Source organism: Tiliqua scincoides, chromosome 7, assembly GCF_035046505.1.
Source record: "Tiliqua scincoides isolate rTilSci1 chromosome 7, rTilSci1.hap2, whole genome shotgun sequence".
NCBI classification, from domain to species: Eukaryota; Metazoa; Chordata; class Lepidosauria; order Squamata; family Scincidae; genus Tiliqua; species Tiliqua scincoides.
In genome coordinates, this window is record NC_089827.1 from 74,862,432 (window position 1) to 74,934,520 (window position 72,089).

At 42.9% G+C, this 72,089-nt stretch overlaps 3 protein-coding genes across 3 annotated transcripts in view; all 3 read right to left on the reverse strand.

Annotated features, from left to right (window-relative positions):
- Nucleotides 1–2,848, reverse strand: part of TPH2 (tryptophan hydroxylase 2) — a 67,501-nt gene extending 64,653 nt beyond the window's left edge. Inside the window, exon 1 of the mRNA XM_066633678.1 lies at nt 2,744–2,848. Coding sequence (XP_066489775.1) covers nt 2,744–2,848 — 105 coding nt within the window. The remainder of the gene's footprint in view (nt 1–2,743) is intronic.
- Nucleotides 2,849–8,703: 5,855 nt separating this feature from the next.
- Nucleotides 8,704–37,765, reverse strand: TBC1D15 (TBC1 domain family member 15). The gene is made up of 17 exons (XM_066633233.1): nt 37,690–37,765; nt 31,285–31,383; nt 30,994–31,068; nt 29,100–29,241; nt 27,772–27,982; nt 25,831–25,924; nt 24,984–25,181; nt 24,745–24,873; nt 22,943–23,046; nt 21,886–21,980; nt 18,560–18,676; nt 17,131–17,231; nt 15,868–15,967; nt 14,702–14,799; nt 12,288–12,404; nt 11,100–11,186; nt 8,704–10,131 (listed from the first exon to the last, which is right to left on the reverse strand). Exons 1-17 carry the CDS (start codon nt 37,711–37,713, stop codon nt 9,928–9,930), a joined length of 1,995 nt encoding a protein of 664 aa, XP_066489330.1. The 5' UTR covers nt 37,714–37,765; the 3' UTR covers nt 8,704–9,927.
- Nucleotides 37,766–43,968: 6,203 nt separating this feature from the next.
- Nucleotides 43,969–58,800, reverse strand: RAB21 (RAB21, member RAS oncogene family). Its single transcript, XM_066634312.1, has 7 exons — nt 58,477–58,800; nt 49,184–49,243; nt 48,942–49,049; nt 48,563–48,626; nt 47,662–47,716; nt 46,838–46,926; nt 43,969–45,761 (listed from the first exon to the last, which is right to left on the reverse strand). The coding sequence occupies exons 1-7, from the start codon at nt 58,618–58,620 to the stop codon at nt 45,622–45,624; spliced, it is 660 nt and encodes a 219-aa protein (XP_066490409.1). The 5' UTR covers nt 58,621–58,800; the 3' UTR covers nt 43,969–45,621.
- Nucleotides 58,801–72,089: the final 13,289 nt, after the last annotated feature.

The following is a 72,089-nucleotide window of genomic DNA, read 5'->3' on the forward strand; positions in this document are numbered from 1 at the left end:
TCTGGGCCAGGTTATCTTAGAGATCGACTACTCCCGTACAATCCGGCTCGTCCTCTCAGGTCATCAGAGAAGGCCTTTTTACAAGTGCCGCCGCCTAAGGAGGTATGTGGGGCGGCGGCAAGAAATAGGGCCTTCTCAGTAGTGGCACCAACGTTGTGGAACTCCCTTCCCCTTGACTTGAGAATGGCTCCCTCTCTTGAGACCTTTCCTGAAGACCTTGTTGTTTAACCAAGCCTTCTGACGTTATGGCCTTTTTAACATCTTTTATATATCTTTTAGTTGCTTTTTTACAGGCCCGATTCCTCTAAGAACTGCTGTTTTATGCTCTTTTATTCTGACTCTTCTGACTACTGTTTTTATGGGCTCTGCTAATGTGTTTTTTAATATGTTTTTATCTGTTTGTGAAATGATGTTTTAATCTGTTTTATGTTAGCCACCCTGGGTCCCTTTTTGGGAGAAGGGCGGGATAAAAATAAAGTTTTATTATTATTATTATTATTACTCTGTTTTGTTGCACATATGCTGCAGGCTGTAGTACAGACTTTTAATCATGACTAAACGTGTCTTGTAGATTACAAGGGTGTTGAGTCGTGACCAACTTTCTTTGGATATGTCATGTAATGCTAAGAAGTTGTGGCCAATTGTGCCAGTCATGTGTCCCCCCCCTTTGTTCTGACAATGTACATATGGTTGGTTTATGGTCTTCTAAGAGAGCATGTTGGCCACACAGGAAATTCATAATGTTTTCAAGGATTTCTTCACTGTCAGGCCAAATTCAACATATTCATTCTACAAATATCTACTTGAGATCCAATAATACCATCAACCAAACAAAAATGGGCAAAGAATCAAGTGATTCTGTTTCGGCACTAAGCACATCTTAACATTCACCAAGAGAATTTCCAGGCATTTATTCCTGCCACAGTGCTGGCCACTAAGTTAGAAGCAAAACAAGAAGTCATTCACGCATGAGGTCCCACATGTTACTGGGAGAGAGGAAGATTCTGGAGCCACTGTTACTGGTTTTGTACAATTGCTCTCCCATGCTGATCTAGCCAGTATTTTTGGAGAAGCAGAAATCATCAGCACAGAGTCTCGCATAGCTCACATGTGGCTTCCACGCATATAACGCATTCATTCAGCATATTGGTCATTCTCAAAAGCACTGTGAGCAATGAAAAAACTTTATGATATGTGATTATGAACGGTTGCCCTGAAAAATAAAATGCAAATTTAAAAACTGTGAATTGCAAATGAAAGTACCTGGCCACAAACAAACCCCTTTCAACAAGATGTCCAGATTTATTTTATGATGTCACCCTGCAGGGCATGAGAGCAAAATGTACCTCTAGTCTAGTTCCACTACACACACCAAGAGCTTTTCACTTAAGGGCAAACACAGGGCATCTTTTTTTCCCACCACTGAATATCCTCAACATAGCAGGGACCTCATTTAGGGAGGACAAGGGAATTCCCTCATTTCAGACAGCATTTTCATTCATTTGCACCAGTATTCTGGTCAAATGACTGGCTCTACCCACTATTTTAAATTGCTAAATGAGCTGATATATTGAGTGTGTATTTATGCAAAATCTTACTGCTAAAAGAAGACAGATGGCTTCAAACAGCCTCTGTTGATTCTATTGTTGTCATTACTATGAAGCATAAAATTTAACAAATGTCCTTCCTGCATGGCACCTTTCCGAAATGCAATATGTCCAAAGGTAGATCTGTAAAAGTTACTAAGGCTGCAATCCTAAACATGCTTAAGTGGGAGGAGGTCTATTGAACTCAATGGGACTTACCTCTGAGTAGGCATGCACAGGATTGAGCTGTTAGAATAGTGGCCACCCCTCCCCAGACAGAAATATGACATGATCATATGGTTATCAAGAAAGTTAAAGGAGGAGAAGCTAAAAAGGTCAGAGTCTCAAACCAAATGTAGTGAAAGGGCTAGAAGGATCCAGCTGAATACATAGTCACTAGTGGTGTAGCTAGAAAGGGTGCAAAGCACTAAGTTTTGCAGGGAGCCTCACCAAAGTGTGCAAGGGGCCCCTCCCCTTTGGAGCCATTCCAGGTAGGGGGATCAAAACAGAAGCATACACCTCCATTTTGCTCCCACTGCCTAGAAGGGGAAGAGGGGCCCCTTGCACACTGCGATGAGGCTCCCTGCAAAACTTGGTACTTTGAACCCCTATAGCTACACCACCGAGAGGCACTGTTGGCCCCACATACACAACTCTGTTTGCATAAAGAAATATTTCCAGCCAGAACCATGGTGAGTGTCACAGCTGGAGGTATGCATGACAAACTACAGGAGTAAGAGGCTAGGGGAGGTAAGGTGTCACACTTAAAAAACTACTAAAAAATCAACGAGCGGATATTGTAAATCCCAAGGCTGGCAAAGTGAGCTCTCTCTCCAAAAGCAGATTAAATTCTACCCCTAGTCACATCTTCAACAGAACAAAAGGGAAAGGATACAGGCTAAGGAGGTGTGTGCAGTCATTCCCCCCTTCCCGAGGGCTTCTGTTTTCAAGAAAATCCTTCCTTGAGTAAGTTGGGCACCAACAGTTTTGGGGGGAACGAGGGGGAAAGAGAACCTGACAAATGAGACTAATCCATCATAAACTTTTTTTCTGAGCAAGCAAACCTGTGTTCTGTTGCAAGAAGTGATGGGAAAGAAATCCCAAAACAATCTTAGAACATGGGACTTGTTCAGATTGACCAGGCCTTGGCTACTTACAGTTAGGTTGCCATGTAGTGGGTGTTCCTGGGGCACTGCTGAATCCAGGGAAAGCCCCCGTCTTGCCCAGTATTTACTGGAGAACATCATCATTGCTGGCTGCATACTGGCCTGTGTGCAATTTTCTCTCTCCACAGCAGGGGGAAACAGGCTGCCTGCCGAGAACTGTCCTCGGTGCTGGTGCTGAAAGAGTAGCAAACCAAGTGCTTCTCCTGTGATGGTTTTTATATGCCCAGGCAAGGACTGATGAAAGGCTGATTAGGAGAGCCCGGCTCCAGCCGGCCACGCAGCAAGCAGGCACGCTTCCCCCACATACTTGCTGTCTTTCAAATGCTGTAACTTAAAGGCTGCTTGTCTCTTCTGCTCGATAGACCTTTTCTCAAGAGTTGTTGGGCACTCAAAACTGGCTCGCCTTGAGCACTAGTTACAGGCGAGGAGGCTCTTTATAAGCAGTCCTTGAAAGCACCACAGGTAGAAAAGGCAACACGCTAATGCACTGAATGGGAGAGTCCCAAAGTATTAGCTTGATCCTCGAGCCATGAGGGTTGTCCAACCACTTCATATCACTCACCACATATGTATAAAAATGCTAACTTCTCAGAAAGGGTCTCCGACTATTGATTCGTATTAAGTTTCCATGCTACTTTTCATGTTGTGGTATTCATGTCCTCTATTACCTAGATTCTACTCCCACTCTCCACCACATATCTGCCGGTCAAAACCAATTGATCTGGCTACTCAGATTAAAACAGTGGTTCTCAAACTTTTAGCACTGGGACCCACTTTTTAATGAGAATCTGTCAGGACCCACCAGAAGTGATGTCATGACCAGATGTGACATCATCAAGCAGGAAAGTTTTTAACTATCCTTGGTTGCAATCCTACCCATACTTACCTAGGTGTAAGTCCCATTGACTGTCATTGTTAAAAGCATGTACATAGTAGCCTGTTAAAAGTACAGATCTGTAACATTTCCCCAAATGCAGTCACAAGGCATGGTAGCCTCAAGTTTGATATATTAAAAATAAAATATTGCAATGAATGGGGATCCACCTGAAATTGGCTCGCAACCCACCTAGTGGGTTTGAGAAACACTGGATTAAAGCATTACTGAACAGCCACTAAAACAACTTCCAATGGTCTCACTTCAAATGATACTCAGATTAAGTTAATGGTGGTATATTATAAAAGAACATGGAAAATTATATCGGTGCAACATTAACAGTCCAATCTTAGGCATGTCTACACAGAAGTAAATCTCATGGAGGAAGTGTGTTCAGAATCACATGCTAACTGAAATAGACATGCTGGATCTATGGCATGAATTTGGTAACTACCATGCTCCAAGATGGCAGAAATGTGAATGCTGAGATGCAATCTCTAATTCATAAATGAAAACCAAAAGCCCATTTTGGCCACAAAATCTGTCACAAAACCTCTTTGCTATCTACAACTGCCGTTAGTGTGGCACAGCACATAGAATGCTGAAGCAGAAAGATCTGGGTTCAAATCCCTGTATTCACTGGGTGGCCTTGGACACATTATGCCTTAAACCACGGATGTCAAACTGATTTCATACAGGAGGCCAAAGTTGGCATTCATGGTGCCTGCTGAGGGCACGGACATGAAATCATTAAGCAGAAAATGACATTAAGCAGATGATGGCTAGAAATAAGTACTTTATTCTGACATAGAAACTCATTCTGTTCAAATGACAATGCATTTCTCTGTCATTTGTGCAAATGTGCAAATCTTGTTTATATTTTTAAGATCAGAGAGCCCAATTATCAAACAGGGAGAGCCCAATTATAACAGGGGCCAGATAAATTGTTTCTGGGGGTCACATATGGCCTGCTGGCCTTATGTTTGACACCCCTATCTCAAAGCAGTTTTGAGGAACAAAGTTCTCAGCATGTGGTTGGTCTGTGGAACTCCTTGCCACAGGATGTGGTGACAGCATCTGGCCTGGATGCCTTTAAAAGGGGATTGGACAAGTTTCTGGAGGAAAAATCCATTACGGGTTACAAGCCATGATGTGTATGCGCAACCTCCTGATTTTAGAAATGGGCTATGTCAGAAGGCCAGATGCAAGGGAGGGCACCAGGATGAGGTCTCTTGTTATCTGGTGTGCTCCCTGGGGCATTTGGTGGGCCGCTGTGAGATACAGGAAGCTGGACTCGATGGGCCTATGGCCTGATCCAGTGGGGCTGTTCTTAGGTTCTTAACTACAATTCCCAGGAGACCTTGCAGGTCTCTTGTTATCTGGTGTGCTCCCTGGGGCATTTGGTGGGCCGCTGTGAGATCCAGGAAACTGGACTAGATGGGCCTATGGCCTGATCCAGTGGGGCTGTTCTTATGTTCTTACATGTAAACTATTCTGAGTAGAATTTGAGGTCATTCAAGAAAATTGTATTTATTTACCTTTGTACTTGTCTGTCCTAGTGTAAATGCACTTCAGTAAACACTGATTGATTTCACAAACCAAAGGGCTTGAGCATACAGAATTTCTGCAGAGCTCTGCTGCACACACCCGAAGCATTTCATCCAAATAACATAGCAGATCAAGAGAACTACAGGAGCCTTATAAATGGCAGTTGACAGAACTGAATGTTCACAAAAATAATGCTTAGGGGTTTTTTTGGGGGTATTATTTATTAGGTTTCCATCTTGTGCCAAGAGCTCAACCAACAACACAGGGTGCCCCTGCCATGCGACTTTCAAATCTTTCAGACTAGAAACTTAGAAATTGCATTCATTGTTAGTGCGATCCCCAGAGAAGGCATTTCAAAAATAGCAAAGATCATGCCATTTATTAAACACCTCTCGGGGAAAAGAGAATAGACTTTGTAAGGCTTGAAACCTTGCACTGTCTTCCTTACTCAGAAAAAGTTGGACAGGTCAGTCAATTCACACAATTCCAAGTGCTGATTATCAGTGGCGTAGCCTGAGGGGGTGCAAAGCAGTAGGTTTTGCAGGGAGGCTCACCACAGCATGTGAGCAGCCCTTCCCCTGTGGAGTCATTCCAGGCAGTGGGAGCAAAATGGAGGCATATGCCTGGCTCTGAAGGGGAGGGGCCACTTGCATGCCAGGGTGAAGCTCCCTGCAAAACTTAGTGCTTTGCACCCCCCCTCTAGCTATACCACTGCAGCTGATGATTCATAAAGCCCTTAATGGTTTGAGACTTAATTACTTGGATTGTCTCTCTTCATATGAAGCTGCCCACTTCACCAGCTCATCAAGGGGGCCACTGACATGGGTGTCGTCTCCTTCACAAATACAACTACTTTCTCCATTATGCCACACAGTTTTCGGAATTCACTCTCTGGGGTAATTAGGACTGCCCCTTCTGTACTGACATTGCAAACCAGGGGAGGGAGCAGATTAACACATTTTTTGTTGCAGCAGATCTTCCATTTATTTTTCTATTCTAGTAGTTTGCTGCCTCAGGTTTGTTTTCATTTTAGGCTTTTTTACATTTTTGACTTCATTTTACTGAATGTGCTTTTAATGTTGAGATCTGCCTTGAACTTTCCAATAGGTTTGGGAAACAAAAACAAACCCTGATTATACCTAAGTTAATTGAGGAAGATTTTATTGGAGCTCTTCCTCATACTGAACAAGGCAAAAAATCAGCTGCCCATTTACAGAAATTATGACTACAATCCTATTATGAAACTCAGTAGAACTAGTTTCCACATAAACAATCATAGGATGGGGCTACAAATTAATCAGCAAATGGATGAACAGAACCTTCTTACCAAGTGCCATCCACACCCATGAAAAACAAAGAACTAGTAGTAAAGTTTCACACATACTGTAGTAACAAAATGCAAGTATCTCTATGCAATCTATTCACTCTCTTTGAACTTTCTAATAGCATATATTTAAGCTTTCACATTCCATTTTATAGTCTCAAAATCTTGATTACCCAGAGATATGTTCAAGGATTTTTTGGTTTGTGCCTCTAGATTTCTGACCAGCTTAATTTCAACTGGTAGACTGCTCTGTAAGTACATAATACATTAGAATTGCCCCTATTCATTGCTCCTCCTTCTTACATAGTGTCTTTTCCAGCACCTTTTAAGACCATGACCTCTTTTGAGATAAGAACCATTTTTTCTTCTATGTAACCCACTTTGCAAATGTTTTGTTGGAAAGCAGTATGTAAATATTCTCAATAATAAAGATGCACATTGTATGCAAGGTCTAATCCTTATTGGCTTCTCCTAAAGAATATTGGTGTAAACATAAAAATTGCAATTGTGCTCCATGGGCTTCATTAGTAGAGGCACATAAAAATCTATAACCTTCTCAAATGTTATGTGCAACATCTACTGCAAATAACATTTTTTAATCTAAAAAATGAAAAGCCCCATTGTCTGCATCAAAGCTCTGGCATGTACCTTAATGAGCTCTTGAAATATCATTCTTGGTCAGAGATCCTCAAATATATCTGTTTCAAAAGTGCTAACTTCCAATAATACACTATTAAGATTTAATCCCAGCAAGATTCCCAATAGTAACACATTCATGGAGTTTTGCATCATACACACAAATCTGAACATTCAAAGGAGTGATATTCAGAGCATATTTGTCAAGCCTAAAAAACAATGGTCATTTTAGAATCTTACCCACATTTAGCCAAGACTGTTAAAATAATTCTTAAAACCTCATACCATGTGCAACATAAAAGCCAAGTCAAACCTCCATGAATGCACACACAAAAAAAGATAGTTCCAAAAATTATTTCCTGTAAGCAGGAAATGAAAGAGATGCTAGACCTTGAATCCTTGCCATTTGTAGAATGGGTTTCTTTGTTATTAACTGATAAGAGATAAGCACACTGATATTAAAGCCAAGGGCTACAGAGATTTAACCTTCTGATGTATGTGTTCATAACCTTTCCCATAACAATGCAACCATTTGGTTTTATCTCCCAGTGGGACCAGATCTATATGCAGGCAGTTTTTACTTGTAACAAGTTCTTTTTCAGAATGTATATTGAAGAAAATTGAGACATTGGGCACACAATCCAATGAGTTGCGGGCCATTTCACATATTATTTCTCCACCACCCCCCTTCTGATCAATCTTCATTTAAAAAAACAACAACCATGCAACCTTTTTCACTGCCCTACGCACATTAAAGTACATGCGTGCGACTGACTCAAAGCCACATCTAAACCATTGCTGAGTTCACACTGAGGAGGCTCAAATCCCATTAATAGGAATTAAAGTGTTTTATTGTGTATTTAGTCACTTCCTGATTTCAATAAGCACATGAGCAGCCCAATCCTGTGCTTCCCTGCACCCAGAGCTGTAGTGGTGTCAAAATGGCTACCGCTGCATCCCATGGGGCTGAGAAGCAGCATGGAGTCTACCCAGGGTAAGAGAGCTTATGCTCCCTTACCCTATGTAATCCCCAGGTGGCCTCGATGGGTCTCCTTGGATCTGCACCCTATTGAGTGGACGCAGGTTCAAGGAAACCCATGTTGGGTCCCCGGGGATGGGGGGTTAGGAAATGGTGGCAGGGTTTGCTGCCATCTCCACCCTTCTCCTGGCTCCTTTGCCCTGCCTTCCCCTCACCCTGGAATGCCTCCCCCCATACCGTCTTACCATTCTGCCACCTGGCTCAGAGCTCCGGACAGTGTTCATCCGTCCTCCGCTCAGCACAGGTTCAGCATGGGCTTGTGCTGAGCCAGCACCTGCGCTGGCACAGCGGTGTCACAGGTGTGCCTTATAGTGTTTGTGACACTGTGCACTGGTGCTGAGCCGGTGAGGGCCCTTTTAGCTCAGGCCCTAAATTTCCCCTATGTTAGGCAAATACAGTGTACAATCTTGGGCAGATACAAGCCTTCTGCCATAACAGAATCATCATCATCCACTTGAAAACTGCACCAGTCACTGAAATTCAAGAGTCCTTCTCTGTTTAAAAAATAAGTTGAACAACCACACAAGTCCTTTTTTTTCTAAGTATGGTTTAATTAAGAACATTAAACTTTGCATTTTAGGTTGTAATATGTACACTGGTTCTCAAATAGAAATAACTGATTCATTGTATATCAAATTCCACATAAAGTCACAGAATGGCATATTCTAAGCTTAGCAATTTCTTATGAAGAACGAATTGATTGTTGAGGACTGTGGGCACCGATCCACCAAGTTTCTTCTTCAATGCAAGTTTTGCCCTTCACAGAACCTTGTATAGAACTAAATGGGGGACTGAACCCAAGGTGATTAGTATTTTGCATTTATAAGTTCATCAAGTAGTCTAAATAACAATTTAAGTTAATTTGTATTAATTTGTTACTATACTATTAGGCAGATAAACATTATTAAGTAAGCAAGAAAGCTGTTGAAAAAATTACACCAGGTGGAGAACTTAATAAATCCACACATGTATTTACCCTTATTTAGAAAAGTAATTTTCAAAAAAATAGCCAAATTTGGAGCTACGTATGAAAATTTGGACGAAACTGTTTGAATGAGCAGCCAAGTTTAGTTAAAATATTGAAAATAGATTTATCCTTTTAATACTCACACGTCTGAATCTAATTTATACATACATACAGCTGTTTAGGTAGAGAAATGTTTTAACATGAGAATCTACTGCTCGGTCACCCCTGGAATGCACAAAATTCAGTATCAGGGAAGTGCACAAATGAAAATCTTCATCGCAGAGCTACATTCAAATCACCACAAATACTTAGAAAGTGTTTCTGTAAACTTTTGAGAAGGAACACAGTCCTTTCATTTACAAAGCACTGCTTAGGAAGTTAGCATCATTTCACTCAGTAACGAGTATAGAAGAGACTGTATTAAAACCAAGAACCTTCAAATGTTCAAGAGTTTTAAAGTGAAACGAATACAGATGCATTTCTTTCCAAGCTGTTCCCATTCATCCGATTCCCATTTTACTGAAGAGGAAAAAAATGCACTTGGCTACAAAAGTATTAAGGAATGTTTTAGAAAACAAAAAGGCTATTTTGGTAGAAGAAACTACAAAAATAAGTTGGTTATGTTGTAAAGCTTTGATGCGAGAGCATTACAGTACACAATCTTTCCCAAACCTTTAAAGCTTAATCAACACAAAGTTTTAAATATCCACCTCAAGTGCTTGAAAGAAACAAAAACAGACGTGATAAAGTGTCTCTTCAAAAATATAAACCAGCAATCGTGCAAATGTCACTCTGTTGGCAAGGCAGGGGTCACTTGTTCGTCACGCTTGTTTGTTCCATTGGCAACAGCAATAGGCATGGAGATATTTGGATACGCTGAGGCAGGGCCATCTCCCCCATCACTGGGCTCGTCTTCTCCAGCATCGGAATCTGGTGTAGTCGCTGCACTGTCTTCTAATCCCAAGGCCTCACAGACTGCTTGAGGCAACTCCTACAAAGAAGCATTTAACACTGGTCGTGTTGTTCTTTAAGACTAAGATGCAACTGCCTGCAAGAAACAGACTCTTGAATGCTCAGCTGGTGTTAATGTACACCTCGTGTTAAGTTCAGAGAGAATAACAGCCCAATCCTGAGCTGCCCGGGCAGGTGGCACCGGAAACAGCCGCCGCTGCGTCCTGTGCGCCCAAGGCAGCCATGGACAGCACCTTGGGAGAAGTGGACTTTCGTCCCCTTCCCCCAGGTAAAGCGAGTAGCCCCCCAAAAGGTCGGCGGTGAGGTAAAAGCCTCCATGTCAGGCGGTGAGCCTGATGTGGAATCTCTGGACCAGGTGGAGTGAAGCTCCACAGGCCCTGCCTCCCTCCCTCCAGCACACCTCCCCCCCACCCTCTGCCCGCCTCCCCCCCAGAACGCCTCTTCCCCGCCTCCCTCTCCGCTGCTCAGTGGTCCGTAGGACCACCGAGTGGTGGAGGCCCCCAGCGCTCCACAGGCGCTCGCCCGGCATTGGGGCTCACAAACGTGCCTTAAGGTACATTTGTGATAGTGCACGCCAGTGATAAGCCAGCGCGTGGAGCTCAGGATTGGGCTCTAAGACTGCAACCCTACTTACATTGGAGTAACTCCTAAAGAACATAGTGGATCTTACATCTGTGTACACATGCAAAGGACTGCACTGTGAGGCAGTTGCTTTCAAAAAGTTACTGCAGGTTGACTGAATAATCTTGGGCGACACAAATCACCACCAACTATTTAATCTTTCCTTCAGCTTTCTACGTTCATACAGGTACATTTGATTTAGCTCACGGCAGGGTATCATTTTGGGGAACCATGCCTTCCAAAGCAGCATCTCTTTAAAACATGCAGACACCACATTATGTTCTGAAAGATATTATCAATAATTATATACTTTGTTGAAACTAGTCTAGTGTTTACTACATGCTATGCAATTAAAATATGTTCTACCTTGCAATTCATCATCTGCATAGAAACGGCTTCTGCTTTGGCAAGAACTTCTTCTACATCCATCTTCATAGACAGTTCATTGATATGCTGAAACAACAAAAAGAACAACAAAGTGCTCCAAGGGATGGAAGCCACAGCAAATGCAGACCAATTCTGCAATTTTGGTTCTTTGTGCTGGCATTTTCTACTAAAGTTCTGCCAGCTCAACTAGAACACTTGCATAATAATAAGCATATATATTAATTACCATAATTAGTATTAATTAGCATATGGTGGAGATTTGATATAGAAGTTGGGCTTTGTGCCTGGATTTCAAAGACAGTGGTACAGCAAACAAGGCAGGGCAGTTCCTCAGACTCAAGTGCATCATCACCACTGCCAGGCCATGCAGGGAGACTGACACAGTCACCTAGCCGGTTTTTATTTTTCACATTTTAATACTTCCCTTCCTCCAAGGAACTCAGGTTGGTGTACATGGCTCCTTTCCTCATTTGTTTTCATATCAATCTTGTGAGGTGGACAAGGCTGAGATAGTGACAGACCCAAGGTCACCCAGAAAGTTTTGTGGCTGAGCAAGGATTTAAACTCGGATCTTTCAAGTCTAACACCCAAACCACTACACCACCCTGGTTCTTTTCTAGTGATTTTCACAGGAATTATTTACCTGTGCATATATTCTTGCCTTGGAGAACCTAGTTAGCTCCCCCTTAATCTATGAATAACATCCCCCAGAGCAGAGAGGCAATCTGAAGCCACTATGCCAAGCTGGGGCATTCTGTTTCAGTTGGAACCATCTAGTCCAGAGCATCTCAGAGGACTCCAACACTTTGCCTTGGGACAAACAAGAATTATTCTCACTAGCTCTGATGTTCAATCAGCTGGTCTTTTACACAGCAGCGTGGAGACATACTCTTCATAATATAGTGTCTCAACATTCTGGGTTAATATTTTACTGACATCTGCCAATTCAAAAGCTAAAAATTTAGCATATTTCGTCACAAGAGACACATGGCTGAGTTCTAGCATTTGTTATGCTGTCTCACTCCCTACAGGCAGGTGGAATTAAGACAGACTGAGAAAAGGTTCATTAACCACAGATCCCTAGGAATACCTCCTCATTCTCAGCACAGGACACAAAGAAAGAGAAAAAGGAATAATTTACATTTTAAAAAGTTATGTAACCAATACCTTCAGAATTTCATTAAAGCCATAGTGTTTCTCCATTATTTGCTGCTTTTCAGATTCCAGGATAGCACAACAGATGAGAAGATGAAAATTTTGGCAAGGTAACTCTGTCCACATTACCTGGGAAAATATTAAAGTTGATGTGGCATCAAGAACCTTTTTTTCCTTGAAAACAACTGATAATTAGCTATGTCAATAAGTAATCATTTAACACTTATTCCTGCCTGCCAATCTTTTGGCAGAAGCCTTATTTTGCTATAAAAATACTTCAAAAACTGTAATATAAATCCACCTGCCTTTATTTGAAATAGTACACTAGACAGGCTTTCCAAACCTAACATGTTTTTAAGTGAATTCAAATGTCTGCTTGTTCTAGCTCAAACAAAAAGTCAGTTTATCTTGTATTTTACCTCACCAAAACTGGTGCATTGTGCATATTAAAGAACTTTGGTGTCCTGTAGGACTTGGAGCTTGCCATAATCAAGAAAGCATGAATAGAATGGGTGAAAATACCTATAGATGTTTCAGGTCTCCTTAAGACTCTTTATCAGGCATTTCTTCATCCAGCCTTTGGTGGAGGAGGGGATTATGCTGCTATCTCCAATTGCTTATTTGTACTGCTTTGCTCTTATGCTGTTTTATCTGTATTGTGCATTTTTATGCTTTTTTAAAAAAAAATCTTAATTCTTTTATTATGCTGCTAATTTTTGTTTAACTATTTATTGTGACTTTATTTTCCACAGAAGAATATTTGCAAACCTTCCTTGTTTTCCTTAGCTATAGGTGAAGTTCATCTCTCTCAGGAAGATTCTTTCAGTTTTGTCAGTCACTGCATGTCTACTCAGAAGTACTGTTGTGCTCAATAATACTTACTCCCAAGAAAGTGTGCATAGGACTGCAGTTAATGATAGTTAATATATTCCTTGTGCCCATTTAATGTCCATCACCACCTTGAACCATTTTTTCAAAAAAAAGAAAAATAAGGAACTAGAATTTGCAGAGCTGCCATTCTACAAGAGTTGTATTTGAAAGATGTTCTTGCCCATAGCACAAACGAATGCTTCCATGGCATTTAATTTTTAAATATTTCAAACGTTTTAGCTAAAGCATTATTCACCTTTTGCCACCTTCCTACAACTGAACACCAACTTATCTATAATTTCCAAGGCCTCCAAATGCTGTTCATTTTTCTGGAAACTTAATTATGGGGATGGGGAGATGGTTAGCCAACTTTTCATTACAGATTTCATTAAAGGTTATAAATGTTTCAATATTGGTAGCTCTAATTAAATCCTTATCTACAGAGAAATACAATACCTAGCTTATGAACTACCTGCAATTAATTTCTTGCAATTTCTGAAGAACTCAACAAGGCAAATGGTAGAATTATGTCCTAGTAGCCTCTGCCATCCACAGTGAATATCAGATAGTTCAGATGGTCCACAGGATATTTATGTGGTAATATGTATTGTTTAAAATCAAGAGCAGAAAAGCAATAACTTTGAAATTGATGGGCTGATTAATGCAATAGAATTAAATCCAGAAGAAAAAGACTTACAGGAGTTTTCTGTAAATATGTACAGAAATATGAACAAAATTGTAAATATGTAAATATTTCTGGAGAAAATATTCACCATTCTTTACTTGGAACAGAAAAATAGAGAATATAAACCCATGCATGAAATGGTACAGTGACCTTACAGTAGTCACAACAATTATGTCGGAAGTCATCAGCTGATAGTGTGAGCAAGCCACCATGGTTGCTGGTAGTGTGCATCAAGAACAATTAGCAGAAGAGCCTCAGTGATGAATTACCAGGTCAAGGGAACCAAGGCAGGCAATGTTGGTCCAATACGGTAGTTCTTACAGGTGGTTATTTACATGGTACGTTTGTTGGTAGGGACTCATTTGCTTTTATCTGATTTTAGGCATTTGAGCAAATTTTAGAAGGTTATGCTAGCAAAAATTCTACTGCGGAGCTTCTTTGGTGAAAAAGATGCTATAAAATAATAGTTGGCCTGAGGCAGCGTACATATAAAAGGCAATCCTAAGTAACAATAAATATAGACATGAGATGGGAAGGAAGAAAGGCTAAATTCATCAAAGGGTTTAGAAGAAAAATTGTCAGAACCTGCCAAGTTATTATATGATCCTGCAAGAACATTCCCATAGAAATCCATAAAATTACTGCCCAATTTTATGGATGGACTGTGCTTCCGAAACTCGCATTGTAGCAGAGCAAAAGCCATACTAAACTAAACTAAAAGACAAATGCGGGCAAATTCGTCACTTTCCCTTTGAGCATAGCTTAATTTTGTTATTTGCTTTTAAGTTTAAGTTCTCCAATAGCACTACCAGTATAGTATTAGCAGTGTAATGTAAGGCAGATACTGAAGAAAAACTAAATAGCTACTCACCTCCCATAAGCGAAGAATATCTTGAAAACTAAATTCTCTTTTAAATCTTATTAGAAGCCACCGGAAGCAAAAGTAAAGATACCCTGAATCCTGAGATTCTATTGAGAAATAAAATGTGCAGGTATAAAACTTCAATATGAAATCTGCTTATGAATCACTATTATTCATGTAATGTATTTTAACTGCACAAGAAAACCAAAATGATCAGAATTTTTTTTTTTTTAAATCAGTAAGTATGCTCTACAATTTACTGGGAGGAAGCAAGAAACAATGGAAAAAATGAATCACAGGAAACCTCATTATCTGCACATATTGTCAACCCTCTCTTTGAACATTCATTTTCAATTCAGGACAGGCATCTAACCATTGCTACCTTAAGGACTCTGGGACTAGGAGTAAAAACTGTCTTGACAGGCTGGATCGAAACAGTATCTAGCACAACCTCACTTCATTTGAGAAAGTAATTACTGTAAGAAAGGCATTTTAAATAACTCTCTGGAATAGCTATACATGCCCCAAAGTAGAATCAAAGTTGCTCACAAAACCTCTTTGAACTTGCTTCTCGAATCTGCTCCCCTCTTAATTTCTCTATCCCGCTAAAGTATGGGCAAATGGCTCCTTATCTGAGTATTCTGATCAACCCCTCTGAACGTCGTGCAATCTCTTTGGGAAGATTCAATGTGTTTCCTTCCAAGGTTACAGAAGGCAGATATAGGCAAATACCATATAAAGAACGCCTCTGCCCTTGTAATTTGGGAAATGTTGAATCAGTCATACACATTCTTTTTTATTGTCCTCGGCACACTAGATCCTGCCACACTTACATGACTCCTCGGCAAAATGAATAGGCTTTCGGATGAGGCAAAACTGAAGTGTCTCCTAAATGACTGCTCACCAGATGTGCTAGAGGGAATTTCTAAATTTTTACTTTTGGTGATTTCCAAGCCTTAACGTAATTTGTTAAAAATGTTGATATTTTATGTTGAACTGTAAATGTTTTATTAGTAATTTAGTATCTTAACTCCGTTTTTGATAAACGGGATTAGGACTAACTATGTTTGCTTTTATGATTTCTCTATCTATGCCTAATAAAGGTTTATTCATTCATTCATTCATTCATTCATTCATTCATTCATTCATTCAAAGTTGCTTTGAGCAATACATACCTAAATAATTGCAAAATCCGCTATCTAGCAAACGAAGCAAAGTATTCAACTGCATTAGTTGTGTCTTCATACCCTGCATTTGCTCCTCAAAATTCTGATGCTTAATGAGAAACAAAATAGTCAATGGTTTATATTCCTCATGAGTACATTAAATTATATTAAGTAAGCAAAATTATGCAAAACTTAGCATAAGTGTAACACTTGGCAGCAAAGGTTATGGATGGAGATTTTATATGCAGTTGTACCTTGGCATCTGTGGGGGATTTTTAAGCCATTCTCTGGTCGTGTCCAGACAGTATTCTGAGGCCTAGGGAGGCCGCGCTTCAGAAGGTCTTAGCACGGTTGTTCCCAAACTCCTATGAGCAGTCAGGAAGCACTTAAGTGTTTGAGGGTGCAGGGCAATGGCAGCAAAGCAATCCCCAGGATCACACTGCAACTGGGGGCAGAAGGATTTTTTTTTTTAACTTATAGGTCATGGCTCTGCTCTGGTCCTTAAGGGGCCAGAGAGGTGTGTTTACCTGGCTCATAAGTTGCAACCCACCAGTTTGGAAGCCAATGCCTTAGAATGTTACTTCTGGCTTTTGGAGAAAAACTGGACATGGTGTTCCAAAGTCTCCCAGAGGCTTTACAAGGCATTCTGAGGCCTGAGGAGGCCACGTACGGTCTCCCTGGGCCTGAGAACACCCTTTGGATGTGACTAGAACATCACTCCGGTCACATTTGGAGGTTGCAGGTTGGGTCTCAACATGGGTCACAGGACTTGCACTGAGTCAAATTCGCAGATGATGAGGTCTGACTTGTACTTCAAAACACAAGCTAACAGTATCTCAAAAGCTGTAAGGAGCCACATCAAGAATGCAGACTGAAACACAAAGGCTGCTAACCTAACTCTTATGAAGACCTTCATAAAGTGTGGCCCTTGAAAAATGCCAGCAGATCCAAATTATGAATAAAAATGCCTAAACATAGAAAGGAGCTTCCTAGGAGACAAAAGCACACAGCTCCTACCATAGTTATCTATATAACCTACATCTTGCATTTGATGGCAAGTGCATGGACGTTCAGAACATCTCTGTTGCCTTCTTTAGTTTCTTTGGCAAATACTAAACATACATTTTCAGCTTGGTACCCCCTTAGGTATAAAAATGCTACTATAAAAGGTCAAACAATGGAACAGTTATCAAAGTGTTAATTTAAATAAAGAAAGTAAAGTAATATCCATAGAGTTAAGATTACTATAAAACAGGAGATGAAGATGTTTACCATTTGATCCATGTACAATGCAAAGCACCAAAAAGCATCCACTTCATTCTCCATCACATATAAAATAGGGGAAAGCAAGTCACTCATTCCCTGAACGTAGCCTTAAAATCAAAAGTAATGAGAATCTGTTGAATAAGATAGTTGTAAACATCACCTGAAAGCTTTTAAAATAGCTGATCTCTGCAAACAAGTTATTCCAGTTTAGTATTTAAGACCAAACACCAAAGCATTGTACAAACAAGTATCCAAAAAGTAGTAACCTTAAATTACTTTTGTATGCTCTCTCACAGCAGAGAGGTCCATGTGCATTTATAGGCGTGCCTCCGTATCCTCAGGATACTGTTTTGAAACCCTCCACAGTTAAGTGAAACTGCAGATATGGGCAAACACCTCCTCCCACCCTCCGGAACCAAGGGAAGTTCTGCTCCCCTCACCTCTGGAGTGTCCTCTGAGCAGCCTCTGCTGGACTTCATATCATTCAGCCTAACCCAGTGCTGGTCGAACCCCAGCCTGCAAGCCAGATCCAGGGTTTGGGTGAATTCTTCCCTCCCACTTACAGTTCCAGTGTGCCATGGGACTTCAAGTCCTCAGATCAGGACAATGTGATGTACCGGGCAGTTGTGTCTTCACGGAAATCTGGACACAATGCCCGCTGGGGCATTGTACCACAGACGCAACTGGCCAGAGTGTCACATCATGCCAGTCTGGGGACATGGTCCTGTAGCGCACCAGAACTGTAAGTACCAGTTTTGCTGGGGACCGCATTCCCAGTGCACAGCAATCATGACTTTGAGCGCTACTGGCCTAACCTATCTCACAAGATTACTGCGAGGATAAAACAGTAGCAGGAGGAATCACTATGCTACCCTGAGCTCCTTGGAGGAAGGACAGGTTACAAGCATAATAAATAGTTATTAGATGTGTATGGCTATTTCCAAATCTTTCTGTAACACAAATTTTGGAAAAAATACTGTGTAAAGGTACAATTTTGTGTATATCCCATGCATTCATCCCAGTGACACCATCTGCCAGGATTAAGAATACACCATCGGTGCACTTTCTAGATGCCTTGAAAAGCTAAATGGAAGAGGTTTAGCAGCCACAAAAAGAACCACAAAACAGTATGATGTATGGAAAGAGTCACAAAATAGTATGATGACAGGCACAATGCATTAATAGTACACAATCAATACATTTTAGGAGCAGAGAGAGATGAAATGCATATAACAAAATCCAATGGATCATATGTTCCCCAATAGTTAAACTTCAAAAGACTTACAAAAACCAATCAAGCATTGGTATGACAAATCAATATAAGATTTCAAAACAGCAACACTAGAATCAGTCTTAAGTCCCCATGTATCAAGTTTCTGAAGGTTCTTTCACAAAATAACCTTAATACATACATAGTAATAAGAGTCCTACTTACCTAAGTCAAAGTCATACATACAGTAGGTCATCAAAATGTCATGAAGCAAGATCAGTCCAGGATTATCTTGGCCTTCATAAAACTTGTTTGTTCGGTCGGTTCTGTTTACATCTTTTTCTGAAAAATAGTCCAGGTTTACTGCGTTTTCAAAACAGCTTTTACTAAGCCTATATCTAAAAAATTCAGAATGCTCTTCAAGTTTCCAATTTCTCAACCACTGTGCTGAGCTTTGAAATATCTAGTAAGACAACTGAATTCATAAGATGTCATTTAAAATGCATTAAAGCAGCTTTTAAGAGTATTTAAAGGAAAAATTCTTCCCGTCTCAAATAAGATGATTTCTTGTAAGCAGATTTTCAAACACTTTCTAAATGTTACATACTTTTTATGGAAACCTCCTGATTAAAATGTAAAACATTTTCATTGAATTAGAACACAGTGGAGTCTATTTCAGATACGTTAAATGCAAATGCCGCTCAGTGTACTAGATAAGGGGTGTTGCTTTAAAGTTAAATGGTGAAAAGCCGATATGCAATCAAGCCTAAATCAAAGGGATTTTGCTGAAATTTTAATTGCTTGGTTTAGCAGGAGGTGACATTAGGAAATTCCATCTTGTCATGTTTCTTTAATCACTACTGAGCTTAGTTTCTCTGCTCTGTTTTCTACACGCATTGTACAACTTTACATTACTTCAACATGGCACGCAGCTCACACTAGCAGAGACTGGGGAATTTATTTTTAAACAGAAGAACTACTGGAGAATAAACTTCACTGTCTCAACTACAGTCAACTTTGATGCTACATACTTAGTAGAATGTTGACTCCAATGTTCAGAGCAGTGTAAGTCCTGGGAGTAAGGATAGTTATGATTTCTCTGCTCCAAATAACTTGAAACCACTTCTGTTATCACGAGTCCCAATTGCATGATTGCCTCTCCATTAGTAAACACATGCTTGAAACCATAAGGAGGGGGAAATGACTCAGAGCACACTTCCTTGCTAGGATAAGCAGCCACATTTTCAGGCAGGATAACAGTCAGTCCACCAATGAGTTGCAGTGAAGGCATCAGGAAGCAGGCTGGTGGCCCACTCTTGGTGTACTGCACCCCACCTCCTATACATAATGGCAACCATAACACTGACCCTTTTGCTTCTCCTCCTTCCCGGCTTTTGAAAAGGCAGGTGGAAGCATGGAGTCCGAGGAGCAGCATGCTCCAAGCCCACAATGCTACTACTCTGGATCCTTTTGCACCTCTTTTCGCTCCCTGACTTCTGAACAGTTAAGAAGGAGGGGCAACAGTACCACCACCACCAGCAGGTAAGAGGTATGGGGAGTGCATCCTTGAGAAGGGACCAGCATTTCAGTGTCTGCCACGGAGACAGCTAATAACTGCTGTTATTAACACCAACACAGGGTATGGGGTGCTAATTAACTGCTAATAACACAGGGTATGGGGTGCTACTCGACAAGCCAGTGCAGCCAGGCTTGGGCGAGACTCCAAATACACATGAATGAGAAACCAGTGATTTCCTCAGACCTAACATAACAAACGTGCATGTTTATGACCCAACATCAACTTATATCACTGATATGCTAAAGTTAACAGGGCTAGTGGTGAAACTCTAAAGGTTTAAAGCCGTAGTCTAGCCCACGGGTGCCCAAACCCCGGCCCTGGGGCCACTTACGGCCATCGGGGGCTCCCAATCCGGCCCACAGGAAGCCCCCAGTCTCCAATGAGCCTCTGGCCCTCCGGAGACTTGCTGGAGTCCATGCTGGCCCGACACAGCTGCTCTTAGTGTGAGGGTGTCTTTTTGACTGTTTGCGTGAGCTGTGGGATGAGGATTCCCTCCACTGCTTGCTGTTTCATGTGATGCAGCAGTTGCAGTGAAGGAAAGGTCAGCCTTACTTTGTGGAAGGCCTTTTATAGGCCTTGAGCTACTGCAAGACTTTCATTCATTCATATAAGTTCCATCTCTGATAAATTCATTTATGTAAATTTATTCAAATTTTAAATGTAAATTAATTCTTTTCTTTTTCCTGGCCCGACACAGTGTCAGAGACACGATGTGGCCCTCCTGCCAAAAGGTTTGGACACCCCTGGTCTAGACCAAGGGCTCAAACTGGATTATCCGGTGTTTCTGATCCTCTCTTTTCCCACCTTCTTAAACCAGGAAAGTGAACTGTACAATTTTCCAATACTGGAGAGAAAGAGGAAGAGCTGCTGCTTTCTCCTACAAGTTTACTGTGGAGCTGTTTGTGTGTATCTTGGGATTGCCCTCACAAATGTGTATGTGTCTTCATCTTTCACCATCCCTAAATGTGCCTGGGGAAAAAATTCCCCTTTTAATCACTATGATTAGAAATATCACAGAGGATGCATTAAGAGTAATTGATAAGTACATATCTTCAAGATCACTAAGCCATCTCCTGCCCCTTTAAAGAGCTCCTGCTCTATTCATTATCATAAAGGTTAAAACAGGGTGGTTCCCCCTCTCTTTTCTCAGGATCACTTAAGCAAGAATGATGACCATGAAAATCTATTCTCAGCCAGGGAAAACTTGAGTGGGCAGAGCTATACAGGTCAGACAGGTGGAATCCGGAGCACTACTTCACTTTGGTGGGAAATGCAACTGCCACATTTTATTTTATTTTTAATTAAAGTTATTTCTCTTCTTAAAACAAAGCTCTCATTGTTTAAATGGAAATCTTGTCACATGAAAAAGGCAGTTTTCCCAAACAGTTCTAGGTGGGCTGGTATATCAACTGGTCAAACTCCGTTTTACAATCCTAGACAGGGGGGGGGGGGGGACTGCAGAGAGCTTGAGAGCAGTAAAGGAATGACTTGAAAAAGTACTCTCCTCTACTAAAACTGCTCCTGAAGTTAGTGGCGTGCACTGCATGCAACTAACAGCACTGCCTCATATATTTCATCTCAAACTTTTCCTTCCCATTTCTGAGCACTACTACTTAGTTTTAATGCATTTTTCTGCCTACAGTAGTTATTACAGTAGTTGCTAGTTAAGGCAGAAAGCAGTGTAGTAACTTCTCCGATTGTAACATTTGACTGAAACATGTAGATGACATTTCATAGAAGATTTAAATTTAATTCAATTCAAAAGGGCTCTTGTTTCCCCTCAGGGAGAGGGGTAGAGAGTGAGAGTCTAAACCCAAAACACAGAACTAGCTAGGCAAAATCTAATTACAGAAAACAAACGTCAACAAACTTAGCAGGTAGCTTATTCTAGGCTCAGATCACTCCACTTTATGATGGTGCTAAAGTTATCACTAATGTAGCCTATCTTGCATTCCATGTTCTTTAAAATCACCTATAAGACTTCTATAGTCTCTCAATCTATAGTTCCTTTTTTCTTGCTCTTCACTGACAGATTTCCACTGAAGTTTCATCCTGAAATATTCATCTCTGAAGGAAAAATCAGAAATATTAAATTCAATTAGAAAGTATTACAAGCTATGCCATTGATAACAGGCAGAGATTAAAAAATGTTACTTTTACACAGCCACTTGGTATTTATTACAGGCAGGAATAGCACTCAGGCTTGGGCCCGGGGAAGGAGAGGACAGGTGGATGAGCATATACACAATGACCCTACTATAGCAATTAACAGCTGTTGTGCTGCTTCACATGCAACTCTAATTCAAAACAACTATGTAGTGAACAGCACCTTTGGGATGGTGCTGGATTTTCAAGTGTGATGGACTATCTGGTGGTGTGTACACATACACATATACAGTTTGCCCTCTTTATCTGCAGGATTTGACTCAACACAGGTGCTGAGCCTGCATCTGGGCTTAGCATCTCAAGGATCTCCAGGACATGACCAGAAGCACTTTCTGGTCACATACAGGAGGTGTTCTGAGGTGCAGGGAGGTCACATGTGAAGAGACTCTTCCAGTTGCCAGCATACCACCCCCGGATTTAATTATCTGCAGAATACTGCATTTGCGAGAATAGGAGATTTCCCATGGATACTGAGGGCCCACCGTACATGAGAGAGTGAACGCACATGCACACACCTCCTATCATGCATGCCTCCCCAGCCCTCCCTCTTCCTCCACTCTCAATCTAGCATTATTGTTGCTATAGCCAGGGGGTCACTACCGACAATACAGCAAGCTCCTAGTTTTGTTCTGAGCTGCTGTATAGCCTGCCTGCACCTGTGCAGGTCCACTGAGGTCAGGAATCTGCTCCCATACTGAAAACTCTTATAGCAAGGTTTTGATACAGGACCAATCAGATGCCAAACAATAAGAACTTTATAGTAATCATAAAAAAGGGTTGTCCTACAAATGTGCAAACTGCACTCCATATCATGACACTCCTTAAACACTAATTAAAGTTCTATCTAAAGTGCCATTACTCACATTCTTCTTTTGTGCACATTTGCTCTCTCTTCCCTGGTGCTGTCCCAACGAAAATAACCCAAAAGAAATTTCCACACTTCTTTTCTCAAAGCATGACAAAGTCCCTACAGAAGAATACAAGCAAAACAGCATAAAAACAAGAACTTTAGGTTCAAGGAAATGAAGTAATTCTATGGTAAGCAGCATTGCCTTCCTTATCGCCAACTACTCATATTTCCTTCTGTCATCTCTGTGTACAAGGGGAAGGGGAAGGGGAGGAAGAGAGATTGTTGGCTCTTTCACTTTTCCCTCTGACTGGTAATCTGTTTTTCCTTCCATATGTGTAACTAGGTTCTTCTCTTTAAGAATCCTCCTTAAGACATGGCCTTTTCTCTTGGTTTTCTCCCTCACTAGCTTTCTGCTTTAGTAGTGGAAAAGGCAGGATATAAATAATTTAAATAGATAAATAAGTGGAAAAGGGTGTTTCAATTTGCTGTGCTTTGTAAATGAAATACTGCGCATATCTTCCTTTCCATCATCCCTGCCTTTACCTTATCAATTTAAATTGCAAACCTTAAGCGACCAACATATATTTTTACGATTTCTCTAATCTCATTTTCAAATACTATACAAATGTAATTAAATTTTTTGGCGCTACAGTTTAAAAAAATAAATCAGAAGATGTTGTTTAGGTTAAATTGTTATGTCCCTGAAGACCAAGGGGCACGTAGAAGATTTTCAGAGTGCAGAGGGAAGGGGGAATTTGCAAAAGCCCCCTCTCCCCACCCTGCAACTGGAGCTTCTTCCACTGGTGAAGTGCTAGTTGCATTTCAACCCAATGGCTTACAGACCAAGTTCCTCTTTCACAAACATAAAGTGCATCCATTTACGTATGAGGTGTGTGTGTAATTTTCATTGATCGATTAATTCTTCAGTCTTTTGTGCCCTGTGCAGTCCTGTAAAAGGTGAGATGTCCTTCACCACTCCAAAACGAATTTTCACAAGAATTTCTTGGCATTCTTTACTTTCTCTGTTCATGTTGTGGATACTTTAGCACTGGTTACAACAGCTCTTTTCCAAAAACTGCTATTCCTAGGACTCCATTCATACCACTGACCTAGTACCAGCCAATGAAAGAGTGTTACCACAATTAAAATGCTGCACAACCTGACTGCAATTGGAAATAGTGCAATTCTTATAAACCTGACCCTCAGAGTTTATTTCTTTAATGAATTTTTACCCCATTTTTCTATTACTCGGTTTTTATTAAAACCTAAAACAATTAAAACAATAAAACAAATCAGATGAATGGATCACCAATTAAAATCCCATTTCATTAAAAAAATGAGTTAGAAAGAGTTGGAAAGGAACTAAATATCTAGGCCAGGGATTCTCAATCTGATTGGTTGCAACTCACCAGTCAGGGAAGCATTCCTCCCTTCACAAACCAGAAGTGGTTTCCGAATGCACTTTTTAGCTGTTTACAGGCTTGGGGAGCCCTGCAGAGGTGTCCACAGGGCTCCCTGCCCCCCTCCAGGCTGGCATTTGCTGATTCCTGGGGATCGTTTTGCTGCCATCCCCCCATGCCCGCAAAGACTTACTGCAGTCCCAAAGTCCAAGTGGGACTTTGGGAACTGCTGATCTAGACTTAAAGAGGAGAATTTATTGAGCTCAGTTGAAGAATGATTGGATGGTTTTTAATTTCACTCCACATTCTGAAGGTCTGACTAAATGTTTTAAAATTTGTGCATTAGACATACAATGACATTGCCCAACAATAAGAGGTACATAGTTAAAAAAAAAAAAAAGATATCCTGTATTACCCCTTTGAATATCATTTGCTTCACCGAGTCAACATTTAAAACTCTTCCTTCAGAATCCATATTCTTAGTCCATTCTTCAACTGACACAGGTGGCCTTCTCTGAACTTCAGGTCGGTTTCCTAAATCAATCTAAAATGGTACCAAAGAGGTTATACAATTGCCAAAACACTGATGTTTTATTTTAAAACCCACCCACAGACACATGCCTTGCTATGTAAATCTCCACAAAGTACACTCACTCGCGTAATGACTTCAAATCCAGGTTCTTCCTGTTGATTTATCTTTAGGCCTGGAATAGCGTCACTGATGAAATCTGCCATTTCTGACGGAGGTCGTTGCTGGGAGGCAGCGTCACTTCCTCGTAAGTTATCAAAAATATAGTTTGTCACCTTGGAAAAACTTCCAAGTGTTGTTGTATAAGGATCTTTCTTCAGTTTCTGATAATAGTGTGGAGAAAAAACAAATTTTATGCATGCCTCTTGCAAACTGTCAAAACGTACAAGACTAGAAGTACTGATTATAAGATATTTTAAGAACAAGAGCCCCAAAAATAACTAATACAAGGAACTGCACCACCCAAAAAACTACAGGAAGCTTCTAAACCAAAGTCAAAAGAAAATGGATTAATGCCTCTGTCACAACATGAAGATGCAAGGTGGTCCCCAAGTATATGCACTTTAATGCCTAGGAGAGGCTGAATTGCAGTGACCAGTAGATCTGCTTCATTTGAAACAAAGCTCATAAAGATCCTGACCACAGCAACTTGGGTCTCAAAAGGAAGAAGACATAATGGCAGATCTTTTCAATATTTTATCCACTGCCCTTACCTCGAGGGTGGGTGGGTGGGAGAAGTTTAACAAGACAGAATTCTATAAGAAATATCCAGGAGGTGACAATTATCCAACATTTCACCTTTCCAGTTATTTGTATTACTTTATTCAGTGAAATTACAGTCACCAGTAGGTACTGCATTGTATACAGAAAGCACAGCAAACAAAAAGATCCCAACCGGATAGAAATACGATTTTTATTCACGGGATTTTAAAGTTTTTTTTAATATTAAAAAAAACCAGCAATCACACAAACCTGTATTAAGCCATATGTCGGTTCATCGAGAAGATTTTCAAAGGACTGTGAAATACTCTGACAGTTCACAAGAATTCTCTTATCTTGAGAAGACCTGGTGTGAAAAAGTACAACTTTTCTATACTTTTTTACAGGGTTAGGCTCTTTTTGGCAATCCACTAGATTTTTATAAAGTGTTTTTGCAAATGCTAAACTCACTGTGTGAGTTTTAGGAAGATGTATAGAAATGCATGCTGAAGAGACAGACACAACACCATGGTTAAAGGGTTGAAGGAAAACACCACCTATTGTCACTTCAAAGCTTATACAGGAAATTAGCTGGCTGAATTCACTATTACTAGTTTCAGAAACAAAGCACTTTATTACTTTTATTTCACTGCCACCTGGAACACCTCCCACCTATTTTGTTATTAAAACCTTAGATAAGAGACTTTTAATAAATGCTATCGTTTTCAATAGCAGCATGAAAGAATGCAGCATTTGTGCCAGAGGATATGAAATTCAACCAAAGATTGTATCTTGAAGTCAGAGGAGGCTATATGATCAGTCCTGATGACACAGCTGCTAATAAACCAGAGCTGGAACTTGCCAATACAGGATAGGAATCAAAGGTTGTGCTGTGTCACACTTAGCTAAGCCAGCGGAATGAAATCCCCTTTAATGTAGTTCCATTTTAATTAAACTTGCCCTGGATAATATTCACAACAAATGAACACTGCTTCATTTTCACAGAACGTTTATTTATAATATAATTGTGGAAATACAGGTAGTTCTGGTAATATAAAACTGAACTAACCCATTTTAAGAGATATAACCTCAAAAATAATTTCTCTCTCATCTACAAGTTTTTTGAAATAACTAAAAAGCCATGAAGGCTACAATCCTATACAGGTGTTTGCCACTTAACGACGGGGATATGTTCTCTGATCCCTGTTATGTGATTAGGTCATTAAGTGAACATTCCAATCTATTGCATTTGTTGTGTAAACAGACACTCCCTGCCAGACACTAGCTGGCTGCACAGGCTACTGGAGACAGACTGCCTCTTTGTTGTGTAAACAAACACTCTACTGCATGCTATGGGAGACACAATTGCCTCATTAGGAGGATCTTTACTGTGCTTTGACCACTGTCATATATGCAGTCCGTGGTTAAGGAACGGTTGTTAAGCGGCACAAACCTGTACCTATTTGCTTGCAAGTAAATTCCATTGATCTCAACAGGTTGGATCCAAAGGTCCTCTACTGCTACAGAAAGAAAAATTTTGGATCCAACTCAATGCATCTTACTTTTTAGTAAACAGACATAGTGTCTTGCAAAAGATGAAGCACTAGGTAGAAACCCCTTATACAGTAGTATTTTTTTAAAAGGTAAAGATGCTCATTGATGGGCAAGACTGGATAAATAACACAAGCGTTAAAAAGAAACACTAACCTGCATTAATATTTGTTCAAATCACTACAGAAAATCCTACTTGCTGGGAAAGATCAGACCTTTAATGTCGTTTATGTACTAAGCTGGAATGTTTTTTTTAATTATTTTTCTCTGTAAACTGCTTTGTGAACTTTTAGTTGAAAAGCGGTATATAAATACTGTTAACAATAATAACAATAATAATAATAAATGTGCAGCTCCAGCAATGCTGCATTCCTTTCTTTCACTTTAACTGTGTTTTTCTGCTTGCTATAACTTGAGGCTGTCAGCTTCAAATCACCAATATACCAACAATCAGGGTAATGTAAGCCATTCTTCAGCAAAAATCCCTCTGCTTACCTTCAATTTCCATATTATAGATTAAGCAAGTAGCACCCTGTAGTAACACTACAAAACAATGTAGGTCCCTTGTAAAACTGTCAGCAACAACAAAATATTACAAATTTAGTAGCTACGCAACCCATTGCAGTAATGTTTGCTCTAAGAATTCTAATTAAGAATACTTACTCACAGAGCACCACATATTTTTTAAGGGACTGAATCAATAAGCTGCTGTCTCCATGATGGAAGTGAAGAGCTGGGAGAACAACGTCATCCTTTAAACAGAAGACCAGATAGGACCAGCCCATTCCTTCCTTGTTTTGTTTAATGGACTTTAAATCTGTTAAGCTGAACAGAAAGGACCATTTGCTCTCTCCATTGGAACAGACAGTAGCATCTGAAAGAGAGAAAGCACAGTTTAGCTTCTTGGGTTCAAGCCCACATGCAACACCCAACACTGGGAACCATCAGCAATACTTCCGAGAATAAAAGGACACAATGGCATTTACCAGTACATACTGCAACCAGGTCTTCGTTTCAGCTCTTTCCTCCACTTTTGCGCGTAGGTTGTGAGTGCTTACATGCTTCACACGGCAGCGGCGCTTTTCAAAGGACTCCAGTGGGGAGGCCCTGCCTCAGGCTGCATCCCCACCCATCGCAAATCCCTTGTACTGTACATGCTCTTACAATACATGTCCTTGCTCCCTGGTGTCCAAACAGTACATTATCCTCTGATGTACTAAGTTTAAACATTCCATCTACTTGTGTGTCCCACTCCTAAATATATTTTAAAAGCATTACTTCCTGGAGAGATATGATCATACTGAGAAAGAAATACAGTACTTCTCTTTCCATCTAAATAAGTTGGAGAAGGAAGCGTTTTGATACTTGCCTAATGCACCTCACCTATTTCAAGAGTAATCAAAAACGGACATCTCACTAAACAAGGAAATTAGCACTCTGCTTTATTAATGCAGACTAGGAAAAATGAGTTACCAGCAACAGGAGAGTTTTTACATCATTTTTAAACAAACGTTCTTTTACAAACATGCTTGCCCCACTTCAGAGCCTGTGGGCCTACTTCTTTCATCACGGAGAAATGATCAACAATATCAGCTCCAACCACCTACACAGGATGAAGCCAAAAGGGACAGCCAGGGTGGTGTAGTGGTTTGGGAGGTGGACTTATACCTTGAAGATCCAGGTTCAAATCCCCCCTCAGCCATGAAGCTTCCTGGGTGACCTTGGGCCAGACACTTTCTCTCAGTCTCACCTATGTCACAGGGTTGTTGGGAGGACAAAAAGAGGGAAGCAGCTGTGTACACTGCCCTGGGCTCTTTGGAGGAAGGGTGGTATAAAAATGTGGAAAATAAATAAAAATAAAAGAGGGAAGATTCACTGCCACAGCAGCCTTTCCACACTCCAAAATGTCTGTGCATGGATGATCTCATGCTAGACTGGACAGGTCTGTGGGCCCACTGAAATATTTTGATACACAATATTTTTCCATGTACCTCCATTTGAATGTGGTTTCTTTTTATAAGAGACTGTGTTGACCATGTCCCATTCTGCCTCATAACTGTTCATGTGTTCCGGCCCAGATCGCTGAGTCTTCTCTTTAGGAGTCTGCGCCCACTCAACAACTGAACTGGAATCCTAAATAAGATCAAAACAGAAAAAGCAATTTTTCTGCCAACTAGTTATTAAAAAATCATTTTTATTTCACACAACAAGATCACTTTGTATTTAAAGAAACCAGGCACTTGTCAAAACCAAATTGAAGCTCACTGCAGAATGAGCTGACCACACTCTCTTTGGGAGAATGTATACCATCTGTTTATGGATCCGCTCAGAAGAAAACAGCAACACTTTGAAGTAAAGAAAGCTTTGCAAATAATTGCTGAGCAGATTGCTATACACATCCCTTTTATTGCCCACTCCATTTTTCCCTGCCCACCTCTATGTTACTGCCACTGCCAGTTAACCTTCCATGGTCCCATGGCTATCCAGGGCCTGGCTGTGGAGTACAACCACTACAAAGTCCTTTTCTCCAATTTCAGCCACAGACTCATAATTCTAAGGCAGAAGGAAAGAAGCCAGTGAACTTTCATAGTGCAGCTCTGGGTTGTCAGAACAAGCCTAAGGCTGAAATTCCAAACACACAAGGGAGTAAGCGCCACCAGATACAGTGGGACTTTGGGGGTAAATATGCATAGGATTGTGCAGTAAGTCACAGACACTGAACACCTGGTCCACTTTCTCCTTTGTGGTCCTAGAGCTACAGGCTCAAAGGCTGGAAAGGGAAGGCTATTCCTTGCATTTTTCACAGCACAGTGAAATATTTGATACCTGAGCATTCTCGTCTTGAGACTCTTGTTAAATTTAAGTTCTTATAAGCAAAAAACACATATTTAGATTTAGAACCACATCATATTGGAGAAAAAAATATTGGAAATAAAATGGCATAACGCATGGGTTAATTAGGAACGTCAAGTTTTTGCTTACAGTCTCAAATTTAAATTCAGACCATCAAGTCTCACGATTTCTCCAACTAATTATTATCTATAAGACCCACAAAGTACTATCAAACTGGTTATATACAAGAAAATGCACAAAATCCTTTTACCTAATTACTGCTCTACTGTCAGTGACAACTACATTTATTTTGGAGTGCAGAATGCAAGCACCAAGGGTCAGAATGCAACCAACTAAGCCCCTTTGAGTCAAGGGGTTTGCTCATTTCTGTTTCACAGTTCTCACTGCATTTGTTTGCAATAATGCATCTCAACCAAGATACTTAAGAGTTTTCCACACCAGTGTTAAGGAGAAACAATAGAATATAACAATAGAAAACTATTTCATCCTTCTCATGACTAGGAAATCAAGTACAGTGGACTCTCGGTATCCACAAGGAATTCATTCCAGGACCCCCATGGATACCAATATTCGTGGATGCACGTCCTGGATGGGGGCAGGTTCCTGGCACAGTAATCACATACTTTGATGTACGCCGGGCCTTCTGGAGGTCGCAACAGCCAGCAGGCCACTCCCAACATCATCAGAAGGCCTCCTGGATGCAACTGAAAGTCACTTCCAGTTTGTGTCTGAAAGGTGATCTGGGGCCAATGGAGTGGGCCCTGGGCCTCCCTGTGCCTCAGAACACCCAGAAGTGCTTCCGGTCACATCCTGGAGACCTTCCGAGGTGTAGCGAGACACCCACAGATGATGGAATCCATGGATGCCAAGTCTACGAATAAAGAGATACAGTATCTATGGATCCTGTATGCAACAATCAGATGGTACAGTTAGACCTGGATACTAATATGCAACAGCAGAAATGGGTTTCTGAAACTGAAAGGAAGGTTTTGCTTTACTTTCTAAATGTTTCAACAAAAAGTAATTACATACCTTTCTAGCATATAGTATACTAGAAGAATCTAATGAATCATCCACCGGTCTCCAATCTACTATAACTTCAGTATCCTACAATGCATAAATTATACAATTATCGGAAGCTATTTAATGATATTAACCTATTTTTTCTGTTTACAAAAATAATCCTCATTTATTTTACACATATACGATATGTGCTTCCCTCCCACCCTCAAAGATTCCCTTCTCGCATCATAAAGACACTTATATAAACATGCTAGATGGATTACAGAAAGAAAACAAGTAGCAAAAAACTGGATTTAACACCTTTTCTAGGACTCGCAGTATTCCTGAGAGTAAACTGTCCTGATCATCACTGTTTCCACTGGAAGAATGAATGAAAACTCCATCTTGTTCATATACAACCTTAAGAAAAAGAAAAAATGGGTTAAGCTGCATCGATTCATAAAAGCATTTTTGACAATCTGATGCCCTGAATATATTCTGACAAGACCAATTGCCATAATCCAACCTAGCCCTTCAATGAGATAATCATATGACAAAATTAATAGAGAGCACAACTATGTATGCCAGTAGGTTTGGGAATATAAACAGGATTACAATTTTGCAATGAGTGCTTTATTAGGATCCAATGCACAGAAATGGTGCAGTAAGTATGTAAACATAACCACCTACACTGGCCTAAATTATCTTCCTATATAAGGGGAGACACTAGAATTGGTTAAGGGTAGAAAGAATGGAGTCTAGATAACAAAGAACTACTAGCTCATGACAAACTAACTAAAGATGAGGAAGAAACAAGAGAGATGAGTCCCTGCTGAGTACAAGGAAGTAACAAAAAAAGAAAAGGAATATTGTTATTTCACAGGAGCAAATGGGGGAAGCCCGTCATGCACAATAATTGCAAAAATTTCAGAGACACAATATTGTCTCTGAAAGAAACAAAACTGCAAGCAGTTATGTTGGTTAATTAGAAAGTTTTCTTCTCCCTCAACCCCCCCCCCCCAACTACACCCACAGTGTAGCAAGCAGTCTGGGAAACTCATTACTTTGTATCATTTTAATATTAAAGGCACTATCCTGTTACTTTGAACACTGAGTAAGGGCTGGGATGCCAGAGAATGTGCCATGCACCTATTAATCTGGCCATGATTAGGAAAAGTCAGACTCATGATCTTGTACAATAAAGGTCACTGGGTCACCCTGGGTCAATTACTATCACACGGTAGTTGCAAAGCTAAAATAGAAGGAGAAGAAACCAAAGGCACAAAGTTTGCAGTAAGTACCCTTAGGTCTTTACCCTAGCTGCCACCACCAATTGTTCATGCAGAAAAGGACTGCACCAATAGTGCTATTTTTTACTGCACAGAATAATGGCACCAATACAGTATGACAGTCTCAATGTTACAAGAGATTAAAAATTAAGACCAACTTTCCACCTCCTTATCTTATAACTGGTCCCAAAAATGAAAATTAAAAACAGACAGGAGTGCTCATTAAAAGATCTATTAAAATTACTTTTAGCTCTACTCAAGCAGGTAGACTTTGCATAGGCCTCTGTGGCTAATTATACCCACCAAAGTAATTCCTGCGTTCAAAGTTTAATCTAACACTATTGCAATTTGATTAGTACGGACAAAGGAACTAGAAAGACATTGTTCTTCAACTTCTCCTTCTAGTACAAGGCACCCACCAACTGATACGTGCAAAATTTCTCTAGATTAGGAAAGAGGTGTGCCAATACCTTATCCTTCCTAACCCAGAGTGAAATTATGGCCAAACAAAAATTTCACCATAAGGCAGCAAACCAGAGTGTACCTGTGATGCATCCATATTATTCTTGACTTCCTATTTCAAGCAAAACAGACTTTTCTCTTCTAGATTATTCTCATGAACAACAATATCATAAAGAAGACTATTGTGCCTTTATTCACTGTAGCAAATTTCAAAGCTGATTTTTGCACAAACGTTTACATATGAAAAAGTTATCTTAGACTGCAACAGTTGCAGGAGCCTTTCCATCTTCTATCTTAAAGCCCTATAACACTATTTCAACATTTTCTTTCATCAAATATACAAAGGTAACACACCATCAAAAATCCAACACACTAAATATAAAAGCACCCATAAAGCTAAAAATTAAAAATATAAAGCAGTTATCCTTTCATTTCATAACCCAATCCTATCCAACTTTCCAACACCAATGCAGCCATGCCAGTGGGGTCCGTGCTATGGTGGGGGGGGCAGTCACAGATGCATCCTCAAGATAAGGGAATATTTATTCCTTTACCTCAGGGCTGCACTTGCATCAGCAGTGGAAAGCTGATTAGGACTGGGCTCAAGGACACAGGAAGAACACCTCAAAGTCTGGGAAAACAGAAATATCTTGATTTTGTGCCTAAATGAAAGCAAGGAGGATACAAGTCAAACTTCCCTAATGAGCAAGTTCCACAAACAGGGTGCCACCACTGAAAAAAGTTTCATCTTTCCCTCTCAAAAGGTGTCCAAGACTTTAAAGATAAAACCACCAACAAAAAAACATAAAAGCAGCATAACATAAAATAGAACAGCAAGGAGGCAAAAAGGACACCCCATAGAAGCAAAACAAAACTAAATCCCAAACACTGTACATAAATGGATGTATGACTGCAAGGTGACTTGACTGCCTGGTACAAAGGTAGCAGGCATCATGTGTCATCTAGATAGACTGGTAGAGGTTGATAGAGTAATGGGGAGGAGGTAGTAGTTGTGGGTGCATGTTGGCACCAGTGATGTCGAGAAATGTATTCAGAAGGTCCTAGATGTCAAATTTAGGGTGCTAGGTAGGAAGCTCAAGGCCAGGAGCCCAAAGCTAGCACTCCATGTGCAGGGCTAGCTAGGCAAGCAGAGTTTAAGGGGCTCAATGCATGAATGAAAAAATAGGTTTGGGAGGAGTTTAGATTCATTAGCCACTGGGGAATATTTTGGGACAAGCCAAGAGAGATGGGGTTCACCTGAATCAAGATGGAACTAGATTGCTAGTGTGTAACATTAAAAAGGTGGCACATCAGCTTTAAACTGACACCAGGGGGAAAGGCGACAGGAGTTGAGCAGCATCCAGTTTGGAACTATTCATCCCTATGGGATAAAGATAGAGATGTTCTAGAACAGCCAGGCAAGGACAGATATTAGGAGTTGGAGCATGGTGGTAGACAGCAGCTAGTCTGGCAAACAAGAGGTTGTAGGGACAGAAGTGCAAACATGCCATGCTTCTCAGGGAATGCAGGGATAAAGGGTGGTGTAGTGGTTAGGGAGGTGGACTTAAACCTGGAAATTCCAGGTTCAAATCCCCCCTCAGCCATGAAGCTTCCAGGGTGACCTTGGGCCAGTCACTTTCTCTCAGCCTCACCTACCTCACAGGGTTGCTGTGAGGACAAAAGGAGGGGAGTAACTGTGTATACCACCCTGAGCTCTCTGGAGGAAGGGTGGCATAAAAATGTGGAAAATAAATAAAAATAAAGGCACAAACAACTCAGGGGACTCAGTATATAAGATCTTTTATGCATGTCTCCAAACTAAGATGTGGGATGTTTGATGGCTAAGGAAAACACTAATATAGCAGGCATAACAGAGATGGGACACCACCAGCAGCAGGCGAGAGGCACCCTGGTACCTGGTAATAGAGCAGGGGAGCGTCCCCCGGCCTCCTCACCTGCCTGTGCCTGCCGCCGCCCATGGAGCCCATGGGAGGCGAGAAGTCTGGAGGGGAGCCCTCGAGCGGAGCCCATGGGAGGCGGCGGTGGCAGCGTTCACACCTCTCCCTGGTCAGGGAAAGGTGCGGACGCTGCTGCCACCGCCGCCACCTTCCACGGGGTCCACTCCAGGGTGCCCCTCCAGCCTCCTTCTCACCTGCCTGTACCAGGGATAGGTGCGTGGAAGAAGGCGGCGGTGGCAGCGTCCGAACCGTTCCCTGACCAGGGAGAGGTGCCAGCAAGAGGTGTGAATGCTGCCACTGCCACCTGCAGGCTCCACTCCAGGGTGCCACTCCAGGCTTCCTCTCACCTCCCATGGGCTCCACGGGCAACGGCAGGCACAGGCAGGCACAGATGCTGGAGGGGTGCTCCCCTGCTCCATTACCAGGTGCCAGGGTGCCTCTCGCCTTCTGCTGGTTGTGGTGGTGATCGTCCTCGCAGCCCCCAGCCCACCCCTCTCCCTCCCTCCTCTGTCAAGCCGACCCCGCTGCAGGCTCCCTCTCACCTGCCAGCCAGCCCAACCAGGTCTACTCAGAAGTAAGTCCCATTAGAGTCAATGGGGCTTACTCCCAGGAAAGTGTGGATGGGATTGGGAAGTGTACTGGGGGAAGGGTGGACGCTGATGCTGCCGCCACCGCAGGTGTGCTCTCCTATGAATGGGGCCGGACAGCAGCACTCCCACACAGGAAAAGCTGCACGCTGCTGCTCTGCGCCTGTGCGAGTTGCTTTTTCTCTTACCCTGTACCTGGAGAAAGCTTAAAATGGCGGCGCCCAGGCTTTGCCCTCTTTCAAAATGGCGCCGCCCAGGTCTTTTGCCCTTTTCCAAGATGGCTCCCACCAGCTTCTGGGGCCCCACCTGAAATCCTTTTGCGACCTACTTGGTGGGTCGCGACCGACAGTTTGAAAACCTCTGCCCTAGAGGCTGCTGCCCAATTTATAAATGCCAAGGGGTGCGGCTTTAATGGTGATTGGGCACCAGTGCCCCCCCATATCAGCTGGATGCATATTCAACCCTAGATGCACATAGCCTAATCTGCCCTGTCAGTTTCACAAACCTCCAAAAATTGGTTCACAACCCACTGGTGGGTCCCAAACCCATTGTTTTGAAATTGCTGTGCTAGATGAATGTGCTTTAGAGCAGCTAGCCAGAGCACTAACCCAGCGGTTCTCAAACTGTGGGCCCAGAAACACTTTACTAGAAGATCTTGTGCTCAGCGTGGGTACAGGCTGCAAGTTCTATTCTCTGCTCTGTTATGCATACCTTTACAGACATTGTTGAAAAATGCCAGAGGCTAACAGACACTGGCATGGGCAACAGTGAAAAGAGCAAGACGAAACTTTCCTCATATGCAAATTCTCAACATTTGTCCCCTGCCTCACCCCACCTACTGAAGGTATCACCAGAAATAATGAGTGATAACATCATCACCAGTTACTTTCAGGTTGGGAGGCAAAACACGACCAACACACATCAGTAGAGACTTAGGGTGAGTAGAAGAGCAATGTTTGTCGCATTGTATTGCCGGTCTCGCTGCTGGGTGGTGGATGTCCAGGGGTCCCGCTAGTACCACCGGACAGCATCACAAGTACCACTAGGGGCACGTGTACCACTGATTGAGAAACACAGAGATACAGCATTATGGTCTTGTGCAGCATTCAGGAACTCAAACAGATCCTATAAGAACAAAAGAAGAGCCCCACTGGGTCTGCTAAACCATCTAGTCCAGCTTCCTGTATCTTAGTGGCCCACCAGATGCATTCTGAGGTAGCCTGCTTCTAGAACCAGAAGGCTGCACATACAAATCACTTGTAAACTTGTAACCAGTTCCCTTTCCATGTCAGATGCCATCACTGCATCCTGTGGCAAGGGGTTCCACAGACTAATGCCATGCTGGGTAAAGAGATATTTTCTTTTGCTGTCCTAACTCTCTCAACACTCAATCTGAGTGGATGTCCCCTGGTTCTGGTGTTCTATAGAGAAGGAAAACTGCATCCTGCTAGCCACTCTAATCACCCTCATATCCTGTGGCAAGGATTTCCACAGACCAATCACACACTGGATGAAGAAATACTTTCTTCTGTATGTTGTGATTCTCCTGACACGCAATTTGAATGGCTGTCCCCTCACAGATTCTGGTGTTGGTGATGGATGGATAGAACGATGCAGCGATGGTGATGGACAGAGGGACACTCTTTTCTCTGTCGCACATGGAAAAGAGCGTCCCTCTATCCATCACCGTCACTGCATCCTGCGGCAAGGAGTTCCACAGATGAACGACACACTGGGTAAAGAAACATTTTCTTTTTGCCTGTCGTTTTGTTCGACACTCAGCTTGAGTGGCTGACCCCTCACAGATTCTGGTGGTGTGAAAGGGGGAAAGAGCATCTCTCTAGCCGTCTCCATCACCACACCCTGTGGCAAGGAGTTCCACAGACTAGTGCCATGCTGGGTAAAGAGATATTTTCTTCTTGCTTGTCCTTCTGCTAAACACTCAGCTTGAGTGACTCTCCCCTCCCAGGCTGCAGCATTGCACAAGAGGGAAGAGAGCGTCCCTCTGTCCACTCCATGCAAAGCCACCCCCACAGCCAGTGGCAAGGAGTTCCACTGACATGTTTGAGTGGCTGTCCCCTCACAGCTTGTAGCACTGCGTGAGAGGGAAGAGAGCCTCCCTCTGCCCCCTCCACCCAAACCACCCCGCATTCAGTGGCAGGGAGTTCCACAGTTCCACGCTGGGTAAGGAACCCAACCCCAGGGAGGCGACCCTGGCAGGCAGCCCGAGGCACCCGGGGGACCACGCCTGATCACCCTCGCCCGGCCAGAGGCCCAAGGAGACTCCACGGGGGGGCTCCAGCCTCCCCCCCACTGGGCAACAGGCAGCCCGACCCTCAGAGAGCCCCAGCACGGCCGCCGCCCAGGGCCCGACGCCTCCCAGGCGGCCCTCCCCCCTCAGGGGAACCGCCAGCGCTCCCCGCCCGCTACCTTCCCGCTCGCAGGCGCCGCCATGTTGGCCGCTCGTGTGTTTACGATGACGTCGCACTCCTCACGTGCTCCCGCCCGCTCCACAACAACTACGCTCCGCCCCCGCGCAGGACCGGGACGAGCACGCGCATGCGCAGCCTTACACCAACGCGGCCAGCCAAGCCCCTTGCAGGGCGGAGACGAGTCTGCGCGTGCGCAACTTAGCCACACCTCCGCACCCGCCCCGCCCCTCGCACGGATGGGACGTGTATGCGCATGCGCATCTCTACAACACCAACCCCGGGATGCGTATGCGCATACGCAGTTCTTGGAAAAGGCGGTTGGGGCGGAGAGAGGCAGGGTGGAGTGTGCGCACTGGGCACTGAAGGGAAGGGCGGAAGTTGGGAGCTGCGGCAGCCACTCTGCACGCAGCTTCCGGTTAGGGCGGGGCTGTTGTTGGCTCAGTCATCACAAGTGTCACTGGTCTTGCCGGGGCTCACAGGCTCACTGAGGCTGCCATGCTAGCGACGCTTACCTGGGAGGAGGAACCATTGACTATAAGGGGACTAACTTCTGAGTGGACCCGCATAGGATGGGCTCTGAGGCTGCTATCCTAGCCCCACTTTGCTGGGAGTAAGCCCCATTGAATACCCAATGGATCTTACTTCTGAGTAGACATGCCTAGGATGCCCTTCTGTAGTCAGAGCCTGTAGCCCTGTGCTTGCAACCCTATGCATGTCTACTCAGAAGTAAGCCCCTATTGTATTCAAGGAGTCTTACTTTCAGGAAAGTGGGTCTAGGATGACAGCCTTAGATGGCTGGGAGCAATCACCATGCAATAGGGAGGCTGATGGGCAATTCCTGAGCCAACAGGAATAGAGGACAGTGATGCCCTGGTATGCCCCCTTGAAAAGTCCCATTCAGAGGGCGACCAGATGCAAAGGGGGACAGAGCATCTCTATAGAAGAGGGAATTTTGGCAGGTGTAGTTCAACATGGAAGTGTTTACTTTAAACCAATGTTGTACCACCAGTGGCACTTGAGGTGGTGTCTGGTGGTACTTGCAGGACCCTTGCACACTTGCCACCTGGCAGCAAGACCAGGAGCATGACACAACAGTGGTAGGAGGCTCCAAAGCATGCTCTTTAGTGCTCAATAAAGCCCCCCCTGAGCCATCCACCCAGAGCCTCTTACTGGTATTTATCAGATCACATCTGGTCCCCTAACCCAGAAGTAACTGGCAATGCCGTCACTGGCAGTTACTTCCAGTGGTACTTCAAATAGATGGACCATGTGAAGTGGGACTGCTGAGGACAAATGTTAGAAACACTGGTTGAAACAGCTGCACCTGACAACATTCCCTCTTCTATACAATCGTATAGGCATTCTGTCTCTCTGCATAATTGCACTCACTTTAATATGCATAAACACACCCTGTATAGCTTTCAGAGAGACTGACTGGGTAGGACCACATCTTGCTCTTCCCACATAACTACCTACATCCCCCCCCCCCACTTTTCAATAGTGTAATGCAAGGTTGTGCCTGTGCCAACTCATGTTCAGTGGAGCTCTCCCTACTTGGAAGAGCTGTGAGAGCTGTGAGCTCTGTCAGCCAGAGAAAGATTACCTTTAGCATCTTTTTACAGCAAGAGGAAAGAAATGTAGTTGCTGCTGTTCCTCCCCTGCATGCAGAGGATTCAATCCCCAGCCTTCCATAAAGGGTCAGGAAAGGTTCCCCTCTTTCCCTAGATCAGAAGTGGCAGCCAGCTTTTCAACTGTAGGGCTCCTGCACTAGTAACAATTGTTAGAAGAGGACATTTCAGCAGGTGCCACTTGTCATCTGTGAGATGACCAATTCTCTCCTCTAAAAGGTCCAGGTGCCCTACAAGGTTGGCCTTAGGGGTTCTTGTTCAAGCAAACTTATACCTTCTCTGCCACCCTGGGTACCACCTTCAGGGGGAGTGACACCCCTAGTGATCAAAATTGCAAAAATCATAGTTAGGAATAATACCATCATGTTATATACCAGGCAATGCGTAATCTATAGCAGAATGCAGTGCAAAAAAACTAGAGTGAAATATCTGTGCTATTAAAGGTTGTGGCCAGAAATCCAGAACACAAAAGTTCAACTGTCTTATGTAACAAAAAGTAGATTTTCTTAACTCAAGACAGACCAATGAGTCTGATTGCTCAAAGAGCCAGTAAGATGTTATCATGACACAGCAAGGAACCAGTAAGATGTTAATGACACGGGGTGGGGGGGTGACACCATTAGTGACCAAAATTGTGGAAATCATGGTTTTTAAGAATAATACCATCACATTATATATTTGATGCGTAATTTAATATAATGAATTATATAGTGAAACACTGAATATAATAAAACAGGTATTTCAATCAAAAGTTATAGCCAAATAACCAGAAAAATAGCTGACTTATGCAACAAAGTGGACTTAACTCAAAACTAACCAGAGTCTGAGTGTTCTGAGAGCTAATGAGGTGTTATGACACAGCAGGGAACCAGTAAGTTGTTATGAGTCAGCTCCCTTTTCCATGTAACAGCCAATACTGAAACTCCTATCCAGTTGTTTGAGAGTCATCAAGTTGGCCAGTGGTTTTTGGTTGGTTACTGGAGATAAGAATAGGCCCTCAGTTTGGCTGTACTTGTCGTAAGAGGTGACTGAACAGCCACCGGGTAGGTGGGACTCATCAGCCTGGGAAGGCAGCTCATCTGAGAGAAGGAAAACTCTGATCCCAAACCTCCACTGCCTTGTGGCTACATCCAGTTAAGGAAAAGGCTTCAGGAGTCAACCTCGAGGCAAAATCCAGAGCCGGAGTCCCTGAGGCAGTTCATGGCTGAACACAGTCACGTTCTGGCAACTCCTGCGAGGCCGCTGGAACCAACCATACTGGCTTCCGCCTTTCCGTTGGACCATTTCAGCGACGTGGAGAGGGGGGATTTGCTGCATGGGAAACAGTCTATCCTCCATATCTACCTTACCCAGGCTTCGTGCACTGGAGAGGACACTCTGTTCCAGAACACTATTCAGAGTGCAATACCCTAGTCTCCCGAGACTGAAGGATGCCAACTGATTGCTTGGGTGACCTGTAAAAATAAATAAGTTAATGGAGGTGATACCAATCCTAGTTATGCCTTTGGTTGGAAGGTTGGGTGTTGATCACTGGCTTAGGTGACTTTTAAAGTGGATTCTAAACATTCATGGTGGACAACCAGTGGTCTATCACTGGTTGTTAACCATAATGGCTACACTGAACCTCCAGATGCAGGGACAGTGTGTCACCACGTACTATGCGCAGGGGAGGGCACTGATGTTCATGCATTGCTTGTGGGGAAATATTCACTGCATTTATTTTCTGGCCATTATTATTCATGCGAGGGCTATTACTACCTCTCAGCCTCACCTACCTCACAGAGTGGTTGTGAGGGCAAAAGAAGGGGAGGAACCATGCACCCTACCCTGAGTTCCTTAGAGAAAGGGTGGTACAAAAAAGTGAAAAATAATTTTGTCATATGGGGCATCAAAAATTTATGGGCCCTGGATGCCAAACAAACAAAGGTTCTTCAAATTCTTATATTTGCATGGAATTACAAATGCATTGTAAATAGAATGTACTGCTTTACTACATCAACTTAATTTCAGACTTTTCTTCTGCCAGTTGTACTTCATACAATATTGACAGTTGCTGCACAGCAGCTACAGCTTGGTATACTAGAAAATAACATACAATAGTATACAATGGGCTACAAACTTACCCAGTGAGTTAAGAGGTCTAAGCTTTGGCTCTGTGGTAGGCTACCATAAAATAGTAAACCTGCTTTAATTTTTTTTTTAATGCTTTCAGAAAGTGACCTATAAACTGGGGTTATCATGACAAAAACCAAGAACGCCAGTAGGCAAAAACCTTTTAAGGAGTTCTCTGCCCCCAAGATTTGGGTTTAAGGGATGATTACTAGGGAATTAGAAGAATGCTTTTCAACATTATGTTTGCCACTGATGCGAATTCCTATTTTGCACCATCTAAACTAGTTACCAATTTGCTTCTAGTCTCAAAACTGTTGATCTTGGTCTTTAAAGAATGATCTCAGAGCAGCTCACCTAAAGGACCATATTCTCCCACATGAGCTTGTCTGGTTACTCTGACCCGCCATTGACAGAGACCTGGTTGGCAGGCAAAGGAGACAGGGTTTTACGGTAGTGACTTCCTTTCTACTGCAGCCTATACGTTCCCCTACACTTAGTTTTTATGAAAAGCTAAACACATTTTTATTTGACAAGGCCTTCCCAACTTCCTGTTTTATCTTTTATTGCAGTTTTAATGCTGCTACTTTAATGGTTACAGATAATGCTTTTAATCTGTTAGACTAGCAATTTTCAGCCTCTCTCATTTCACAGCACACTATCAAGGTGCCAAAATTATCAGGTCACAACCTCAGTTTTTTGACAAGGCATACTGCACTGCTGATGGGGGGCTTACATCCCCCAACGGCCCTACTAATAAAGGACCCTCCCCCAAACTCCCACAGCACACCATTCATGGAACACCAATGTGCCATGGCACAGTGGTTGAAAATCATTGTTGGACTGTTCTGAATCTTTTGCAAACTTTTCATCCTTCAAGAAAGCAGACAAAAAAATTAAGTCTACTCATTTCTTCCCCCCTCCCCAAACAATTTCCTCAAGGAACCGGACACGAGTTCTGGATTGCACAAGGAGACAAATTACAAAATGCTCACTTTACTGTTCCTTTGAACTGCAATATAACAAATCTAGATATTAAGATTACAAATTCAAGAGCTTATTTCAACCAAAACATTTAGCACACACACACCCCAAACGTCATTTTTCGCCTAGCATTAAAAAGTAATAAGCACCGTATGAATGGATATTTTTTCCCCATTTGTACCCTGAACAGCATCCACTGAGCATGTGTCCACAGCTTTCATTCAAGGAAAACACTGAACAGAAAAGTGCATCCACCTCAGAGATTTACAGCAATAATGCACAGTATAAGTGATGCAAGTTGCATAGTTTATGCATCAACTATACTAGAAGTGTTAATTCTTTAAGTCTTCCTCCCCCCAAGGCCTGCTGGGATAATTACACAATTTGCTGAAGCTAAGCAGACCTATGGCTGTTCAGTGCCTGGATATGCAACTGAAGAATTTTGAATGGTGCAGGGAAGCAGGACTTCACAGTGGGATGGATGTTTGGAGGCAAAGAATTAGAACCTCAAACTGTATATTTGGGGCACAAGTCAGGACAGAATAGTAAGTCCAACTACAAGTGCCGGCACAGTATGGGACAGTTGTTTGGCAAGATTAGGGGTACCATCTTAAAGGACTAACCCCCTGAAAAGCTCTACAGCAGTTTTCCATAAGAAAGTAAGCAGGCAACCTATGAAAACACTTCTTTAAGCAAATTGCATTCTTCTACATTCTTGTAGTGAGGTATGAATGAGGGGCTCTGTAATGCACTGTATTAAAGCATTGAGCCAGGAGTCTTGAGGGCTAGAAAACAGCGTTGTTATATAGTACTATTTGTGTGTGATAGCAGAACAGGTGAAGCTCCCTGAAGCTTACAGTTGTCCTTAAGTGGGTTCAAGTTGTCCTATAAGGATTGGGAGAATAACAAACCAAATGAGATGGAACCAATAGCCAAGGACATGGGAGAACTACAAAGGTTGGCACCAGATGGTATCAGAAGAAAGACCCTTAGGGTTAACCAGCCTCAGGAAACCATCTAATGAAGCAATACAGCCCCAAGTCTGTCTTGTATAACTTGCATTCTTAGTGTAACAATTGCTTTCATATGCGTACAGCCTATTGAACCTGTGTGAGGAAAAGCCATTTGTTCATGGAATTGTATTTCAGGGATCCAAGTGCATACCAGTGCTGAGAAGCTTTGAATTGCATTCAAAATAGTTTTGCTCAGGAACAGGATTCAATTTATCCACTTCGGGGTTAGAAGATTCCACCTGTGAAATGGCTAGTGAAATACAAAAGCTTGCCTCTTCTGGAATGTTGCTTGCTTCATCTACAGCCGTTTTATCTGAGCATTTTACAGTTATTGTCTAGTTTCCAATTTAGAATGTCCCACATGCAGGAGTGCAATAGATTCTAGGAGCTTTTGTCCCTTCCAACTGGAGTCAAACATTAATTCAAGTAAATAAACTGCAGGAAATTGCCTTCAAAATCTTTAAGATACCTCTGAATGCATGTTCATTGGTATCTTTGCTATGCTACATGGTATTTGCTACAGAACAGTAGTTAAGTAGAAGGTACTAAATATGAACACATTTAATGAAGACAGTAGCTTACAGCAGCACATGGTAGAAGTCACAGTAAGCAAGCTACTTAGACATATGTATTTTAACAGATCATCTAACTTACAATTTCATTAAGGGTTAAGGTACAGAGTACATAATTATCCAGATTATGGCCATGTGCAACAGCTTGTTTGATTTTCACATAACATATGCAGGAAAACAAAAGCATGCATGCAGTGTTTTCTAGAACTATTGCTTGTAAAGAAGGTGTCCGATTTAGGAGAAGTGAAGTTCATGGGATGTGTATCAAGTTTCTACTGTGACTAGTTGGATGCTGTGTGTATTCATAATTCCACCACCAAGAATTCAAGCCACCACATGTGAGGTTACAAATGAAGGTCACACTAGCCCCTTTCTAAACGCTAAATCATGTACTAGTATTTTCCACATCAAAGAATATACTTATTTACCAAACACACCCTATGCAATACTTCCTTAGACGTCAAGACATGTTCTGAGTAATTACAGCTGTACTGTTCTAGTCCTGCACAAGAACAGTTTCAGACTTTGCACTGATGTCCTAAATCTCTCCTACTGAAAAATAAAGTGGATTTAAATATGGCTTATACAGAGACAGATCATGGTTCCTACCAATTTAAACAGCCAATAAAACAAGAGAACTATTGCAGTGAATTTCACTTCATTTCAGCTTTATAACCAATAGAAAAAAGATACATGAGGAAGAAAGAATATTAAGGACAACAGAAGTTTTACTAGCAGTCTTGTTTAGTGATTATCAGATGGAAGAGTTTATAAGATTAGATTCCTGTGTGACAAAAGACACTGAAGCAGTTGAATAATTTCAGGCACGTCAAACTTCTATTAGTAGTAGCAGTTCACAACATTCCAACTAAATTTTTGGCCTAAATGTCATATGGACCAATATGTCATATGGACCAATACTTGCCAGAAAGTTTTCCAAAATGTATATAAATTTCAGAGCAAGCAAAGAGAATGGTCATGAAATCAAGCAAGGAGAAATGTGAGCTAGAGGTAATGAAATTTGCATTTTTTCCACCAACTGTTATTCACTTCACAATCACTAGACAAGACTATAATGTACATATTTCTGCACCTGCACTTATAAAAGCAGATAAAATATTTAATATGTAATTTACAATTTATTTTACCAGCATGGAGTACAGGATGAATATATCAAAGTAGTCAGACAGTTATAGGTTGATGCCAACCCTGCAAAAATAGTATTCAGGTATCTGCTAATTAAGAAGAAATTAATTTGCAATTCTGAAGTGATATAGTTCAATCTACCACAAAATACAAAGGGCTGCAAAAAATGTCTCATTCCAATAGTGTATATAAGTTATTAAATAATGATCTCATTTAAAATATAAATGAAGCCATAAGTCTTTCCCACATGCAATATTATTCATTATTAAAGAAATATGTAAAAAGGCCATTGGTTTGCTTTGTTAACTGTTGTAGAAAATGCCAATTCTCTGGTCACATACTCCACTAGTTTAGCACTTAATGGTTTCTGAATTGTTACAAATGATTTTAAATACTGTTAATTCCAATTCTCCACTGATAAAGAATGAGACTTGAACACAGAAGTCTTCAAAGGGGCACGATGCACAGTCTTATATGGTTATCCTGATGAGCAGCAGCCTCCACTGCTTTGAACTGGTGGCTCATCATCAATTATCTGTACTCCCCGCCTCGCAGTTCCTGCCTGACTGGAACCGTTGCCTCGCGCTCTCTCGTCGACTTGCGCAGTTTCTATCATTCCTAGAATTTAAGAATATTGCAATCACTTAGTTTGCACTGATGGGTCATTCAGAAGACCAGTTTTCCAAGTTGCACTGATAATATTTAGCACATTCACAATCTATTCTTTTGACACACATTCCTTTTTAAATTGGCCAGCATAACGTTCACAAGCGATTCCAAAATTCCTAATATGTGCTCAGATCCCCCAGCAGGTAAACAGCTTAACTTCAGAACCGCAGGGAGAGTGGCACTTCATCAGCAATTGTTTAAAGTAGTATTTGATCACCCCACTGTTCATCTGAGACAGAAAGGGCAACCTATCAACCCTTTTGTCTGCTTCTATTTCATTTCAGGAACCACTAGCCCAAATTATTTCAGCAGCAATTCATCCTCAGCATCTGGCAATAAAATATCTTTCTGTATTTTTGGATATAGCAGGCAATCCTTGGAGTTTTTATTTGGTTGCTTCCTAGGTATGCAAGGTTATCATCAAGAAATCATCATGCTGAATGTATTTGAGGAAGAGTCCACCATCAAACCGGGACAAAAGACAATATGGTCAAATGAATTTTATCTGGAATAAAAAATATGGCATAGGACTTCCTGCCCCTTGCAACCCACAGCCAGGAAACCACCATCTTCTGTTTTTAGAAAATTTAGACCTACTTATCAGGTGTAACAAAATTTGGCTCTTAAGCCAAATTGCACAAGTCTAAACATCCTGGCCTGCATGAACATTTTACTGCAGGTTAAGAATATGTAACAATTAAACTTGGAACTATTCTACCTTATTAAAAAATGCACAGATCAAACTATAATTATATTATTAGCAGTAATTACAATACTATCACGTTCAACTCTTATTGACTGACTGTATTATGCAATGCTTATCCATCAGTTTCATGTAAGGTAAAAATAAACTTTGACATGAAGACCTGTGCCAGCTATATCTTAATAGATTAAAATTCAAGTTGTACCATATAATCATTCACTTAAAGCTCAAGAAACATAATTAAAAAGTTAATCAGCCCAGTCATAGTCTAAGCAGCTCAGTTTCACAGCATTACCACCAAACAAAAAAAAAAACAACTTACTTTTACACAAATCAAGGAAGAGTTCTTCTATGCCTTTGTTCTGTTTGGCTGACGTATGATAGTGTTTTGCTCCCACTGATTCTGCATACCTACAAATAAGGAACATGTTTAGCTTCCAGCTCAGAAGTACAGTCTATGTCATTCTGTAGCTGAAATGAGTGGCATGTGCAATAGAAAGGCCAAATTTAAATACCCTCACAGCACACAGATGTTGCAAAAACACATGCAATATAATAGTAGGTAGTTTATTTGAAACAGGTAATTAGCAGAGGGACTAGAAAGCAGGCAATTATAACTGTGAAGTCCTCCACATCTGAGCATGATATACATGCTGTAAATCTCCAGATGCTTAGTGAAAAGAGGAAGAAAGGAGCAAGTAAGGACACAGGGTACCCTTGTTGATCAGGAATGAGTAAGAAGACTCTCATAGTATTGCAAAGTCTTCTTAACAAGTGTGGGAGGCTGCTCCACCCCCTTGCTGCTATACAGAAGGCAAGTCTTTTGCAGAATACAAACTTCCACTGCCCTCATGTGCCTAGTCAGATGTCACAGGGCTACAGCAAACCAACAAGTTCTACTGATAATCATTTATCAAGAAAATATATGGCTATGACAGTTTAGGAAATCCATTTCAAGAATCAGATCTTCCACCAACAACTAGTTTAAAGGTCAGTGGCATTAAAAGCTCTACTAGTTCATGTCAAGATAAGGTATACACTGTGCATAGCTGAGACAGAACGACTGCTGGTCAAGGCAGTGCAACTGTGAGCAACAGTAACATTTTTTAAAACTTCAATAATGTTTTGAAAAGGACTTGAACTTACGTTTCTGCTTCTTGAACAGAGACATGTCTCTCTTTGTCCAAATCTATTTTGTTACCTGTCAGAAATTTAGACTCTCAGTGTCCAAAATATATTAGAATACATATGTATATCCATCTGTTCTACATGTACAAGCTGTTTTCATCTCATTACATGACCTCTTACTTTGTAGGTCTAAGTTAGGTTAACTCTTTTGTTCTATGCTTTAGATCAGCATATTAACCTTGAACTCCAAGACAACTTGAGAACATTCAGCAGCATGAATAGAAAGCAACATCTGAAGTCCTTTCTACAGACTCTAGTGAGTCCACAGAACGCATCAATGAACATCTTCCCTCCCCCAACCGACTGCATACAAACCTGTTAAATCCCAACTCAAAATTTTTCACAATACATTTACTTTTGCAGTTACAGCATCACAGTTCAGTTGTAACTAAGCTTGGTTTTCTTAAAGCAACCTTGAAGCATTTCACAAACATTGGTAACAAGTGCAGTATAATCTACTGCATGAAAACCTTCACCAGCCTAAAGGTTAATATGCAGTGGACTGTAACATGTTCCAAGAGAGGCTATATTATCAACATTTTCATGGAGACAGATATATAACCTAGACTCCATTAGGATTAGATATGTTTAGAAATATGTTAAATTCTGCTCAGGGAAGCTTTGTTTAATCATCTCTAAAACTGCCATTTCACATCATTCACATTATATTTTTCCTGCTCAGTCTTTTATCAAACCACCAGTTGATTGTTTTTCAACCAGCATCAAAATATTCTCTTATGAATACTTTACCAAAAAAGCATTGAACTTTTTCTGAGCAACTATTTAAGATGCAAGTTAGCATTTTAACTGAACAGGGGTTCTCCAATTATTTAAGAAAGCATAACAGCTAAAAACTTACCAACTATGCATAGACAAATTTCATTCCCCAACATTTTTCTTAATTCCTTGACCCAGTTTTTTACCTGCAAGGGAGAGAAGAAATTGCTTTACATCAGTATTTCTACAATAAGTTCTAGTTACAACAGGACACCTCTAATTAAAAGAGACATGAGCACAAGCAGGATGCAGTTCCAGTATCCCCTAGTTTCCTACATTAAGGGAATTTCAGATCAGTTCTCCATAGGTTCTGAATAACACATCTTACAATACAATTATAGGAATTTTTCAAGGTAGCCAAAGGCATTCAAATGCCAAAAAGCACGTATTAGAGGGAAGGAGACCTGCAGTTAACATAGAAGCTCCAAGTTTATCTCTTATAAAGAAAAATAGTCCATTACCTTCTGAAAAGAATCTTCATCTGTTATATCATATACTAAAATAGCTCCATTAGAATCTCGGTAATAAATGGGACCCAGTGCATGAAATCTCTCTTGCCCTGCTGTATCCTGTTTAGCAAAGATATTTACATTAATTTTATTTTAAATTACCAAAGCAAGTCATTATTTTGACAGTTCAATATTTTGGTATGGTAAATTGTTTTTAGACACATAGTATATAAAGTTATGCAATAAGTACATACCCATATTGCAAGGCTGACTCTCTTTCCTCCAATATTTAGTTTCTTTGTTAGGAAAGATGCCTACAAAGAAAGACAAACACAGATCTTGGGCACCCAAGTTATAGCAATTCATTCTCTGTAAACATTTCAAAATGTATGTAGCCGTAGAAGACTGCCTCTGAGATCTTTATATAAAACGCTAAATATCCATTGCTATACAATACAGTTTAACATTTTCTCTGGTCTTAATTATTCAATTAAACTACAATTAGAAATCATCATTGTATGCAAACAGGTAACATTTTCAGAGAGCAAGTTCAGTTTACATCCCCCCCCCCAAGTCTGTATGCAAGTACTGTACAAAATGTAAGCAGCAGAATGTGAACAAATGGCACACATACATTTCATGACCAGCTTGGTTCGTAATATACATAGAAGCAGCAACTAAAACTGGGCATACATAGCCAATCAGATGCATGCCCATCTTTTACAATTGACACCATCTGCCTCCTCCCCCATAGCTGATCTTATGATAGCCATTGTACTGTACTACAATAATCAATGAATAATCTAAAATCAGATCTCATTATAGTCTTCCTGTAGGACATTGACCCCATTAAGATGCAAGGCTAGTCTCTCACCTCTCAGGTAGCAACTTCTCTTAGGTCAAGTAAAAATCCGGATTTGAAATTATGTGAACACAGTATGAGAAAACTCAAATTCCTAGCCTTTACCATTGAATCTTGAGAAACTTCAGCAATTGGGTGCCATATTTCTAGCTGTGTACATAGCCAGTATTTTATGCTGACTACTTATGCACTGACAACATTTTACAAGTAAAACTGGGGGGAGGATGCTTTTCCACTCACTCTAGCCTCTCTGAATCCACAGTGTCAGCCATTCTCACTTTGTTATTCAGATCAGTGCAGAAACCAGTTTAGTTTCTGTTGGCTGAACTACATTGTTAAGGATGTGCTTTCCTAAGAAATACAACCTGGTTCCTTCTTGACAACTCCTTCTGTGACTTGGAACATTCCAAGTCCAGCAATGGAGCCATGGGAACAGTAGGTGGTTGTACACAGTGTACACATCATCCTGACTGGCTCAGTCAAATCTGCCATGCCAGGTCTTGTGATCACAGAACTGAGAAGGCAGGAAAACAGAGCATGGAGAGAGGGTAGGCAATACAGCTCTGAAAAAAGCCATATCACAAGCCAGGTCTCCATTTCTATTCCATCCCAGTATGTTGCAACTAGAGATGACAGTGCGTGGCTGAAATGGAGAACCGTTTCTATACACAACAATTGTACGAAAAACAATTCAGTAAACTTCTCTAAGAATCCAACTTCTTACTTCCAGGACCTAGCTCATTAGCACTATATCAATCATGCAGAATTGTGTTTAAGTCAATGAAAGGGGCTAAGTGATTCCTGAAAGAACAGGGCTACAGCTTCCTATTTAGAAGAAATACTTTTAAATTAGTGGTTTCCAAACTTCTTAGCATTGGGACCCACTTTTATAAATGATACTCTTATCAGGACCCACCTATGTTCGAGACTTTAAAAAGATCTTGAAAAGTAGTTTTATTTACTTACAAGTAATATTATTTACAAAAAAACTCCATCTATTTCTCATCATGAAGTAGCCCTAATGAATTTTCATGAATGCTCTTCTTGCAAACCCCAGGAGCTGAGCTGTTTTCAGATTAATTAGCAGCTATGTGAGTTCTGAACAGTCTCAAGACTTGAGGCAACTGGTTATCTGATCTTGCCATTACCTGTGTTTACATTGGAGGTTCTGCCCAGCCCTTCCTGACCCACCAAAAATCCTGACTCACAGTTTGACCATCCCCTGGGGGCTGGGGATAAGAATAGGCCCTCAGTTTGGCTGTACTTGTCTCAAGAGGCGACTAAACAGCCACCGGGTAGATGGAATTCTGGGTTAGCCTGGGAAGGCAGCTCATCTGAGAGAAAGAAAACTCTGATCCCAAACCTCCACTGCCTTGTGGCTACATCCAGTTATGGAAAAGGTTTCAGGAGTCAACCTCAAGGCAAAATCCAGATCCGAAGTCCCTGAGGCAGTTCATGGCTGAACACAGTCACGTTCTGGCAACTCCTGCGACGCCGCTGAAACCAACCGTATTGGCCTCTGCCTTTCCATTGGACCATTTCAGCGACGTGGAGAGGGGGGATTTGCTGCATGGGAAACAGTCTATCCTCCATATCTACTTTATCCAGGCTTCGCGCACTGGAGAGGACACTCTGTTCCAGAACCACCATTCAGAGCACGATACCATAGTCTTCTGAGACTGAAGGATGTCAACATGGCTAGTTTTAAACCAGGGCTCTCCAAACCTCAGCCCATAGGCTGATCTGAGGTTTAGCAAAAGCCTCCCCCCCCCCATGAGTGGCGCTTACCATTCTGCACCCCTGTGCCCAGATCAGCTTGAAAGAAATGCAGCGTTGCAGCACAATGGTAAGCTTGGAACAGGGAAGGCTTTTTCAAGATACAGCAGTTTCTAGTTTAGAGACCTCTGTTTAAACCATTAATTCTGCAACATTAACTTCCATCAGTCTGAATGTTAGTTTCCATTATTCCCAGGTGAAGAGAAAACTATCAGTTTATTGCTCTTAAGGCTAATCAAAAGGTGTGTGCAAGGTGCCTTTCCCAGTGAAGACTCACCAACACCATGTCAGTTGCTTATCTCCTTTCCTCCTGGGCATTTATATCAAAGTAACCTATTGGCACATACTGCTGTATTTGATGGCTGTTCACTATCTAGGGAAACAGCACTGAACTACAGCAGTTGCCAGCCTTCATCCCTCCATACCAGCAGGTACAGAAAGCACACACCAGTTAGAAGAGTTCAGGGACATCCGAACAGTTTTGCCTCCTTTACCCGATGTATACAGGAATGTTGCAAACTGCTACTGCAATATCTTCTGGATACTGCTTCAAAAACAAGGGATTCTAAGAAACCAACATCTGACCACACTACCAGAACATTATGTCAGATCTTATGATAGTCTGATTTCACAGCCTTTAAGCAACTTGCTCTGATCATCCAGTAACTGAACCACAATTAAGTGACTGCAAGTCTGCATACAAAACATAAATTGTTTTAATAAACAGAAGTGGAACATCCTATTTAGAATTACAGTTCAGCAAGTCTTCGTACCCACCAGCAGAAAGAGGGACGTTTTGAACCTACCCATTCAATAAGATCATGACAAGCTCATTCTGGAGCAAATATTACACTAATTCCACAACATCTAAATAGTCATCATGAATAGTAATCGGAGCGGTGACCAAATATTTCAATGTACTGTATGATATTGGTGTTTAACAAGTTACTTTTGTTCAGAGAGAAGTCCATACTGAGCCATGGAGAATATGTTCCACGTACTTCATGTGCATATGAGTTAGACTGTAGCTTTTCATATGATAAAATGAAAATTTCTCAAAGGATGTTACAATTGGCCAACTAGAAATTGTTCTTCTTGTCTGCTATAAGAAGGGGGGGGGGGAGAGAAGAAACATCCCGAGCAGTATCTTTTTGCTGTCACCTCTAGAGAAAGACATCTCCTCACATCCTGCACCCACCTCTTAGCTGCAGACTGCTATGTTTTGAATTCATAACTGTTGACATCAAAATATTAGTAATGCCTCCATAAACAGTCTGTCCCCTGAACACCCAACAGTGAAGGGTCATGTCTCCCTGCCAGCAATAAAGGGAAACTTGAACAATCCAACCCATAAGCACTTGAAGATACTGATGAATAGGGGAACCCTTCTTGCCCACAGCTAAGTAAGTGTGCAATGCACAGAGGCAGGGATTTCCTCCCTACTCTATAGTATGGAGAAAACTGCTGTCATAAGCCATGTGTGGTGTTTAAACCCACTATCAAGGAAAACCTCTTCACTGATGAATCTTTCTGTAGTTGGCCATTTACTAACTTTCTAGAAAATACCAGCTATTTTGCTTACTTGCATTTGGACCCAAAAACAAAGCCATAGGACAGACTTGACACTTAATATCAGAAGGGGTGGATATACCAAGTTCTAAAATACTGTACTTCCTTCAGAAGGCCAAGGTTGGCTGGAATGCAGGTAGTGAGATATCTCTGGAATAAGGCAGCGCAGCTGCTACTGGTCAGAACTACACACACATGACAAGGGTCAAGAGGTCTGCAACATGGCAGTAAACACTCCTGAACACCAGGTCTGGTATGCTGGATCTGCAAACCTGCCCATGCTTTTCAGGGATTAAAAAAAACAGCATAAGGCTTTGGTGTGCAAGGACCTTAGCAACACAGAATTATAGCCAAAAATCTGCAAGAAAACTACCTGCTGGTGATTTTCCACAAAGGCTTACACAAGACTGCACAGTGTTATGGAAAGCAGGATCTATGGTTGTTTTCATGCTGCCGCACACTTTCTTGCAGAAGAACATCTTTGGATCTAGTTCCACTTTTCTCACACATTTTAGCACCAGGTATAGAAGTAAACCTTCCAAGTGTGAATAACTTTATTGTCTACGAATATATTCATGTTACAATGATTAAGGTAATATTGATTGGCCTTCTGTTTAATCAAGTAATTCTTCAGGTCTAAAGAGGTCTTTAACACTAAATTAACTTCTCTTAAATAGAAAAACTCAAGATTTATCAAATAGATATCAAACAGGTGATGTGCCATCAAGACCCTTGAGCAGGAAAAGCAGGGCTTAAAGACAGAAATGTTCTGCAGTAGTTAACTTTACACCATACCTCTTGCACCAGCACTCCCAACTACTCATTTTCCTCATGCATTCTGTAAACAGAGTACAAAATAACTAGTATATTGATTCAAAGAACCAGACTAATGGTTGGCAACCTTCAGTCTCGAAAGACTATGGTATAAGCCTACAGCACCCAGTATTCCCAAGCGGTCTCCCATCCAAGTACTAACCAGGCCTGACCCTGCTTAGCTTCCAAGATCAGACAAGATCAGGAATGTGCAAGGTAACAGTTGCTGCTAAGAACCAGACTAACCCATTCATTTTTTCAATACCAATCTTTCAGGTTCCCTTTTACAAACCTTGTATTTTTGAAACAAAGCAGGTTGATGAGAACTGTTGCAGTACTTAAAGACCCAGCATTATCCAAGCAATTAAACTACTTTCACCTACTATATGGTATGGAACTACTATTTTAAAAAACAGAAGTACACCAACTCAATGATTCTCAGTGTGGACCATTTGCCCCTCCCCCCAGGGGGCCACGTTGGAAAAAACAGACTATTAGGAGCCAGAATATGTTTGAGGAGACCACCTAAACACAACTGCCAGGCACATGATGAAATGAGGCTGGGAATGGGGCCATATGCAAAATGGTTGAGAAACCCTGCTCTAACTGATGAAGCCCTCAAGACCGGTTTCACCCATATTCTAGTAAACTGTCACCCATATTCTAGTATTACTAGGACATTCATTATTCCACACACATACCCCTGCCCAGGAACTACTGCATCAGACTTTGCTTCTTAAAAGGCATGGGTAGTAAGCCTCCAAATAACTGAACTTGTTCAGCATCCTCAGATGCAAGTGCTCAGGTTGAACATACATGCAACTTAATGCTATGAGAAGTTATTTCAATGTATCTAATCTTGTGCATGATTTTATATTTCCCATGCCCTTACGCACCATCTTTAACCAAACTACAGCACAAGATGTATAAGAGCTGTGGTAACAAGAAGTCTGAATTACTCCTACATAATTTAAATAGTCTTTGCACTAATGCAGTGGTACCCAAACTTTTTAGAGACCCCACAGGATGGGGTGTGGCTATCATGGTGTCTGGGGAACACTGTTCTTCCCCCCTAAAGGAGCAGTTTGTTTAACCCTTGATGCACATAGCCTAATCTGCCCTGTCATTTTCACAAACCACCAAGAACTAGGGCACGACCCACTGGACCCACAGTTTGGGAACCATTGAGAAAGCATATTTAAGGTTACACAATTCACATGCAGTTTTATTAGCTAACTGAAGCAGGCAGGTATTGTGTTATTGAGAACCCTTCTACCCAGCGCACAAAATCCTTGAACAAGAATCCATTCCCAATAAATATTTGGCCATTTTTCAACAAAAAGTTCAAAGTGGTTTATAGAGCAAATTAGTTCCCTGTCCTAAGAAGGCTCACAACCCGAACAAATGAAGAAATATCAGCTTGAGTCATGAGAGTGAAGGGGTGAAGAGGAACAAGTGTTCTCCCCCTGCTAAACAGAGGAGCACTACTTAAAAAGACACCTCTGTGCCCATTTAGAAGGGGTTATTCACATATTTTCCCAGATAGAAATCTTAGAACTTTACACAGCTATCCCAGCTCCATTATTCATTTGCACAGTTCTGTAGTTTCTCCATTTCTGCAACACAGAGGACAAAGACTGAGATAGCCAGAAAACAGTTTTGTGGCCTTTCTATTCCCATCCCTAACACCCATCTTACCCTTCCAGTCTCCCCACAAGCTTCAGAGGATAGGCTAGAAACGTCAGAAGACTCACTCTCAATGCATGAAACTTTTTATACAGTCTTGTGACCCCTACCCATATCCACAGGGGATACATTCCTGCTGTTATCACAGACACCTGAAACCACAGATAGCAAGAAATCCCATACCTGCTTGTTAGAGCTAACAAGCAGGAAGCAGTTTGGAGGGTGGCAAACAAAACAAGAACAGATGAGATTTGCAAACCATGGATACCTGAAGCCACAGAAACCAAGTCTTCTGACATGTAGCTCTCCCTCCAAGCCTTTTGCTCTCACAGCAGGTAAGTAATTCATGGAGACCAGCTTACCAGCAACAATGTTAAGAGCACAGCCCACATGGTGCATAATGCCTTATGTATATGGAAAAGTCCAAGCATCCAAATTCCAGACAGGGAGCCATATGTATTGCAACCAACACAAAGTCTTGCAGAAGCTTGAAGATTAACATTTAAAGTGGCATAACTTTATGCAGGGTCCATGAGAGGAGGGTGAAAGGGGTAAATTGTACCCAGGCCTGGGATCAAAAAGACACAGGTCTAGGAGCCAAAGGAGGGGGGCCTGAAAATTTTTCCAAGGATTTCAGAAAAGGTTTGCCTATATTGTGTGAAAACTAGTATTCACATTTTGTGTAAGCCTACATAGTTTTATGTATCATTATTCTTAGAAATTATGATGCAATGGAGAAGAGGCCCAGAAGAAACTTGGCACCTTTGATAAAATTCCTCAGAGGCCCTGACATTGTAAACTAAAGTCCACAAAGTGTATAAACACTTCATGCTTCAAAGTGCTTGCAAGGGGCATTTCTGCAATAACCCTGTCAGCCTTCAGAAAAGGTGTTCAAGAGTCTCCATACACAAATACATAGGCATGATAGGAAATACACAGAATACACCACATTTATTCCAGAGTAGAGCAGGTCGCTTTACCCAGCAAGATAAAAGATACTTTCTAAAATTACCACAGCCCTTTTCTTTCTTTGTTTGGGGGGGGGGCAACAATACAATAAGCCAGCATGCTTACCCTTTGGAGGATTTGTTCTCCTCCACCTTACTAACCACAGAGAAATACTATACTACAACCAGCACTGTACTCATAAGAGCATAAGCTCTGCTGGATCAGGCCAAAGGCCCAACTAGTCCTGTTTGAGTCCCATCTCATAGAGGCCCACCAGATTTCTCAGGGAGTACGCAAGACAACAAAATACCTGCATCCTGCTGCCATTTCCTTTCTCCTGGCCTTCCGAGGTAGCCTACTTCTAAAGCCAGGAGGTTGCACATACCCATCACAGCTAGCAGCCTGTGATGGACTTTCTTCTGTAAATCTGTCCAATCCCCTTATCAAGGCATCTGGGCCTCCAGGTGACATCACCACATCCTGTGGCAAGGAGCTCCACAGACTAATGACAGTCTGGGTAAAGAAGTACTTTCATTTTTGTCTGCTCCAACTCCCCCAACACTCAATGGAGTGGATACCCCCTCAACGGAGTAACGTTTGTAACAATGGTTTTAGTGGATACACCCTCAATGGAGTAACATTTGTAACAATGTTGTCACTTTTGAAAGGAATCAAAAATAAAAAAGCTACCTGGTCAGTTCTAGAAACTTTGTGCCAGTCACCAGACCGGCAGAGTCACCAGACAACTGTAAGTGGAAGAGAAGTTGCAGCCTGCCCTGGGATTCATGTCCTGTAGGAAGGAGTTCCACAGGCTAACTGACACTGGGTAAAGAAATATTTTTTGTTTCTTCTAACTTTCCCAACTTATACTTACGTCCATCAGTTTCACTTTTCATAACATTTCCTGAACTGCTTCTTTCGGGCCTCAGAACATCCTGTGGCAAGGAGTTCCACAGACAGATGACACACCAGGTAAAGAAATTTTCTTTTTGTCTGCTCCAGCTCTCCCAATATTCAATTTGAGAGAATGCTCCCTCAATGGAGCTATATTTGTTAACAAAGCAGTAACTTCTGAATGGACATGACTCCAAAAAAATGGGTGTCACTGGCCAGTTCTAGGAACTTGGTGCCTCTCAGCAGACTGGAGAGTCAGAGCCCCACCCTACAAAAGTCTACTCAGAAGCTAGGCCCATTCTAGTACATGGCGCTTGCTCCCAAGAAGTGTGGATAGGACAGCAGCCTCAGAGCCCAACCTATGCAGATCTACTCAGACTCTACTCTAAGTAGAGTCTATTCTAAGTCCCATTAGAGTCAGTGGGCAAGTCCCATTATAGTCCATGGGACTTACTCCCAGGTAAGCGTGGCTAAGATCACAGCCTCAGAGCCCAATCCTATGCATGTTTCCTTAGAAGTAAACTCCATTCTAGTCAGTGGGGCTTACTCCCAGGTAAGTATGGATACAATGGCAGCCTCAGAGCCCCCTCCCGCACAGGTCTACTCGGTAGCAAGTCCCAGTCCAAGCAGTGGGGCTCACTCCCAGGTAAGCATGGCTAGGAGGGCAGCCTCAGAGCCGTGCAGGTCTACTCAGAAGCAAGTCCCAGTCCAAGCAGTGGGGCTCACTCCCAGGTAAGCGTGGCTAGGAGGGCAGCCTCACAGCCTACCCCTGCGCAGCTCTACTCAGAAGCAAGTCCCAGTCCAAGCAGTGGGGCTCACTCCCAGGTAAGCGTGGCCAGGAGGGCAGCCTCAGAGCCCCTCCCGCGCAGGTCTGCTCAGAAGCAAGTCCCTCCGACCAGCGGGGCCCGAGGGCAGCCTCCACCCCAGGCAGGTCTGCCCCGAAGCCGGCCGTGGGGCCTGCCCGCAGCGAGCGGGCTGGAGGGCGCTGCGGGGTCCCACCTGCAGGGTGGTGATGTGCTTGTCGTTGAACTTGTTCTCGCAGTAGCGCAGCACGAGCGACGTCTTCCCCACGCAGCCCTCGCCCAGCAGCACCACCTTGAAAGCGAAGCTGCGCCCGCCGCCAGAGGGGGCCGTCGCCGCCATCCGCCGCCGGGGCCGCCGCGCGGCCTCACATCAGCCGCCCTCCGGCACGGGGCGCGCAGGGGGGGCCGGAAACGCGCTCAACTCTGCTCCTCTACCGCCGGCGGCTGGTCGCGCACTCGCCCTCCCGCTAATGGCGTCGCCTTCTTCTTCCTCCTACGTCACGCGGCGCGCCGTCCGGCGGCTGGGCCCTCGGAAGCCCCGCCCCAAGCAGAATTGGCGACACGGGGGAGGAGCGGGCTGGCAGCGCGTGGGCGTGGCTCGGGCGCCTCAACCTCTGGGGGCGGGGCTCGCTCGCTAGCTCGCTAGCGCGCCAGGGGCGAGCAGGCAACGCGAGACGTGATAGGGCGCGGGCGCCTCATGGGGCGTGGCCGAGGCGCCTCGGCTCGCGCGCGTGCAAGGCGGTGGCCAGTTGCTCTTGCCGGCCGAGGAGGGCGTGGCTGAGAGCCGTTGGGCCGCGTTACCTCAGGTCCCTGAGAGGGGGAAGGGAGCGCCAGTGCGCGTGCGCCGCTCCCCCTGTCAGCTGGCCCTGCCAGGCAGCAGCCCCATTAATTGATTGATTGATTGATTGACTGCCCCATTGATTCCAGTGGAACTTGCTCCTGTTTATGTATTTGTAAATAAACATAAATAAAGAAAACAAAAATAAAATTAAAATTTTATTTTATATAGACATTTACATACATACATATATATATATGTATATATACATATATATTATATACATATACACACATATATGTATATATACATATATGTATATATGCATGTGTGTATATGTATGTTTGTATATGTATACATATATGTACATGTGTGTGTGTGTGTGTGTGTGTGTGTGTGTGTGTGTGTATGTATATATACAAACACACACACACACACCGCAGCCCCAATGGCCCCTCCTGACCAAGGAATTAAGTCAGATAGAGGTTAAAAGAGAAGATGTTTCAGACCTCATTGATAAATTAAAGATCAATAAGTCACCGGGCCCTGATGGCATCCACCCAAGGGTTATTAAGGAATTGAAGAATGAAGTTGCAGATCTCTTGACTAAGGTATGCAACTTGTCCCTCAAAACGGCCACGGTACCAGAAGATTGGAGGATAGCAAATGTCACGCCTATTTTTAAAAAGGGAAAGAGGGGGGACCCGGGAAACTATAGGCCGGTCAGCCTAACATCCATACTGGGTAAGATGGTGGAATGCCTCATCAAAGATAGGATCTCAAAACACATAGACGAACAGGCCTTGCTGAGGGAGAGTCAGCATGGCTTCTGTAAGGGTAAGTCTTGCCTCACGAACCTTTTAGAATTCTTTGAAAAGGTCAACAGGCATGTGGATGCGGGAGAACCCGTGGACATTATATATCTGGACTTTCAGAAGGCGTTTGACACGGTCCCTCACCAAAGGCTACTGAAAAAACTCCACAGTCAGGGAATTAGAGGACAGGTCCTCTCGTGGACTGAGAACTGGTTGGAGGCCAGGAAGCAGAGAGTGGGTGTCAATGGGCAATTTTCACAATGGAGAGAGGTGAAAAGCGGTGTGCCCCAAGGATCTGTCCTGGGACCAGTGCTTTTCAACCTCTTCATAAATGACCTGGAGACAGGGTTGAGCAGTGAAGTGGCTAAGTTTGCAGACGACACCAAACTTTTCCGAGTGGTGAAGACCAGAAGTGATTGTGAGGAGCTCCAGAAGGATCTCTCCAGACTGGCAGAATGGGCAGCAAAATGGCAGATGCGCTTCAATGTCAGTAAGTGTAAAGTCATGCACATTGGGGCAAAAAATCAAAACTTTAGATATAGGCTGATGGGTTCTGAGTTGTCTGTGACAGATCAGGGGAGAGATCTTGGGATGGTGGTGGACAGGTCAATGAAAGTGTCGACCCAATGTGCGGCGGCAGTGAAGAAGGCCAATTCTATGCTTGGGATCATTAGGAAGGGTATTGAGAACAAAACGGCTAGTATTATAATGCCGTTGTACAAATCGATGGTAAGGCCACACCTGGAGTATTGTGTCCAGTTCTGGCCGCCGCATCTCAAAAAAGACATAGTGGAAATGGAAAAGGTGCAAAAGAGAGCGACTAAGATGATCACGGGGCTGGGGCACCTTCCTTATGAGGAAAGGCTATGGCGTTTGGGCCTCTTCAACCTAGAAAAGAGACGCCTGAGGGGGGACATGATTGAGACATACAAAATTATGCACAGGAAAGAAAGAGTGGATAGAGAGATGCTCTTTACACTCTTACATAACACCAGAACCAGGGAACATCCACTAAAATTGAGTGTTGGGAGAGTTAGAACAGACAAAAGAAAATAGTTCTTTACTCAGCGTGTGGTTGTTCTGTGGAACTCCTTGCCACAGGATGTAGTGATGGCGTCTGGCCTGGATGCCTTTAAAAGGGGATTGGACAAGTTTCTGGAGGAAAAATCCATTACGGGGTACAAGCCATGATGTGTATGCGCAACCTCCTGATTTTAGAAATGGGTTATGTCAGAATGCCAGATGCAAGGGAGGGCACCAGGATGCAGGTCTCTTGTTATCTGGTGTGCTCCCTGGGGCATTTGTTGGGCCGCTGTGAGATACAGGAAGCTGGACTAGATGGGCCTATGGCCTGATCCAGTGGGGCTGTTCTTAGGTTCTTAACTACAATTCCCAGGAAGCCTTGCAGGTCTCTTGTTATCTGGTGCGCTCCCTGGGGCATTTGGTGGGCCACTGTGAGATACAGGAAGCTGGACTAGATGGGCCTATGGCCTGATCCAGTGGGGCTGTTCTTAGGTTCTTAACTACAATTCCCAGGAAGCCTTGCAGGTCTCTTGTTATCTGGTGCGCTCCCTGGGGCATTTGGTGGGCCGCTGTGAGATACAGGAAGCTGGACTAGATGGGCCTATGGCCTGATCCAGTGGGGCTGTTCTTAGGTTCTTAACTACAATTCCCAGGAAGCCTTGCAGGTCTCTTGTTATCTGGTGCGCTCCCTGGGGCATTTGGTGGGCCGCTGTGAGATACAGGAAGGTGGACTAGATGGGCCTTTGGCCTGATCCAGTGGGGCTGTTCTTATGTTCTTAACTACAATTCCCAGGAAGCCTTGCAGGTCTCTTGTTATCTGGTGTGCTCCCTGGGGCATTTGGTGGGCCGCTGTGAGATACAGGAAGCTGGACTAGATGGGCCTATGGCCTGATCCAGTGGGGCTGTTCTTAGGTTCTTAACTACAATTCCCAGGAAGCCTTGCAGGTCTCTTGTTATCTGGTGCGCTCCCTGGGGCATTTGGTGGGCCGCTGTGAGATACAGGAAGCTGGACTAGATGGGCCTATGGCCTGATCCAGTGAGGCTGTTCTTATGTTCTTATATTTACTTATGTACATATATACACAACATTTATAAATAAACGTTCTGGTCTCCCCATCTCAAAAAGGACACATTGGAACTGAAGGAGGCGGGAAGAGAGCAACCAAAATGGTGACTGGGCAGGACACCTCCCTTGTGAGGAAATAGAATTTCTTTGTACGGATTGGTCTGTGGAACACCCTGCCACAGGACGGGTTCCGAGGCTCTTCTGTTACGAAACGGGTGCCCGAGAGGGGGCACGATTGAGAAGCAAAAACATTATGCAGGGGGCAAATGGAGTGCACACAGGGAGGCTCTCCCCCTCACACAACACAAGCACCTGTGAGGGGCAGCCACTCAAATTGAGTGTTGGGGGAGTCAGAACACGCAAAAGAAATTATTTCTTTACCCAGGGTGGCATGTGGAACTCCTTGCCACAGGATGTGGGGGTTGGTGATGACAGAGTGGGTAGAATTACCCAGCATATAATTGGTCTATGGAACTCCTTGCCACAGGGTGTGATCACGGCATCTGGCCTGGGTGCCTGTAAAAGTGGATTGGACACATTTCTGGAGGAAATGTCCATCACATATTGCAAGCCCTGAAGGGTGTGTACAACCTCCTGATTTCGGAAGTGGGCTACCTCAGAATGCCAAATGCAGGGGAGGGGACCAGGATGCAGGTCTCTTGCTGTTATGTGTGCCCCCTGGGACATCTGGTGGGCCACTGTGAGACACAGGAAGCTGGACTAGATGGGCCTATGGCCTCGACCAGCAGGGATCTTCTGTTCCCTGAGGCACCTAGTGGGTGGGATCAGCAGCAGGTGCACATGCCATATCCTAACCCACCTCCCATCCAGGCCGGCGTTACACCAGGCTTCTCAGATTTGCCCCAGCTACACAGCTGGCTTAGATCCAGGTAGCCCCATAGGATAAGCTGGGGCATTACTCGGGGTAAGAGGAAATACATTCCCTTACTCCATGGTGTCCTTCAGCCTGCCCCTATCTTGGACAGGATACAGCGCAGACCATGAGGCCTGGCTGTAGCAGCACAGGTTAGGATTGCACCCTTATTCTCACAATCTAGTGAGGTAGGTTGTGTTGAAAGAGATAGTGACTTTCAGAGAACATCTTCTAGTGTTCCTCTGAACAGCTTATATGTTGAGCTCCTGTCACAATACTGCACATACATACATATTCTCTAACCCAGTGTTTCTCAAACTGTGGGTCGAGACCCACTAGGTGGGTCGCGAGCCAATTTCAGGTGGGCCCCATTCATTTCAATATTTTATTTTTAATATATTACACTTGATGCTCCCATGGTAAGTGACTGCATTTGGGGAAATGTTACAGACCTGTACTTTTAACAAGCTACTATGGATATTCTTTGAACAATGATAGTCAATGTGACTTACTCCTGGGTAAGTGTGGGTAGGATTGCAGCCTAGGACGGTTAAAAATGGTCCTGCTTGATGATGTCACTTCCGGTCATGACATCACTTCCGGTGGGTCCTAACAGATTCTCATTTTAAAAAGTGGGTCCTGGTGCTAAATGTGTAAGACCACTGCTCTAAACACATAGGATATCAGCATAGGACTTTTCCCTAGTGACAATATACAGGCAAAAAAATGTCAGTAAGAACAGGACATGAACTGCAATTTCCCAATTTGTTTTTGCAGTCAAATAACGTCACTGTCCTGGCCTTTGCTTTGTTTTGTGAGAAAACAGGAAGAACTGAAAAAAGAGCTCCAGGGCAGACAAAGCCCAGATTTCCTGGAATAGAGGACCACACTTTGATGTGTATTTTGTCCTTTTTTCAGAGAGTTCAGTGCGATGTATTAGCCTTACAACTGTTTTGTGAGCTGGAGTAAGCGGAAATATCATGGCTTGTACAAAAATAATAATCTCACAGCAGAGGGGGAATGTGGAAAGCCAATTTGAGAAAGGTGGGTCCAGAGGGCACCACCCCTTTTAACAGCCATCCTCCATCTCAAGGGAAGCCAAAGACCTATGGACTCACTCTCAGCCATTGCAAACTCTGAGACCCTTCACTTCCCAGTGTCTCAAGGCTCTGGTTCACGTCAGTAGAATGACCAATGGCACAATCCTAATCTCTGTTTGCCCCAGTGCAGTGACAGCTATGCTGGTGTTCACTGTTGCAAAGGTGCCATAAAGCACGTTGCAACAGCACAAAAGATAAGGGTTCTGGCGGAAAAGCCTGTGCTGTCCCACCAGTGCCAGATCCAGGTAAGAGCTGCTCTGAGCAGCACAAGGGCTAAGAAAAGACAAGATAGGACAGGGAGGGGGTGTAACAGGATGGGGGTAGGAAATTGGTGGATTGGATCCCAGGAAGTGGCAGGATTGGTGATACTGGTATACACCATATCCTATGTCCCTCCCTGGGCCAGATCTACCCACTTGGTTCCATTCCGACTTGGCTAGTGAATTAGCAGGTGCAAGTAGACCTGTTGCTATGGCTAGGGCTTTCCCTAGGGCAAGGGGACAAATGTTCCCTTACCTAGAGGAGACTTCCAGCTTGCTCAATCCATGCACAGGGTGCAGCACATCCATGCTGGCCCGGCTGCATCAGCATGTACAGATAAGATCTTTAGTTACTTAAGAGATAATAAATATTACTAGTTCACATACAGTGCTAAAATAATAAAGCTTTCTTAGACTAGCTCCTGAGCATAGGCAGAAGGTGGCTCTTCCCCCTGCCAGATCAACAGTGATATTGACTGGGAACCCATGATGAAATGGTCATTAGAGACTAAGGCCCCCTCCTGTCTGAGCAACAGCTTATATGCCTTAAATTTACCTGCTAGCTGCCCAAATTCTCAGACCAGGCGAAGCATCATGAACCTCACTGGCTGATGCAATCCTGCTCCCCCTAAACAGGAGAATCACAGCTGTATCTTGTTATTCTTAATTGGGTTATCTGTGTGCCCATTGAGAAAGCCGCCTTATTTGACTTCTAAGTTTGTCCACTACTGAGAAGGCCAAAAAGGTTCATCATGCTGTCTCCAAACAGTGCAGCTTTCCCAGAGCAAGCTTCTGGTCTAGCAAGATGGATTCTAGCCCGATAGTGATTCTATTCTGTTCATCACTAATTAAAATGTAGGTGTTTTGACTGTGCATTGTTACAATGAATTCAAAGAGGGAGGGAGGGTAGATACCAGTTCCCAGCAAGCAGTTTGGAAAGGCATAGTAGGTACTGTAATGTGATATGTGGGTCACCTGCTGAGGAAGAGAGCAAGTCCTGGACAGAAAAAATTAGTTAAATGAAATGAGTTTGGTACATACAACAGCCCTAACTCTCTAGAGGCTAGAGCCTCCATTTGCCTGAAGATTAACATCCACAAGGTCGCCAGTTCGAGGCCACCGGCACCGTGCGACCTTGAAGCAGCTGGCAAGCTGCAGCTGAGCTGTTCCATCTGCTCGGAGCGTGGGAGGATGGAGGCCAGAATGTTAAACCAGATCGGAGTGTAACACCTTGAATGTGGTGGTTCTTGAAAGAGAGAACCTTCTTTCAATTTGTAAAAATCCCTGCGTGGATTTAATAAGCCTGCCTGTGTAAACTGGCTTGAATAAAGTCTTGAATAAAGACCAAGAAAGGCGGTATATAAATACTGTATATTATTATTATTATTATTATTATTATTATTATTATTATTATTATTATTATTATTATATTTCTATATTTGCTAGTCTTTGTGATTTTATTGCACATTGTTCATTTCAGGCATTCTTTCATTGTAGGTTCCAGGAAAGAGTAATTGTAATTTTACTCCAATTCTGACAAGCACATATAAAGTGACATAAGATTGGCTATATATTTTGACAGATACCCCTGTGAGGATGTAGGAATTTTACTTTCCAAAACAAGCATCAGAAGCAAAATATGGAGAGAGAGAGAGAGAGAGAGAGAGAGAAGATCAAAGTGGCAGCTCAGTTGTGTGCTTTCCAAATTCTGCCTCTTCTTCCATCCTGCTCCTCTAGTTTTGAAGTTCATTCCGTGAGACAACTTCCCTTTGGATCTCTGTACTGCTGTTTTGTATCCCTCCTGTGGCTTCCTCTCAGTCATCATTTCAGATCTGAATACCTGGGTCACCTTCATCCTCTGACAATGGTCCCACTTCTCTCTCCTTGGTGATTTCAAGATCCATGCTGATAAGCCTGATAACCCAGCTGCTTTCTGTTTCATCTCTTTCATCTGATTCATCTCACTGGCTTCTGATGGAATCCTCCACACAGTGCCAGGGGTCCTCTGTTGGTCTTGTCTTCACCAAGAATGGTTCTGCCTCTGTCTTCTCTGTGCTGAAATTCTACTCCCCTCACAACAGGAGTCCAAGTCCCAAGACTCTGGTATGAGAATTCACTTCAGTAGCAGGCTGGAATAGCCAGGCTAGATACATCCAGGCTCCTTTAGTACTCATTAAGACATACATGGACATATATTTGGTTTATTTTAGATATTAAAGAGTGTTACACATATAAATGGAAAGGCATAAGAATACATGCAGACTAAAAACAAGAAAAGTTATGTTTCTCAAAAACTTACACTCACCCAAGGTATTTAACCTCTGAGCATAAGCAAAGAACAGACACCTCCACATCTGGTCAAGTAGACACATCCCAACACCTCCTTCCAAATGGAAGAGTTGTTTATACCCAACTTTCAGTGTGTAACCCTTCAAAAAGCAGATCTGGCTGAACCTTTGAGAAGGTCACGTAACTGTCAGGCCACTCATTCCAACCCCTACCAACTAGAATCACAGCTGTCTTCAATCTCCCACTTAAGGTGTCCTTGAGCTAATCAAAGATGTGCAGAGATAGGAACATTACCACAATCCTGGGCTGGCTGCCACCAGGTCCAGATAAGGAATTCTTTTCCCAGCATGCCAATTAACCAATTTCTCCCAACTGCTGCAAGACGGAACAGGGTGTTCCAAAATGGAGCCAGCCTGAGTCCTTCCTTACTCCTACTTTTACCTGCACTTCACATAGGGGTGCAGGTTTGAGATCACTGTGGGACTAGCATTGCCAGGCTGGAGCCTTGCTTTCTCAACACACTTCACGTCATCATTTTAGACGGATTTGCATAGGTTTTTAATATACATGCGTGAATCTCTTTCTACAGACAGTAACACTGCAGTTCGTATTCCTCAGATTACAGGCTTGTTTACAAGTTTATCATACTCTAATCTTGCACAGCTATTAATATCCCACTTGAAAACAGTCGCTTCAATTTACCAACAGTGACTCTGCCTTCTAGAGCACATGTGAGGATGTGCAATTAGACTCGGCTTATAAAAGAAAACAAGAACAATTACACTGTATTGTGTCATCTTTTTTTAAATGGAGGTGATCTATCACAAAGCCATTTTTAAAATGGAAGGAGCAGAAATGGCTCAAAAAGAACTCATTTTTACAAATGTGGCTAGCTCCAACACCTAGCTGCTCTCCTTGCTGATGAAAATTGATTTCTATCATTGCCTTTATAGCTTGTTGTTTCCAGCATGCTTTGAAAAGCAATTTCCAAATGTTTCTGTTGTAATACACACAGTACAAATGAGCAGCAGCTGTTACGAGATGAAGCAGCTCATTCATAAACCGTACTGTTCTGTTAGCAAAAGAAACTTTGCGTTCTACCATTAAATGACTCCTCTTCTAAATATGAAAGTCAGTGTGGTGCCATATTTCAATGTTGGACTAGAACCTGAGAGAAGCTCTTGTAGGATCTTGGGCCACTTACCACCAGCTGTCAGCTATAAAGGCTATTGGTGGAGAAGTATGTACACGGCTTAGGAGGAAGAACTGGAATTATGTAATTTAAAAATGTATCAAGTTCTATAAGAAAAATGCTTAAAAGGCATCTGTAAATTCTAAAGCCAGCAAGTTATCCTTTAAATCCCCTTATCACTCTAATTTTCAGGCTTAGTCTGGGTCAGCTCAAAGCCTCCTGACACTTGAGGTGACATGTCAAATGCTTCCCCTCTTACTTGATGAAGTGCCCACCTTATCTGATGATGTGCCAGCCTCAGCTCCTCCCACTCTGCAATGCAGAGGTGTAACAAGGGTGGAGCCTGAGGGGTATCTCCCCCGGGCACTGTGCCTGCCCCCCCTCAATTTTCCAAAAGTCAGTTTCTGCCCAACTGTGGCAGACCTCCAAGCAGAGAAGCCAAAAGTTGGCCAGAGCTTCCCAGCTGACTTTCGCCTTTTGCCGAGCCATGACAGACCTCAGAGCACAGCACTTGGAGGTGTGCCACAGCTGGGCAGAAACTGAGAATCGGCTGGGAAGCTGCTAAGGTGGGAACAAGAGCTGCAGTCACATTGTGAAACCCTCCTCCATGCCAGGAAATGGTGTCAAAGCATCATGTTGTGCAATGCCACAACCGCGGGCGCCACTGCCCCTGGTTGTGTCTCTTCTCCAATGTTCTAGCTCAGCACTCTTCCCTCCATAGTTCCCCTCCCTTTCTGTCTCCCTCTTTCAATCCAGGGAATGGAAGAGAAGTAGTGAAGGCAAGTAGGTGGTCAGAGATGGGCACCTTCCACCAACAGGCTACCTGAAGCCGCTGCATGGATGGGCCCATCCTGATTCTAAGCAAAATCCTCTGATTCTCGAACTGAGGCTTAAAGAACACCTTGGGCAGAGTGAATGTGTATGTACAAGTAAAAATCAAACGCATCTTACTGATATTTGATGCTATCAAAATCTCTCTCTCTCTCTCTCTCTCTCTAACACACACACACGCACACACAGTGCCAAGACACTCCCTAAAAGGTAGTGTATAAGCTACCAATCACCCTTGTTAGACTATCCCAATGGTGTAATTCTTTTTGATATGGTCTTGCCTTGCAAGAGAAGCAAGGGTAGTATGTCTGCAAGCTGGCCAGGAAGTGTGTATGTGTGGTGGGGGTATAACAGGGCAGGGAGGCTATAGGAGGGGGTGGATCCAGTGACAATAGCAGCACTAGATCCTATCCCCTCTGGCAGCAGCCTCTCTGCCCATGTTCTCTCTTTGGATGTGTGCTAGTAAAATCACTAGAGCAAGCCCAAGGAGATCCATTGCGGAACATGGCAGGCTTGAGGGAATTTAAATCCCCTTTCCCTGCCGAAGCCTCTCAATCAACCTCTGCCCCCCCCCCCCAAGCTGGATGCAGCAAACCCATTTTTGGTGTTGCTGCACCAGCAGGGAAAGGGGGCAGGAAAGTTAGGATTGGTATAGACAAAGGAGGGCACATAGACAATATTTAGAAGGGGGGCATAATTTCATCAGGTCTGAGAAATATTATTCAATTTTCAGAAGCAGAAAATGTTAGCGTATTTTAAAATATTGTGACAGGGAAATGCTGGCCTCTCTACAGGGAGGTTCCTCTGCTTGATATACAAGGGGTTGTGATGGGGTGGGGAGTAGCCAGGGAGACATCACCTTTAAGACTGTTTTCTAAGCACCTGTTTGTAGCTGAGATGGGAGAGAAGTCCCCCACCCATGCACCACCACCTGCAAAAGTAAGTTGCATGCAGGGCTGATCCTAGTTCCTTCAGATTCTTACTGGAAAATTATCTTTAGAAGCAGGAGAAACCCAAATATTTATTTTCTTGATGACTAATTATTTTCCCCACTTTGTTTGGTCAAAGCTGTGTTGGGCCATTACAGAAAGGAAAAATGCACTACCTAAAATTATAGCAGAGGCCATATGTTATTTCAGCAGCTAACTATGCTGTATAGAACATCTTTTTTCCTTAAGAGCAATTCAATGTTTTAAAAACACATCTGACTTATAAACTCACCCCACACTGCCAACATGCAATCTGCAGCCCCGTGGTGACGTCCTAGCAGGAAGGCTGGAAAAGAATATTATGAGAGTGAACGTGTTTTCAAAAGTCTATGGTGTGCTTTCTCAGCTGTCATCAAATTAGAATTTGTACCCTGGTTTTCCAGTTCGGTGCATGCTGGAAAATAGCCCTAGAAAACCAGTAGGTGGCACTACCCCCTCTGAGTTGTAGCAGAGGAAATGTCTTCACATTTTTAAATGACATTTCATGCAGCTTTGAACAGCGGACTCAAACTGGGTCGGAGCACACTAGAAAATAAGCAGCGGTGCTCCTTGTTTATTTCAATGTGTCTTGGTGTTTATTTTATAGTGGAACTAAAATCAATAAGAAATTGGGGGGGAACAATCTGCTTTCTTGTTTTGTGTTTCAGTGCCAACAATATAATAATAATAATAATAATAATAATAATAATAATAATAATAATAATAATAATAATAATAATAATAATAATAAAACTTTATTTTTATCCCGCCCTTCTCCCAAAAAGGGACCCAGGGCGGCTAACAACATATAAAACAGATTAAAACATAATTTCACAGATAAAAACATATTAAAAAACACATTAGCAGAACCCATAAAAACAGTAAGAAGAGTCAGAATAAAAGAGCATAAAACAGCAGTTCTTAGAGGAATCGGGCCTGTAAAAAAGCAACTAAAAGATATATAAAAGATGTTAAAAAGGCCAGAACGTCAGAAGGCTTGGTTAAACAACAAGGTCTTCAGGCCTCGCCGAAAGGACTCAAGAGAGGGAGCCATTCTCAAGTCAAGGGGAAGGGAGTTCCACAACGTTGGTGCCACTACTGAGAAGGCCCTATTTCTTGCCGCCGCCCCACGTACCTCCTTAGGCAGCGGCACGTGTAAAAAGGCCTTCTCTGATGACCTGAGAGGACGAGCCGGATTGTACGGGAGTAGGCGATCTCTAAGATAACCTGGCCCAGAGCAGTATAGGGCTTTAAAGGTCAAAACCAGCACCTTGAATTGGGCCCGGAAACGAATGGGCAGCCAATGTAGCCCCCGGAGAAGCGGGCTGACAGAGTCAAACCGCCTAGCTCCAGTGACCACACGGGCCGCCGCATTCTGCACTAATTGCAGTTTCCGAACTGTCTTCAGGGGCAGCCCCACATAAAGCGCGTTACAATAATCTAACCTCGATGTCACCATAGCATGGATCACCGTGGCCAGGTCTGCACGATCCAAGTACGGACGCAGCTGGCGCACCAGCCGAAGCTGAGCAAAGGCCCCCCTAGCCACAGCCGCCACCTGGGAATCCAGGAGCAGCTGCAAGTCCAGGTGGACCCCCAAGCTGCGGACCTGCTCCTTCAGAGGGAGTGCAACCCCATTCAGAGCAAGCTGATAATCCAGCACCTGCATCGAGGATTTCCGAACCAGGAGAGCCTCTGTCTTATCCAGATTTAATTTCAGCTTGTTAGCCCCCATCCAGATCCTCACTGCTTCCAGACAGCGCTCCAGGCCCTCAACCGCCACCCTGGAGTCTGGAGGAGAGATAAAGCTGGGTGTCATCAGCATATTGATGACACCCCACTCCAAACCCCCGGATGACCTCTCCCAGTGGTTTCATGTAGATATTAAATAGCATGGGGGACAGAATTGAGCCCTGCGGCACCCCGCACCTCAATGGCCAGGGTGTCGAACAGGCATCCCCCAGCACCACCATGTGCAATATGACCTGGATAGTTCCAAAACAGAGCTGCTGGCACCATCTGCCCAGGTCAGAAGAAGCTCCTGCCGCCTTTGGACACCGACATCTTATCTTGCCCAGGTGTCATGCTCAGTAATATATTTCTGGGCTGTGGGGCTCGTCTCCTATGGTTGCCACAAACCTGGTGAAGCAACAACAGCAAGAGAGTGGAGGAGGGTTGGTTTTTTTTTTAATCGCATTGATTCCAAAACTTTCAGCATAAGAACATAAGAAGAGCCCCATAGGATCAGGCCAAAGGCCCATCTAGTCAGTGTGCATCACCTAGAAACTGTGAACCACAGTTTCTTTTCAGTAGCACACCTGCCACTTTCTTCGACTAGCAAGGCTGGAGGTAGAATACGCTACCTTTTTTGTTGGCATCCTTCAGTCTCGGAAGACTATGGTATCGCACTCTGAATAGTGTTCTGGAACAGAGTGTCCTCTCCAGTGCGCAAAGGCTGGGTAAAGTAGATATGGAGGATAGACCATGCAGCAGATCCCCCCTCTCCACGTCGCTGAAATGGTCCAATGGAAAGGCAGAGGCCAATACGGTTGGTTCCAGCGGCGTCGCAGGAGTTGCCAGAACGTGACTGTGTTCAGCCATGAACTGCCTCAG

Bases quoted from the DNA above. Each gene is read 5' to 3' on its own strand.
- TBC1D15 (XM_066633233.1), bottom strand. From the start codon at position 37,713: ATGGCGGCGCCTGCGAGCGGGAAG. The intron at 31,384-37,689 runs GTAGCGGGCGGG...CTTTTTCTTAAG, and splicing joins CGGCGCCTGCGAGCGGGAAG to GTTGTATATGAACAAGATGG. The intron at 31,069-31,284 runs GTGTTAAATCCA...TATGCATTGTAG, and splicing joins TACTGCGAGTCCTAGAAAAG to GATACTGAAGTTATAGTAGA.
- RAB21 (XM_066634312.1), bottom strand. From the start codon at position 58,620: ATGGCGGCGACGGCCCCCTCTGGCGGCGGGCGCAGCTTCGCTTTCAAG. The intron at 46,927-47,661 runs GTAAGTTCAAGT...CCTTATTTGTAG, and splicing joins TCTGTTCAAGAAGCAGAAAC to GTATGCAGAATCAGTGGGAG. The intron at 45,762-46,837 runs GTAAGTTGTTTT...CTTAAATTCTAG, and splicing joins CTTCCTTGATTTGTGTAAAA to GAATGATAGAAACTGCGCAA.